The sequence below is a fragment of the Artemia franciscana genome, unplaced genomic scaffold (genome assembly GCF_032884065.1).
Source record: "Artemia franciscana unplaced genomic scaffold, ASM3288406v1 PGA_scaffold_52, whole genome shotgun sequence".
Lineage (NCBI taxonomy): Eukaryota > Metazoa > Arthropoda > Branchiopoda > Anostraca > Artemiidae > Artemia > Artemia franciscana.
The window spans coordinates 1140462-1212550 of record NW_027062693.1 but is presented as its reverse complement, the minus strand read 5'-3'; the positions used below and the strand labels follow the sequence as shown (position 1 = coordinate 1212550).

The window sequence follows — 72089 nt, the reverse complement described above, 5'->3', positions numbered from 1 at the left end:
GAAGTAGGCAAGTAAACCATGCATTATAGTCATTATGGTCACGTTATATTCGATACGAAGGGATAACTGGTCAAAATACTAGCACCAATTTACCACACGTTATATTTTAGTGAAATTATCTTGCCTCTTTGTGCTACAAAATGGCAGATATTATCACTTTTTATACCTGAGTATCTTTTCTTGTTTGGAAGTGGCGCCAGGACTTTCAATTTCCTTTTAAAAGAGCCTTTGTCTGATATTTTACGACCATTGATCTGATACGACTATTCCAGGGGATGGAGCAGAAGCAAAACCCAAAAACAAATCAACACGTAATTAAGAACATCGTCCTAGAGAAGCTGTGGAGCTTTGTATTTATTTAAGATAGGCGGTTAGAACTTGTGCTTCAGTGCTGTTACGTTTGTTGGATGTAATAACATAATTTTCACTAAGATCGTCCATCTTTTTGGGGCTATTTTCTTTTTTCTAAAATCGTGCAAATTCTTGTTTTGTTTTTTCCCCACTTTAAGGTACTTGATGCACATTACGGAGTGCCACCTATCTGCCACAATTAGCACACTTCGCACCATATGTAGGCACACTTCCACCGCATGTCTGTTGTTTAATCTATACTCGGCTCACTTCCACTATGTGCGGCAAGCACTAAATGATTTGTCCAGATTTTTTAAAATGTTTGTTTGTATGCTTTTCAGTGAGTGTTAAGATACTTTCAACTTGGCTTACAAGGATCCTTAGCTTGCTTCAAAATTATCATAGCTTAAATAGTATATCAATGCAGCCATTTCACTAAAAACAAAATGAAAAAAAAACTATTGTCATAGTCAAGGACACGCGGTTTTTTTATATTGTTATGCTACAATAAAAGTTGGTTTTAAAAATAGCAAGGCCGTTTCGACAAAGCAATTCATAATAATAGGCTACTATTATTGTCCCGTGAACGTATTAAAAGGAGAAAGTTTTCAAGCATCAACGACTCAATTAAACCATATGGCTTACAGGGATCTGTTTTCACTCATGTAAAACCAACTGTCTCATTATACAGGTGAAACTTAGTATTCTTAGCAGTCATCGGGGATGACTAGGGTTAAAGTCTCCCCCTCCCCTTGCGTAAAATTGAACTAGAATGACTCATTATAATTAGCAATAGTAGATTGATATTTGGTATTTTATTTGACATTTCTATACGGCGTTTGATATTTTTAACGGTAGCCTATGTTCTGTAAGTGCGGGAAAAAAATAAACCAAAAATAAATACGGTTGCTACATTAAAATTTAACCTGCATATTTTGCGGTCTTCAGTTAGTTTAATTCAAATATTTTTCTTTTTCTACGTACGTAAATTTAACAGAATAGGGCCTGGTCCAGATCCCCTTAAATCGAATGGTTTGGGTTTTATCCCTCCCCAGACCCCTAATGGTGCCCAAAGAAACAGCCAATGAGTCTTACATAAATTGGAAGGACTTTGATCGATAGTAAGTGAATCTCAACATAATTCCCAAATATTGTCTTGATTACAATTTTGCAGATTGCAATTGTAAATAATCGTGGTTTTGTCTAGATTGGTCCCATGCCAAGAAGTGAGTCAAATTATCTATTCTTTGTCTTATTACTTGTACATGGTCGTTTAGAATAAATCAATCATATTCTAAGCGTTGAGTCTTTTTGCCTAGATCTCAAGTCACTGTATATTTTAAATAACTTCTATGGTAGTTATTCCTACTGCCATAGCAGGGGAATTGCTAAATATTGTTAATTGTGTCCGCGTCAGGTCATCTAGTAACTTTTCCTTGGTTGAGGAACCCACTAAGATAGGTGGGTATTCACTTTTGAATTTTTTTTTTTTTTTTGTTCAATAAATATATTAAGTTTATAATTTTTACTGAATTGAATCTAAAATTTAAAGAATTATTTAATTTGAATATTGAGAATATTATTTCCTAAATATATGTATGTTTAAATGATAAATACCACTAGGAATTCCATATATTTTGCAGATCCAATATGAATTGATTAATTCACACATAAGAAAAAAGACAGTTTTTCAAAAATTAACTAACATGACCCATCATTTAGCAGTTGTAATATCTTGCAAACAACTGAAACACGACCTTAAGTTTGTTGTCAGGTACAAACTTCACGTAGTAAAATATCCGTCCCATTTCTGTAAAAATTAAATAGAAAAAAATAAGTTTTTTTAAATGGAAGTAAGGAACAACATTAAAACTTAAAACGAACAGAAATTACTCCGTATATGAAAGGGGCTTTTTCTCCTCAACACCCCGCTCTTTACGCTAAAGTTTGACTCTTTCTCTTAGCTCTAGTTTTTAAACCAGTAAGAAACTTTAGAGTAAAGAGCGGGGCCTTGAGGAGGAAAAGGCCCTTTCATATACGGAGTAATTTCTGTTCGTTTTAAGTTTTAATGTTGCTCCTTATTTCCATTTTAAAAAAAACTTGTTTTTTCTATTTAATTTTTACAGAAATGTGACGGATATTTTACTACGTGAAGTTTGTACCTGACAACAAACTTAAGGTCGTGTTTCAGTTGTTTGCAAGATATTACAACTGCTTGATGATGGGTCATGTTCGTTCATTTTTGAAAAACTGCCTTTTTTCTTATGTGTGAATTAATCAATTCATATTGGATCACCATCAACAAAGCACCGGGACACAAATGACGACCGGGACACAGGGAATATAAATGCAGACCAGGACACTCAAAGATAAATTACAGACCGGGACACCGGAACACAAATAACGACCGGGACAAAAATCACGAACGGCAATATAAATGACGACCGTGACACTCAAAGAGAAATTACAGACTGGGACACCGGGACACAAATGACGACCTGGACACAGGGAAACAACAACAACGGGGACGCCGGGGGCACAGGGGGATATATAAATGACGACGGGGACACAGGGAATGTTCGATTAGCAATCACCATCAACAAAGCTCAAGGGCAATCGTTAGAATAATGAGGTATAGATCTGAATACACATTGTTTTTCCCATGGACAATTATATGTTGCATGTTCAAGAGTTGGTAAACCTGACAATCTATTTATATGCACAGACAATGGGACACCCAAGAATGTTGTATATTCACAAGTTTTACGTAGTTAAATATATATATATATATATGTATATATATATATATATATATATATATATATATATATATATATATATATATATATATATATATATATATATATATATATATATATATATATATATATATATATATATATATATATATATTCACAGGTGGGACACAGGGACACAACTACAATGGCGCGTAACTAATATGGCGCGTAACGACTTACGCGCGCGGGGGGGCTTGGGGGGTTCGCGAAGCGCCCCCACCAACTAAGTGTTGGGGTGGCGCGAAGCGCCATCCCAGCACCTAGTATATATATATATATATATATATATATATATATATATATATATATATATATATATATATATATATATATATATATATATATATATATTTGTCAAATTTGGAGCAGAGATAAAATATTCAACAATGTCTTTCAGATCCATCTCCGAGAGCATCTGATCATTCACCTTATAAAAGACCTTCTGCCACAAGGCCTGGATATGTTTCTTCAGCCAGTAATCAAGATACAACACCAGAAAGGCAATCTAGACCTATTCCAGGCTCATTGCAGGGTCTTAATCAAAGGCCTGGGCTCCCAAGAAGACCTCAATCTCAACCTTCACCTTTAAGGCCATCATTCCAAGGCCAGGATCTCAACAGGTGATGAATGTTATTAGTAAATTGATCAGCATAACAATCAAAATATGTTTGGCTAGCCAACACCCCCACCCCCAATTTTCACTTTTTAAGTCTCACTTAGTATGATATGCAGGCTGAATTCAACAGCTGTACATGTTTTTTCACTTGAAATTTAATTTTTACGAACCACAAATTGTGTTTCAAATTAATGTTTATAAATGTAAATATATCCTGAAACAGCAACTAAACAAACCGTATTATTGTAAATAATTTAGTTGATTTCCATAATGCTAATAGCATATTCAATCTGGGCACAAGACTAAGCTATTTTACATAATGTTGTTTATATTGAAAATATTTAATATGTCAGGAACCGCAATTTATTCACAAGAAAAAACATTGTTTGGTTAGTGTCAATATGTCATATTTATATACAGCACACGTAGCTCTTTGGTTGTATCGAATTCTGAAAGACCGTATAACAAATATGTAATGGTTACTCCTTTTTATCCTTGCTTTTTTCAACTACAGTGGTTTAGTACAGTATATGAAGAAAACTAACTATTACAGATATGATGTTTGTCCAAATCTTTGTATTTCCTAACTTTTTAAATTATCATACAAAGATGGCTGTTGTCTTTTTCCCTTTAGATTAGAAAACTTGTGTGTCTATCATATCAAACAGACACGAATGCGGATGAGCTTTAGCCCCCCCCCCCAAATCTGAAAATTTAGTGATTTGTTCACAGTTTTCTGATTTTCCCATACGATTTACCTATTTTATTAGATTCTTTAGTTTTATCGTCTTTAAATTCTGAGGTCATTTAAAATAAAATATTAACAATGTACTTAATGTTAAACTTCAGCTCAGGTCATGTCGACTACCCAAAACTCAGGTTTAGCTTAAAATATCGAAAATTCTATTCGAGGCTTTGAGCAACGGCCTGCACTACCATAGGGGCAACGAAAATGAACTTACCGAGGGGGGGGGTACCACAATTAATTTTAAGTAGTAGAGGGGTTTATAAGAAAATGTTGACTATAAAATCAGTCCTTAGACAAATGCCAGGGCATACATGATAAAAGCCAAAATTAAATGGCATATTCCGAAGTGAAAATTAAAAATAATTATGAATCACCGATTTTATTGTTGTAATGGAGAGATTTCATCTTCCAGTTCCCTAAACCTAAGGGCGGCATAGATGTTAATATTTCTATTATTCGGGCCTCTTCAAGTGAGAAGTTTATCTCAAGATATTAGTTTCAGAACTTTCAGTTACAGCTAGTTTTCTTCATATACTAAGCATCTGTAGTTAAAAAAAGCAAGGATAAGAAGGAGTAAGCATTACGTATTTGTTGTGCTGTCTTTCAGAATGCAAGAGAGAGAGGGAGAGGCAGACAGAGATAGAGAGTGAGAGAGAGAGAAAGAGAAAGAAAGCTGACACATTTTAACCGACAGCGAAAAAAAGATAAAAATAAAGTAATTAGCGATATGTTAACGTAAATAATTAGTCACATTTTGGACACAAGAAACTGACTGGGGTGAGTCAAAGAGCTTTTTCAAAGCTTTGATCAAATGGCTCCAAAATAAAACATAATTAAAATCCTGAAAACGCTTCATGGTGAATGAGCCTCCTGCACTGAGAGCTGCACTGTATTAACAATTTTTCGAGTTTTAATTTATGTGTTGGTACAAATGAAACAAAATGTATCCATCATTAAAAATAGCATCTACAAAGAAAAATATCTTGAGGCTTCGACAAAAAAAAATATTGTTAATTATTTGAGCAAAGTAGTATTATTTGCACTGGGAATACACTTAATCTCATTTTATTATTTAATCTCAATCGTCTTAAAAAAAATTATTTGTTTTCTTTTTCTCTAGAGGTACATTCTATCCTCAATCTCAAAGACCCAAATCGATAGCTGAGCGGATTCCCCAACGTGCTCCGGCCGTAGATTTTAAGCCATTTGATAATCCTTCTGAAAACATTGAACAGGAAGGCCCAGGACCTTTGCCTCAAAGACCTGTAAGAAACCCATCACAATACGGACCAGAAGCAGTCGAAGAAGACTTTTCTAAGGGATTTCCACCTGGATTTATCGACAATCTTCCAAACTTCAACTTTCAAGGAAATTTGCCAGGTAATTTTAAGTTATTTTTGGCTTATTTTCGACATGAAATTGAGAATAAATGTCCAGAGATTACTTTAGCAATTGCTGCAGACATTGCCATCCTATATGTTCCTAAGCCCATAATGGCAACTAAAATTCAAATTCTTCTGATGTCATCGTTTCATTCCCTACTAACGGTACACTTCACAATTTTGGGAGTTGGGATCAACATAATCTGCATAGGTGCATTCCCGTTCTGGTAAAGATGTTCCAACGATTCAGGTATCTTTCTCGAGGGAAATATATCAAGTAAGTTCAAATTATTTCTGGCCTAGGTTTGATAAAGATTTTTCAGTAATTAGTTTAGATCAGTAACTAGTAACTAGGTTTGATCAGTAATTAGCTATTCAGTAATAGTTTTCTATGTTTAGTTTCAAGATTCTTGATAGATGTACTAAAACGTCCTAACGCTTTTGAGAAATACCAAATTTTGTTTTATGTTGTTTTTTTGCTTGAAGCGATTAATATACTGATCTTTAACAGTATATCGGATCATGATTAACAGTATAAGGGTTGTAAATTTTTGAAAATCAGGGATGGTACTGCTGCGCTATAACAGCAACAGCACCGTCTGTTGTTGTTGTTGTTGTCGTGAGCCAATTGGAAGTGGATTTCCAATTACAACTAATCTAGAAGATATCCTATAAAATTTTGCAATAGCTATTTTGTTCAAAATAGTCAAACGGTCCAACAAGTATGCCCTCAGGATTTACTTGATCCACAAAGTCCCCGGGGCGAGGGTCGTCAACTGTGCAAATAACTAATTGCTTACAGATTGGTTTTATAGATTGTATAAATACCATCTTGTGTGTCCAGTGATTCAAATTTTTCGGAACCGTTCTCTCTAAACATAATATGAATTTTAAAACCCTATGCATAACAAAGAATAATTCTCCAACAGAGACTCGTAGCTCCAAAAAATTAAAACTGATTAGAAGCGAAAATCACCAAGCCCTTTCTGTCTGCTCCCTCCCTCATTTCAAGATTCGAGGTTCATTTGCACTCCCCCTTTCACTCCCTGAAAATTTAACTTGGCCCCTGATCTCCTGGTGGCTAATGTCTTTTGATTTACCTTGCTACATAACCATGAATTGATTATAAGTGCTATAACACCTTGTAGTAGAAAAATGTTTAAGTGGATCGGAAAAATTGTGTCTCATTTCAGCTCCTTCCCTTCATCCCCCTCTCCCAAGTTAAACATTCCTCGACCCCGTTACACTTCCTGAAAGTTCTAACTTGATGCTTCATCTGAAGGCGATTCTGTTATCTTCATGTCTTTTGTGATTGTTCATTCTAAGTTCTGTTTTTATGGGGGGGGGATGCCATTTTTAAGAATAATAACAAGCATAAGGTTAATATAAGATCGCTAATTAAATAAAATAGAACATCTTCTACTTTTCTGATTCGTCCTAGCGCTTGAATCCATAATATGATCCAGGTTTCAAACTACTTCTATTTTGGAGGGGGAGCAGCATCTCAAGTAATCTTTAGCGGTCCCCTTCTAATGTTTTATATCTACTAATAAGGGGACAAATAAAGGGAAAACCGCGTGGTTTCTTCTAACTGTCTTACGAGGCAAAATCTACTCTCAGCAATTTGTGTATACACTTAAACTCTTAAAAGTTATTGGCTTTGGACGCAATATCAGCTTATTCAGAGGGAAAAAAGGAACCTTCCTAGGAAAGTAAAGAGAAGTCACTTAACCATTGTTAAAAATGTGCTATTGTAAACACATAGAAATTGAAAATGAGCGCCAATATTCAGCCAATCAGCCGATATTCATTTTTTTTTTGTCTAGCGATCTTTAGTCATACAGTTCATGGTAACAGACTGTTAGTAAGGAGCGATGCGGCTCAACAGTAACCGATACTCTAAAAAACAAAATCATGTTTAATACAGTCCAACCATATAAGGTACATTAAGTTTAGTGTTACCCATCAAAGGCTACGAGCTAGAGAAAATTTGCCTAATTTCAAAAAATTGGAGAAAGACCCCCTAAAAGTCAAAGAATCTTAATGAAAATCACGCCATTAGACTAAACTTATCAGAGAACTCTACTCTAGAGGTTTCAAGTTTCTATGGGCAAAAATGTGGTATTTTGAATTTTTGCCAAAAGAAAGATCACGGATACGTGTTTATTCGCTTTTTTTCACAGGGATGATCGTGTTGAATCAGTGGTCCTGGAATATCAGCCTCTTTCGAAAGAAAATTTATAAGTTCTAGCGCCCTCTTTACGTGACTAAACAGATTGGAGGGCAACTAGGCCCCCCACCATTCCCCTTTTTCCTCATAATCGTCCAATAAAAATTTTAAATAGCTATTTTGTTCAGCATATTGAAAGGCTCAATAAATATACATTTGGATAAACATGACCCCTATGGCCCAAGGGAAAGGGTCTTTAAGCTATAAAAATGTGTCCATTGTTTACGTATAGCATTTGTTATTAAGGGATTATGCTTACATTTTTTGGGTGGGGGAGGGGAATTTTCTACTGGGGTGCTTATAAACGAGGAGGATTTTCCATTGGGAGGAAGGTTTCCAAGGGGTGAACTTCTCAGAGGAAATTTTACACTGGGAGACTTTGCCAGAATTCCTATACGAAATTCTTTTTATATGTCTTGCTTTTTCTTCCCCAACTCAATTTTACACGTGGAGATGTTAAGGGAAATCACCCGGCGTAAATTTTCACTGGAGAGGGACTGTCTTGAGGACATTTCCATGAGGAGGGGGAATTTTTCCGTGTAGGTGGAGCCAAATTTCTTAGCAATATTTAAAAAAACGATCAGAACTTAAGTTATTAAAACATTAAAACTTAAAACGAAGACGAATTTTTACGTATATAAGAGGGTTGCCCCCTCCTAAACTCTTCCTCTTTATGCCAAAGTTTGAATTTTATCCCCATTGTGTAAGAACGTCTTTTGAAACACACGCGTCTTTTAATCAGAACAATAAGAAGCTTTTTAATAAACAAAAGACTTTAGCGTGAAGAGCGAGGTATTGAGGAGGGGGTAACCCTTTCATATTCTTAATAATTTCTGTTAGTTTTAAGCTTTAACATTACTCCTTACTTTCACTTGAAAAAAGAAAACTTGTTTTCATTTAATATCTTTAGGGATCGATACAATTTTATTCTTAAAACTAGACGGATATGAATCACCGAAATCTTTCCATGTCGCTGAAGCTGCTTCAAAACTAATGCCGTTCTTCTATTCTGTGACGTTACCAAACAGCCCAACTCCTAACCACTGAATTAGTAGCAGATCTTTATGTTCATTAATATATGATCTAACTTGTAATTAAGGCGTTGATTTATTTGTTTTTTTTTTCTAGACGCTCCTGCTGGTGAATCCCGTGGATTTTTAGACGGCTTCAGCAATTTCCCGAATTTCCGAACTGTAGGAGGATTTGACCCATTGGGTCCTCCTCCCGAAGGTGAGGATTGGTATTTTACTATTAATTTCTTGAGTTGACTAAATTAAAATTCAATACAGATTCTAGTGATTTGCCATGAATAACTAACTATTCATTCACTGATCGTAACGAATCAGTGACAATCATAATGATTCGATGATAAAGACCTGTATGATCATTTGATTTGTGTTAATATTAATTTAATGATCAAGGTCCACTGAATAAAGAAATTCTTAGTTTTTGATTACAATGAGCTGTCAGAGAATCACTAGATCGGAATACGTGCGGAAGTAGGTAAAGTGTAGTCGATTGATAAATGTTAGGGTACAACTTCGCCGGACGATTCACGCTATTGGAGCTAGCACATGTCGTCCTTTGAGTTAGCTAAATGGCAACAATCCCTATTTTCGTTTTACTGAGATGAATATCGTTGAGCCAAAATTCACCTGCCCGGAAAGTGGTGCATTACTTTGACTTGACTTGAATTACTTGACATAGATCTCCTGCCGGGCATTGCTCGGCGTAGAGAGTGACGTCTGCCTCCTCCATCCGCTTCAATCCAGTGCCAGTGTTTGTGCTTCGCTCGTTCTGATGTTTCCCATCGCCAGGGACTTGGACAGGCCGTCGGACCATCACTTTTTTGGTCGGCCTCAGGTGAGTGCAGGGGCATTCGAAGTAGGTGTTCAAACCATCGTAAGGTATACTCAGCTGCTTAGATAAAAAACCGTGACTGCTTAGTGAGCTTACTTACCATGCATTGTATTTTATGGTAAAGTAACGCACGTCAGAACTCCGTAGCTAATTGAAAAAACCTACTAAGTTCTGACGTGCGGTACCCTACCATAAAAATACAATGTATGGTAAGTTAAGCCACAAGGCTTCTTGGCTAGGAAGCAATGGTTCCCGATCCAAAATGCCAAAAAGAAAAATAAAACATGTATCTTTTCAGATGCCGTTTCTGGATCTTCAGACTCAGGAGACTACAGACCATCAAACTTGAAAAAAAGAAACCCAGAGGATAACTTACAGAGACCTGAACGGTATCCAAGTCCAGAGACAAGAGATGCTCGGGCATTAGGTTATAGTGTAAGTGCTTTTTGATCCATTCTAATTTTTTTCTTTTTGATTGAAGATTAGGTTGTGGTCGAGAACGTAGGTTTTTTTGAATTCGAAAACCAGACCCGTTCGCGAAGGACTGGGCCGCGGCTCCTCGTGTAAAATACCAAGGGTCGAAGATCTTCCCCTGAATGTTTTCTATTTTTCATATAGCTAATTCCCATATTCTTAGATTTTTTTTTCAAAATCCCCTCTTCAATATCCTCTACATGTGTTTGTAATACATCAGCCTATTTGAATTCCTTTATTATTTTCAAGGAAAATTTAATAGAGGAGCATTAAAACTAAACCGATTTGAAATTTTTGAGCTTTTAAAGGGTGATTGATGTTAAAAAAATACAATAAAAAATATAGTTTGCCTCATGACTTTAACGACAGATTCGGAGAGTGTCTTATTGAAGGTTTCAAATATTTCAGGGTAAACGAGGACTATCAGAAGTTTTTTTCTGATGGGAGGGGTGAAAGAGTGAAAAGCAGATTTTTCACTAGAAGAACGACCTATTTTTCCAAATCCTAAAACATTTTGCCCTTTTTGGATTCCAGAGAGTAAGGCTCTGACATTTCCCCTCTTCAATCCCTTCATGACATAATTTATAGGCCACAGAGAAAGGAAAATACGAAATGATTGGGTTTCAAGGGGTCAATTTAAATGGGAGCTGATTCGCCTGTCAGCAAAAAAGAATAACGTGGTAACGAATTTGCACCTTAGTTCAATTACATAAGAAAAACTAGTTTTTTTAAATGAAAGTAAGGAGCGACATTAAAACTTAAAACGAACAGAAACTACTCCGTATATGAAATGGGTTGTCCCCTCCGCAATCCCTCGCTCTTTACGCTAAAGCTTTTAATTGTTTTAAAAAAGAGAATTGTGGCAAAGAGTCAAACTTTAGAGTAAAGAGCGAGGGATTGCGGAGGGGACAATCCATTTCATATACGGAGTAATTTCTGTTCGTTTTAAGTTTTAATGTCGCTCCTTACTTTCAGTTAAAAAAACTAGTTTTTTTTATGTAATTTCTGAACGTTTTGAATTAATGCATGTTTGATTTTGGCTCTACACACATAAATTATTAAAATGAAATTTGCACTAAATCGTAAGTTTTGTCCCAATTCTTTAAGAATGACCCCTGAATCAGAAAGGCCGTAGAATAAATAGTTGAAATTACTAAAAAAAAACTATAGCATAAAGAGCGAGGTATTTATCTCCTCCTAAATACCTCGCTCTTTATTCTAAAGTATTTTTAGAACCCCTCATATGCGTAATAATCTCTGTTTGTTTTAAGTTTCAATGCTACTCTTTACTTTCAATTGAGAAAAACTTTTCCATGTTTATTTTTTCATTGTTTTTTTATAGTAATTTTAGAAAATCCTGCGCTCTTTTCATTGAATTTCTGTTCCCCCATGACATATTTCTCCAAGGAAAGATCCTCCCACATAGCCCCCTCCCCTCAACCCCACCCCCAAAACCAAAACAAAATCCCTTGAAAGCGACTGTACACTTCCCAATAACCATTATTATATGTAAACACTGGTCGAAGTTTGTAACTTGCAGCCCCTCCCCCAGGGACTGTGGGGGAGTAAGTCATTCCCAAAGACATAGTTATTAAGGTTTTTGACTATGTGGAACAAAATGGCTATCTCAAAATTTTGAACTAAACTTGATGAAACTTATTATTTAAAATCAGCATGAAAATCTGATTCTTCTGATGTATATTTTAGCATCAAAATTCCGTTTTTTAGAGTTTTGTTTACTATTGAGCCGGGTCGCTCCTTACTACAGTTCGTTACCACGAACTGTTTGAAAAATATACGTAACTTAAGAATTAACTTACGTAACAAACTTTTATATTCTTATATTTTTGATTATATATATGAGGGGGTTGGTCCCCTCGTTAATACCTCGCTCTTCACACTAAATCTTGTTTTGTCCCAATTCTTTAAGAATGACCCCTGAATCAGAAAGGCCGTAGAACAAATAGTTGAAATTACTTTAAAAATTTTTAGCATAAAGAGCGAAGTATTTATCTTCTCCTAAATACCTCGCTCTTTATGCTAAAGTATTTTTAGAACCCCTCATATGCGTAATAGTCTCTGTTCGTTTTAAGTTTTAATGCTTCTCCTTACTTTCAATTGAAAAAACTTTTTTATGTTTATATTTTCATTGTTTTTTTTTTAATAGTAATGCTAGAAAATCCTGTGCCATTTTCATTGAATTTCTATTCCCCCATGAAATATTCCTCCAAGGAAAGATCCTCCCATATAGCCCCCTCCCCTGAACCCCACACCCAAACCAAAAAAATCACCCTGATAACATCGGTACACTTCCCAGTAACCATTACTGTATGTAAACATTGGTCAAAGTTTGTAACTTGCAGCCCCACCCCCAAGGACTGTGGGTGGTAAGTCATCCCCAAAGACATAGTTCTTATGGTTTTCGACTATGCGAAACAAAATGGAAATCTCAAAATTTTGATCCGTTGACTTTGGGAAAAAATGAGCGTGGGAGGGGGCCTAGGTGCCCTCCAATTTTTTTGGTCACTTAAAAAGGGCACTACAACTTTTCATTTCCGTTAGAATGAGCCCTCTTGCAACACTCTAGGACCACTTGGTCCATACGATGACCCCTGGGGGAAAAAAAAACAAATAAACCACGCACCCGTGATTTGTCTTCTGGCAAAAAATACGAAATTCCACATTTTTGTAGATTGGACCTTGAAATTTTTTCTATAGGGTTCTCTGATACGCAGAATGCGATGGTGTGATTTTCATTAAGATCCTTTTAGGGGGTATTACCCCCTATTTTCCAAAATAAGGCAAATTTTCTCAGGCTCGTGTACTTTTGATGACAAAGACTAAATTTGATGAAACTTATATATTTAAAATATATAAATTCCGTTTTTTAGAGTTTCGTTTACTGTTGAGCCGGATCGCTCCTTACTACAGTTCGTTACCACGAACTGTTTGATTGACAAAGATCATCTTTTTTTAGAATCAAATCAATAAAAAATCTCTATTTAATTTCTATTTTATTTCTTTTTAGATATTTCTAAGAAGGGCTATTGTTCTGAGCTTAAAAAAAAAGAAAAAAACGTGCTTCAGATGCTTGTCCTGTTTTGCACAATTAAAACTTTATTTTTTACAATTAAAAATTGTAGGGGACTGTTTTTTTTTAGTCCTTCATGATAGCTCTTTATCATATAATCCTTTTGCTACTATCCTGGGGGGAGGGGGCTTTACTTATATGCCCTCATTTTGACATATATTAAGTTACGCTTAATAGAAATAGGTCGAGACCTACTCTACTAGAATATACACATTTCCTAAAACATTTAAAGCAAAGACAGTTATTCTATATTTTGGGAGGGGAAACTTCACCAAACCAAATATAACACTGATACCTACATAGCTAATGTCTGAGCCGCTACTTTTGAGACTCGATCTAGTTTAGGACAAGATTACACTCGCAGAAAAATTGCTAGCTCTTGCCAGTCAATTAGTTCACAAAGTGGAAGTGAACGGGCGTCTACAATTTCAAAAACTGAATTTTAAAGCTACAATTTTTTCTAGAAGAGGAATCTTCGGGAAAACATTGAGTGAATGCTATCCATGAGCTAAGTCACCTTTATCTAAATTATTCATTAACTTAATGTATGGGTTGCAAAATTAAAGTTTTTACTGAGCGTCTTGAAGATGAAAAAAGGATTCTTTTTTCCGGCAATTGACCAGAGCAAAGCGCACATTGTTCCTTTGAAGAGCTTTATTTTAAATTCTAAAAGTTTAGATAGGATAAGGATCAGAATCTTCAGATTCTTATATATATTAAATAAAACAAAACAAGTTTTTTCACCCCTTCGTCAATACGTCACTCTTTACGCCAGAGTTTGAATTTTGTTCCAACAATTTAAGAATTGCCCCTGAATCACAAAGGCCATTTAATTTGAATGAATAGCTATTTTGAAAACACCCAAAAAACTTTAGCGTAAAGAACAAGGTATTGACGAGGGGCATTCATGTGATCAACAACTAATGTAATGAATAATATAATATTATCTAATTTGTTCAGTAGCATATCAGAAGCAATTTTGGTCAGCAGTGGCTGGATTAGGCGGTTAGACAATGTTTTTGTTAGTGTGTTATTTTAAATTATCTTTTTGGCGCACTTTTAAAAGAACAAAATGTAGATGTAGTTTAAATTTTACACATAAGTTTGAATACGTAGCATATGTAGATAGATGATGTATATATACATGTAGTTACGTGGATAGATGTAGCTTACATATAGAAATTCATGTCACTAGTGGATGGACTAGGCAGAGTAGATAATGTTTTGTAAGATTCTTATTTAAAATTCCTTTTTCAGAGCACTTTTTAAAGAAGAAAAGATAGATGTAGCTTATATTTTGGTAAGTTTAATTTACTCTATTTTAAAAATCTGCCTTGTCCTTCGCTTTGACGACTAGGTGTTGGTCATGGTGTTCACTTAAACGATTTACATGCATGAACCTTTTCACGGCTGTTTTTATTGTTACTTACAGTTCTCCCTAGAAGAATACAAGGTTATAATTAAGACAAATGAAGAGGAGGGTCAAATACACTTATCAAAACAAAATATATATGTAACTTTTTATCTATAGCCCATTGACTTCCAGCTGCAATTATTTAAAATCTAAACTCGGTTTTGAGTTTTTACATCAGTACTCTCATATAGTACTGGGCATCAGTACTGTGCTTAATTGTATATAAATTCTTCAGCTTCTTGAAATTGTACTTAAAACTTCTTTAACTTCTTACTTAAAATGATAGTCTTGTCCTTTGTCTCTATTTCTAAAATTATATCTTTAACCACGCCGTTTTGTTTGCACGGATTCGATAGGTGTTGAGTGAATCTTCATTTTTAACAAAAGATTTAAATTTTACCAGAAGCCACGAATACCCTTCAAAATCATGCTGGGGCCAGGGGAAAGGATCAATCTCTCCTGACATACAAAGGACTGACCGTGGCACAAGAAAGCATCACTTAAGGACCATTCTGAGGCGAGAGAAAGAAGTTCTCTTACTAGAACGGATCTTCTGTATCATGCAATTCTTGCTGCTGATGGCTGATAGTGGTGGGCAACTGCCCTCTCTCTTTTGAGAGTTGAGTGTTGCCTGCCGAAGTCGGTTTTAGGCTGGCGACTTGGGTTCTCTGAATGGGAAAAGCAATGCTGGAAGGCTTGACACTATCATGAAAGGCCCTTCTACAAATTGAGATCGCCAATCCCAGTCTTAAAATCCTATATCCGAAGGAAATGAAGAAAGCCCAATGGATACTGGTAAATTTTATCCTGAGTTGGGAGCGTGAAGGCAATTGATCTTTGTGGCCTGAGTCTTGACTCAGCTTTTTAATCTTCCCATACTAAAAATATACAAGGCTATCGGTCGGTTGAATCAATGTTCTCTTATCTTGTTCTGTTCCTAAAATGTTTAATGTTTCTTTGTTTTCCAAAGTTGGCTATATCGTATTTTCCCACTCATACAAGTATTTGCAAAGAGCAGCTTTCGATATCAAAATAGCGTATTCCACATATTTGAATCCATATCAAATCTGATTTTTCCAGTCTCCTATCAAATTCAGGTGATTTAACATATCGTCTTTTGAATTTTAAATCCAGTCCATTATTTTACGTTTGAGGCTGCCGTTACACATTTGAGTCATTCCACAACAGATTAGGTTTGGGGAAGATAACTAATTAAAGATATAGTATGTTTATTATAGGTTTTAATTATCATGTGTTCCATAATATTTCAGTGGACCAAAATATCTTTTTTAGTATCATATCTTTTATAATACTTAGCTGGCATGTGGTTATTAGAATTGATGAAAAGTGAAAATTTGAATTGTTTAGGGTTTAATTAGAACAATGCAAAGCTCTTTCTTGTTAAATATCTTGTTTCTTTTCTTCGTTAAAACAGAATTATAAGCTTTCCTATTTCTTAATTTCTGGGTTTATACGACTACTTTTCAATATGTCTCTTAGGCTGAGTTTCGTTTGATATGAATAAATTTAAACCAAGTAATAAAAAAGTTATTAAAACAATTTGAATTGTCACTTTAAGGCTCTTTGGGACGTACTTTTATCGTCCCAACAGTTTTTTTTGTTGGCAAAGATTTTTGTACATGCGGGGAAACGTAAAGTCTCACTAAAAAATTTATTATCGACACTTCACTTTGTGGGAACACAGGATTAGGTAAAAGATCTAAAAATAGAATACTCTAACGAATAACGACGGTTTAAAATAACGTTTGAAATTTCTAAACTAGCATAAAACTAAAATACCGAAGTCGCCCACAATCATTTTTGAGAATGTTGTAGATTAAGAATGTATAGATTCTAGTACATTTTTATATATTATAGATTTTGCAGATATATAGAAACTTAAATTTTGGCAGGAAAAATTCTTTTACTAATTTGTGAGAACACGTGGTTTACCAGATTGTCAACAGTTGCACCATAAATGAATACATATATGTTTTAGCTAGTTTTTACTGTTTTATATGTTAATATATATGTTTATATGTTTTAGCTAGATTTAGCTTACTGTTTTTATAATATATACGTTTTAGCTAGCATTTATAATTTCAAAAATGGTATAAAAGTAAAATACATAGCTTGAAAACACAATAGTCGTTGACTGCCCTTTCTTAAATAAAGTAGTTAATAAACTTACGAGCTTGCTTTCGTGTTTTATTTAGTATCATTTTAAAAATTCATCCAAAATTGTTTCTATCACTTGAAACACACATTAACGAAGGCAAAGGCACAACAAATTGTTTAGCAAAATCTGCTGGAGAGGAGAAAATCGAATTGCTGTCTGATATCGAGCACAAAATGTTTTTTTTGGGGTAAATAAACTGCCCTGAACCAAAAACTCTTTCTCAGTGTTGTAGCTAAATAATAAGAACTGTATGGAGAAAGTATTCAGCAAAATACAAAAACGTTGTTTTAACTACGGTGTTATAGTTATTAAAACGTTTTTAACCTTGTTATAATTGTTAGTTATTTCGTTCTCAGAAGGCAAACAGTTTGCCACTACAACTATTTGAGATAATTTTTAATGAGTAAAAGTACATCATGGACTTCAAATAATAATTCAAGTTATTATTAAGTCTTGAATGTTACAACACATCACCTTTAACTTTCTATATTTCGAAGTCATGCACATTTTTCTGCCTTAATGCTCTCATATCTCACAATCCATTTGAAAGAAGGGTTTGTCACTAAATAGTACTAAATGCAAATACTAGTCATTTAAATACAAGTTTGGCAGAGATGATCGAAACAACCGTTTTTTTTAGATTACAAATAAGTGAGGAGTCTTAGATAAAAAAAAAGAAAAGAAGAAAGAAACAGGATCGATTTTTATTTATTTTCAGGAGTACGAAAAGAAAACTATAACCGGTTTGATTTCATCAATTACATCAAGTTACACCTTAAAGTTCTTAAAATTGGATCTCAAACGGTAACAAAAATATTTGTCATTTAAATACATCAAAATTACCGTTTTTCTGTTCCTCCTTTTCCTCTGGTATCAGGTAGCTTCAAATCTCTATGCTTCTCAGACATCCTAGTATTAACTTTACGGCGGAGACCTCTGTCTGGTATTGGATGCAGTTTGAAATACGATTACCACTGTCATAAATCACTGTCATAAACTGTGGTTGGTATAAAAGGCGTGGTCTTGTGAAACTTTATTCGATGGCCATTATGTTGTCATATCCTTTAGTGTGTTTGAGCATCCCTCATCTGCTTAATATTAGTTTTCTCGGTTGCAATCCGTAAAAGATAACAACAAATACTTATCCGACAACTTGTCAGCAGAACGCTATTTGCAAAATTAGACAATATTTAATTTCTTTGTTTTTCACTAATTCATTATACTTTTTTCAGAGTAAAATTATGTTGCGTCGTACACGAAGAGATGCCAGCGCCTTCCCAACAACCAAAACATCGTCTATTTATTCTGATTATTTATTACAAAATTCTAGCGTAAATTATAAAAAATCCAAAAAGCGTCAATTTTCTTCAAAATCTAAAAATAGATACAATAAAGTAAAAAGTATTCCCCAAACTGAAAGTCGAAACGTTACAAGCGTTGAAAATTCAAAAGATAAGCAGAAATTTATTTCTTCTAAGGATAAGCAAAAGACAATTAGCCGTGATCATTCAGATATGGCTTACATGGACGAGGATAAAGGAGATGAAGTTCTTTTAGGAGATGCATTTTTCAAAAAAGAAACTGACGCCGAACCTGACAACACTGACACAGAACCTGACAACACTGCTTCAGAGCAGAGATTCTTTCCTAGACGTAAAAATCGACGACAAAATGACTTTCCAAGTTTTGAACTCTTTCGCCCATTCTTTGACGACTTTCATGCAAAACCAGAAAGACCTTCACCCCCACCAAGACGTTTTAGACCACGCCCACCTTCTTCACATGAATTCCACTATGATGGTAGTGATAATAGTATTCTAGGGTCTGGAAACTTTATTGTCCTTCCTGGGGGAACTTTTAAAGATTATGCAGACTATCATGATGATTATTACTATAATAATGAATACCGACCTTATAGACCTGAATATAATGGGGATTTCTTTGCAAACTTTAAGGACTTTGCAGACATTAATGCTCATCGACGACGCTTAATAAATGTTAGGAATGACAAATTTTAAAAACACAACATCGAAAGCGATTATGGGCTTTGGTTCGTAGTCAGGAATCTAATTCAGAGGAAGCCAAACATTTCAAGTGAGGGAGGAGAATCCAAAAAGTGGTTAATGTTTCTTTTTTTTCAGTAGGCATGTACTCATGACCCCCCATCTCCCTTTTCGTCTTTGCCTGCCCATGAGCAGATTGTTCTGCTGATATTGAGTGTAAAGCTGTTGAACCTTTATATTTACTTTTATAGTTTGATATTTAACGATGTCCTTATTTTCGAAGTACAAATGCGTAAAATTAGAAACAATAGATGAAATGTTTTCTATTGGAGAGTATTAGCTTTATTTTTTCTTGGAAGTGGTATGTGTTTATGTAGCTTTGAAAAGAATTGACCAAAATTGGGAAAAAAGTAGTTTACGCTAGCACTGTATTATATATATGTTATGCGTGGTCTTTTTTGCTTTGTCGAAAAATAAATTATTTTTTCATAGCTTTGTTTATTGGAAGCATGTTCAGTAATTTGTCAGTCACAGAGATCCTTCACAGATTTTGCTGTATGCATAGGTTTCCTATGTTGGAAACAAGACAAAATTGAGCGGTGTCAACATCAGTTGGCCAAATACAACATTTGAACCAAACAATTTTGGGCAATAATATTCTGAAAAATTTGATTGACTGAAATTGGCACTAGCTTAATCTCAATATAAGAAAAACCTCATTGCTAGCGGGTCTTTAATTCCCAACTTAAGCAATTTTAACTGCTATTTCAAGCTATAAATTGATTGAAGATCCAGCTCTCATCGGTTAATTAGACAATTTCTTCTGCACGAATCTTCTTCAGCTCTTTTCAGTTTCTTCTGCACGGATCTTCTAACCCCGAATCTTCTTCAGCTCTTTTCAGTTTCTTCTGTATGGATTTTCTACCCCCCGGATCTTCTTCGCCTCTTTTGAGTTTCTTCTGCACAGATTTTCTACCCCCGAATCTTCTTCACCTCTTTTCAGTTTCTTCTGCACGGATCTTCTACTCCCGAATCTTCTTCAGCTCTTTTCAGTTTCTTTTGCAGAGATTTTCTACCCCCCGAATCTCCGTCAGCTCTTTTCAGTTTCTTCTGCACGGATCTTTTACCCCCAAATCTTCTTCAGCTCTTTTTAGTTTCTTCTGTATGGATTTTCTAACCCCCCCCCCCCCCGATCTTCTTCGCCTCTTTTGAGTTTCTTCTGCACAGATTTTCTACCCCCGAATCTTCTTCACCTCTTTTCAGTTTCTTCTGCACGGATCTTCTACCCCTGAATATTCTTCAGTTTTTTTCAGTTTCTTCTGCACGGATCTTTTACCCCCGAGTCTTCTTCAGCTCTTTTCAGTTTTTTCTGCACGGATCTTCTACTCCCGAATCTTCTTCAGCTCTTTTCAGTTTCTTTTGCACAGATTTTCTACCCCCGAATCTCCGTCAGCTCTTTTCAGTTTCTTCTGCACGGATCTTCTACTCCCGAATCTTTTCAGCGCTTTTCAGTTTCTTCTGCACGGATCTTCTACCCCCAAATCTTCCTCAGCTCTTTTCAGTTTCTTCTGCATGGATCTTGTGCCCCTGATTCTTCTTCAGCTCTTTTCACTTTCTTCTGCACGGATCTTCTACCCCCGAATCTTCTTCAGCTCTTTTCAGTTTCTTCTGTAAGGATCTTCTACTCCCGAATCTTCGTCAGCTCAAAAAAAGGGAAAAGATTTCGGAACTTCCGTTCAAATAGTAATTTCCCTGAGATTTTACAACTCCTGGTTCGATATATAGCGAAATACACGAAACGAAACGTCGCGCTTGAAGGGGAGGGGGGGGTCAAAATTCCGTCAGGGAGTTGTTGGACATTTTGTGTTTGATTATGGAATTTTCAGCAAAACGAAACCACTTTTGGCGGATATTCATTATTTTTTTTTAAACTATGCGGATTTAATTACATTAATAACTTTAATGGATGTGTTTCAACTTAACAGGTTTTTTTTAGGAAATAAAGTAAAATATAGACATTTTTATATATTTTTTTCCCCAGACTTTCGTTTGTCAGACAATTGGCAATTAATACCACGAGTCACTCTTCATTTTCGTTAACAAAACTGTTTGAAAATATAAATGATATCCCTTCATTGGTCCATATCCAACATTTATCTCTACGCGTTACAATGTCATTTCTGAAGGTTTAACAACGCTTTTTAACAAGTTAAAAAACACTATTTTAGGTCGACTTGGGAGTTGTAAAGAGAAACTCAGTTTTGTGTTTTATGAGGGTAATAGTTAGCTGCTATAGTGGTTTTGTTGAATTTTAATTCAACAATTTTTCCATTTTGATCCCATTCACGCAAAGAAAACCTAAGTTTACGTGGGCCTCCGAGGGGCATTTCATATCACATTTGGCAAAGCTTTGTTGTTCCACTATGAAACTCGCCAACTAACTTTAATTTGTTGCCACAGTCCCATTACACTTTGAAATTCCCATTCAGATTTGACTAATAGGAGATTATTATTATTATTAGGGCAACTAGAGAGTTTCTTCGGCACAACAGCATCAGACATTAAATTGTTGCTTAGATTTTTTTGTTTTTTTAAGCAGCAGCGATGGACGAAAAAATCCTACGTGAGCGTAATAAAATTCAAATTGATCATCAATATAACTCACGAACATTGCCTATTGCAGTGTAATGCTTTTTGGTCACTCGGATCGCTGCAACTGAAGACTGTACTAGCTCAACGGTCAACTGTCTGAAGTGGATCTTTCTTGGGGGTCCTTAACGCTTGTTAAGGCGAGCCCACCGATTTCAAAACACCCAGTAATAGCAGCCATAAGCGTTATATCAACAACACCATAGTCAAGCCCGAATGCCTAGGCAAATATGCGCAAGTATGCCTGACCGAGTTCAAACTAAGGAAATCCAAGGTTCTCTTTCAACTACTGTGTTAACTGAAAATGTAGGGCAAGCACGAGACAACCAACAACACTTATGAGAACGCCTAACAAAACCTAAAACACCTAAACCGCACTTACTTAAAACTTATGCTATATCCTTTTTTCGCAGTATAGATACAAATAGTTAGAAGACAAAAGACTTAAGACCAAAGAGAGCCAAGGCTAGAAAACTTTACTTTTTATACTTTTCCAAACAACCACAGTTTTCCAGCCAGCTACTTTTCTGTGGTTAACTGACGTGCGCCTAACCAGCTAAAACTTGATAAACATTCTGGAATGGGATTTAATTGGACTTTAATTTTTTAACAGTTAATCAACACTTATTGCGGCAGCACTTCTTCTTTGATCTAGCCATAATGGGGCTCGAAGGCCGTTTAATTTTCTTAATAAGGCCGTTTGGGGTTTTCCTTTCGTAAACTATCCACAAAGGAATGGTTTGTGACACATGGTTCACCTGTTTCAGCTATTCCATTTGCGTGCGACAGTGATGAAGAAAAAACATGTTGCTTCCCTGATGTAGTAAATAAACAAAAAAAAAGTTTTTTTTTCAACCGAAGGTAAGAAGCAACACCAAAACTAAAATCGAACAGAAATTATTTCATATATAAGAAGAGCTACCTACCTCCTGGACCTTTACACAAAAAAAAATAAATAAACATACATCTGAGATCTTTCTTCTGAGAGAAAATAAAAAAATTCTAAATTTTTGTCTTTGGGAGCTTGAAACCTTTGGAACACAGTTTTCTGATGGGCTGAATGTATTTGTGATTTTCATCAGAATTAAATGGCTTCTTTTAGGTGTTTTTCCCCTTTTTTGAGAATCAGGCTAATTTTCTCAGGCTCGTAGCTTTTAATATGCAACTTTAAAGTTCGTGAACAATATATTCAGAAAAAAAGCCTGTTCTTTTGATGGATTGGTTGTTATAAAAAAAATCCCTTTTTTAGAGTTTCAGTTACTATTAGCCCCCGTGACGCCTTCATTACCACGCTCCTTCAGTTCATTACCACGAAATGTTTGATTTTGAATCATTCAATTGCCCAAATTCTTATTTAGTGCTGCCATGGGGATTTATTTCTAGCAAATCCAACTTTTTATTTTAATATATAACTTTATAGTTGATGAATTTTATAAATTATGAGTCACCATAAAAAGCCAATTCTTTTGATGGATTAATGTTGTAATAAAAAACTCCCTTTTTCAGAGTTTCGGTTATTATTAGCCGTTGTAACTCCTTACTTGCAATTTGTTACCATGAACTATTTGATTTAAAATCATTATATTGACCGAATTTCAGTTTAGTGTTGCCATGGGGATTTATTTCGAGTAAGTCCAACTTTCCCTCACTAACACCAATGGTTTACAATTTTAAGTATTAACCTATGTGACCAATACTACAATGTGACCTGTGTGACGAAATAATGCTTCTATGTGATCAAAATACTACACATAGAGCATAAATAAGCGATTTTTCTGTAGAGAAAAATAATTATTCTCAATATTTTTCGTGAAGTGTAAAATTTTATTTCAAGTGTTTCGCAACTTCTGATGATAATTGTAATGAAAAGGGGAGGCTTAGTTCAAACCAACCGTCTAGTAGCAAAGAATGTGTAAGGGTATATTTGTATTATGATGGCAATTTCTATTTTGCAGATATGTGGAACATTAATTTTACAAACAAAAATTCACTTATTCATCCATTAATAGTTTTTGTTTCTGACGCAAGATAGAATACATCTCAGTTCTCACTAGGTATTTAAAGTTTTAGTGTAAGGTCTTAGCTCAAACTTTAATCACTCCAAAACATAACATAAAAAGAATAAAAAGGACTAAACTGGAAGGCATGAAAAAATAATCGAATTAAGAAACAAACCGTGAAGGATTAAAAACAGTAAAAAATTCTCCTAGACAGCTTAAAATCTGGTTTTAATTTCCACTCTGTAAGGCACAGGCGATAGTGTAAATCCATCTCTTGCTTCAAGTGTGGGTATACTATCTTCTTTTAAGAAATTGAACTCAAACTTATGCATCAAGGAAGAAAAGAACATAAACAAGGATGCACGTGCTAAAGTCTCTCCTAAGCAAACACGTTTTCCTAAAAAAAAAGTAAATATCAGTGAACATAAATACAATTTCTATATTAATTTAGGAGAGGTGAAGAACATAAGCAAACACTTGAGAAAAAAGGTGTTTTTAGTAAATGAGGTGGAAGGGTGATGTCTGAACTCCTGATAATTCAATTTTAAATCCTGAATCTTTTGAATATCCACGGGAACACTTTCGACCAACAAAAAAGACTGAGGGTGCCTATCCTTTTTTTATAATATACGAAATATTTTTCCGTTTAAACATTTTATAGCTCTACAGATTTTTTCATCCTTTCCTAGATTTTGTACACCCCCCCCCCCCAGCTTCTGAAAGTTTGCTTTTTAATGTGAATTTGTTTCGGTAAAAATTTGAAAAACTACAAAATTGCCCCTTCCCAATAATTTGAAAAAATATTTATTTTACATAATTTTTAAATGAAAAATTCATTAAAAGTATCGTCATGATGATGTTGACGATTAATTCAGGCTCAACTTAATTTCCACGTAAAATTCTTTTGAGCACACAAACCCTAACTTAGCTCAGGATCGTAATGGCCGCAACACATTACAGTTACACTAGTTATTACAGTTTCCCACGACTGTAGTGACGATTTATGAATCTTATTTATTATGTCGCTTCTCTGATAAACTAAATTGAAAAAAACAGGTTTTTTCAACTGAAAGTAAGGAGAAACACTACAACTTGATCTTTGTTCTGAGCCAAAATCAAAATTCTCCATTTGTGTCGATAAAAACTTGAAACCTATGCAACAGAGCTCTCTGACATGCTGAATATAATGGTGTGATTTTCGTCAGAATCACATGCCTATTTGGGCGTGTCTCCTCCTTTTTTGAGAATCAGGCAAGTGTTCTCAGGCTATTAGTTTTTAATATACAGCTTTATAGTTAATGAATTTCATATATTTTGCTTCAATATAAAAAGCCAATTCTTTCCATGGATTAATTGTTATAAAATTCTCCTTTTTTAGAGTTTTGGTTATTATTAGCCCTTATCACTCCTTACTTGCAATTCGTTATCATGAACTATTTGATTTCGAACCATTCAATTGACCGAATTCTAGTATAGTGTTACCATGGGGATTTATTTCGAGTAAGTTCAACTTTCCCTCACTAATATGAATGGTTGTACAATTTTAAGTATTAATCTATGCGATCAATGACAATTGTAACAAATAGAGCACAAATAAGATGTTTTTTTTTTATAGAGGAAAGTTAGTTATTCTCATTGTTCATCTCTAAGTGTAAAATTTGATTTTAAATATTTTGCAACTTCTGATGACCATGGAGATTAAAGGTAGGCGAGTTCATACCAATCGGCAAGTAGCTCAGCTGTATAATAGATTTTTCATATAAAAAGAACATCCTCAGCCGCCCACATACCATCAAGTTCTGTGGACATGATTGGTCATAAGTCTTTGAATCATTTTTGGTCTCCAATGGCCTTCAAATAGTTCAAGATACTGAGATACTATTTGACTTGCCCAACCTGTATGCCTATCTACCTTAGTTCTGCCCAAGGATGAATGATAGACTATCATCAAAAAGGAGAAAAATCATTTTTTACGACTCTAAGAAAATTATGCCAGCTTTACCTCTCACAGATACTATCAGTCTTGGCTTTATTGTAATCAACCATGGCTCTAAAGTCTTTCATCACTTCCGCCCAGTTGATAACTCAAAAATCAACGGAGCAATTCCCCTATCTGTCTTGGCTTTACTCTAATTAGCCATGATTCAAATATAATAATTCAAAAATCAACGGATTGATTCCCCTATCTGTCTTGGCTTTACTCTAATTAGCCAGAAAAAAAAATCTGCTAAAGAGTCACCGTCTTACACGAAAAGTGAAAAAGTTACATCTTGAAAACAAAACATATATCTGCTTACCATCTTATTGTATTTCACTGACTTGACAATTGTTTGCCCATTTTTGTGAAAGAAAGTTTTTAACAGGTTTTTATCATCATATCTAGTCAAAATGGTCTGAGAACTGATTTAAACATCCATTCATCCAGTGGGGAAGTTTTGTCCAATGGGGAAGCGGGTTTTGTCTAATGGGGGAGTTTTATGCAATTTGGGAGCTGGTTTTATCCAATGGAGAAGTTTGTAGAGCCAAACATTTACCTGACTTAAGGTAAGGGAATTCGATCATGACTGGAGCAAAATCATTCGCTGCTTCAACCTGCTAGACTTTTTAAACGTATCTTTACGAGCGGCATACCTCAACAAAGTTGTAATCTCAACAAACTCAACAAAATCTTCACCAACTTGTCACTTTTTAGTTTTTTCATATATCCTCTGTATAAAATGTATTAGCATATTTCGTTCTTGCTTGAATCCTAAAAGAAAACATTCCACAAAAATCTGCCAAATCTGTAAAATGAAGTTTGCCTAAGTCTCTTATTGTCAAATTAATTTGGAAAGGATTTTCCCGCAAAAGAAACTTTTCATGCAAAAGTAAATAGCTGTATTAAACCAAAGATGAGCAGAAATAGTCAAATAATAATTCAAGCTTAAAAAGAACAGAAATCATTATCAATGAATAAAATGAGACCCAAAAGAGCAGAAGTTACCTGAATAACCAATTCAAACTTACAATAAACAGGAATTACCAAGAACTGGAGTAGGGCTAAGGGCTCTAAGCATTTTAAAGACAAGAGTGTCATTTGGATTTACGGAAAACAAAGTGCACTTTACATATTTTCTATTTTATAACGTAAATAAATAAAAATTGCTGAGACTTTCAGAATGAATATCATTATATTTTAGACTATGAATGTACATTCGTTAGTTATTTTCAATAATCATAGTTTTCCTGATGATTTTCTTTCTTTTATTGTTGATGTTATGACAAACAAAAATACACAGCATGACAAAGAAATTGTTTTCAGAAAAGCTCAACTGACGCTCAGATCTTTAGAAGGCTTAGAGTGTTAGCCCTACTACTGGTTGTGCTAATTTCTGTATGTTTTAAATTTAACTTGATTCCTCATTGTAATACCTTGGATCTCGTTTTGGGTCTCATTTAAACAGTATTCTTCATTATTTCTTCATTATTTGACTTAATTTTCGCTTGTCTTTCCTTAAATGCAAGTTTGTTCTTTTCTGTGGGAAGCTTCTTTTATTTTTTAAATTAATTTAAAAAAAATTTTAAATTAATTTCTGCTCGTTTTGAATTAAAACTATTTTTGTGTTGGTTAATGAAAGGAATATTCATAAAACTTTCTTCGATTTTTCATTTTCGCCTGTTATTCATATTTTGGACAAATTTTTATTTTTGCAACAAGTTCTATTAATAGCTGCACTATAAAAATTTGGATGGATGGGTATGGAGGATGTTATTAAATGAATGGATTAAAATCTGCATAATTTCGTCCTTCTATAGACTTGAAACCATTCTAACCCCCCATCATGTTGAAACCTCGAGTATAAACGAATCTGGTTTGATGTTTGCGGTTTAAGAAACGATTTCTGGTTTATTATTTAAAAAACAGAAACAAAATAGGACGGCCAAATACAACATTTGAGCCAATCAGAGTTTTTTAGACAATCATAACATTCTACTAACAAAATTTGATTGGCTGAAATTGCTGCTAGCTTAATTTCAATATAAGAAAAATCTCATTGTTAGCGGTTCTTTCATTGCCCACCTAAGCAGTTTTAACTGCTATTTCAAGCAATAGATTAATTGAAGCAATATATCTATAAATCTAAATAAAGCAATAAATCTACCCCCCCCCCATCATGTTGAAACCTCGTGTTTAAAATGAATCTGGTTTGATTTTAGTGGCTTAAGAAACAATTTCGGTTTATTATTTAAAAAACAGAAACAAAAATAGGACATCAAAAATGAATCCTATAAGATTATCTCCAGTTGAGGTTCCATTGGTTCTAAAACTTTAGTTGAAGTGTCTTAATATTTTAAGCAGATCAAGATAAAAAAGAATATATCATGCGAATAATCTATGCAACTACATTTTTTTTCAAAACATTGTTTATCCTTCATAGAGCTTTTAACTTGAACCCTTAGCCACACCTGAAAAAACTACAAATTCGGCCTTTCAATAACCTGGACACACAGTGTTTTTCGGTTACTCAACATCCCCTCAAAATGCCTAATAAGCTTTAACTTAACACCCTTAGTCGTTCTTGAGATACTCCATAGACACCCTTTTAACAAAATGAACACATTTTTTTTTTTTTTTAGTTAGATCAACATCTGTCTGAACAATCTCTGAAAACTTCAACTTAGTAGCATAGCTTTGGTGAGATATTGAAGATGAACCCCTTTGACGACATGGAAGAAGATGGTGTCAATTGATTTATTTTACGCAACATACCGCTAAAGTTTCAACTTTATTCCTTTAGCTACTACTGAGGTACTGCAGACGCGTCCTTTTTTATAACCTGCATGCACTTAGGTGTTATCATTTAGTTCAGCATCCCCCTGAATATTCCCAGAAATTTTCACCTGAATACTCTCAGACTTATTGGAGATCCAGCATCAAGTTCCCCCTCCCCCGTTTCTAAATAATAAAACTCATATATTTGTAGTGGGCAGCTTGCAAGATTTACAGCTTTTGAAGGAACTAAAATGGATGGAAGTGGGTGGCGGATGGCTGTCCTCTATTCCCTTTTGAATTTTTGAGAGGGCACTAGAATTCTCAATTTCCAATCAAATAAGCCCCTTCAAAGTTTCTGTGAAAACTCTTTCCATACAAAGTCGCCTGGTGAGAAAAAAAGATTATACATAGGCGCAATCTATACTGCACTTTATCTGGGCACCATTATTTTGCTGAGTGTAGAAGAGAGAGAGAGAAAGAGAGAGAGAGAGAGAGAGAGAGAGAGAGAGAGAGAGAGAGAGAGAGAAAGAGAGAGAGAGAAAGAGATATATATATATATATACTAGCTGTTGGGGTGGTGCTTCGCGCCACCCCAACACCTAGTTGGTGGGGCGCTTCGCGCCCCCCCAAGCCCCCCCGCGCGCGTAAGTCGTTACGCGCCATATTAGTTACGCGCCATTGTAGTTATGTCCCTGTGTCCCACCTGTGAATATAGATAGATTTATATATGTGTTTCAAACTACGTAAAAATTGCGAATATACAACATTTTTGGCTTTCCCACTACTGGGAGCTTTCCGTTTCCAATTGCCAGCAATTGATCTGAAAATGTTTGACCAGAGTCATCGTTTTGCAATCGGACACACATATTTGTAGTTAATTTTAATATTTTTACGTGTGCCCGTAAATTAGAATTTTTCAGGCAAGCATTCATTTCGTCTGCAGGAGTCAAACTACGTAAAAATTGCGAATATACAACATTCTTGGCTTTCCCATTGTCTGTGCATATACAAAGCCGTATGTACTAATAATGACGTCATATGCAAACGCTCTTTTTACAAACAAACAAACATGCATACACACAACTCGTTTTTATATAGATAGATAGATAGATAGATACAATACAAATTAACTGCGTAAAACTTGCGAATATACAACATTTTTCGCTGTCCAATTGTCGCTGCATATAAATAGATTGTCAGGTTTACCGACCCTCGAACATGCAACGCACAATTGTCCATGGGAAAAACAATCAGTATTAAGATCTATACCACATTTTTCTAATGATTGACCTTGAGCTTTGTTAATGGTGATTGCAAATGCTAATCGAATTGGGAATTGCAATCTTTTAAATTGAAAAGGCAGATCCGTTGGAATCATGGGAATGCGAGGAATAAGAACAGCCTCACCCTCAAAAGGCCCTGTCAAGATTGTGGCCTCTATTAGGTTTTCCATTGTTTTTTTTACGGCAAGTCGCGTGCCATTGCAAAGCTTTGGTGGGTTGATATTTCTTAAAAGTATTATTGGTACGCCTATTTTTAGTTGTAGCACGTGTGGTGGAAACCCTGAAAGATCTATGGAATTTAAAAATTCAGATGGATAATTAACCGCTTCATTTGGTTCCAAAACTGTGTCGACTGACTTGTAAAGGACTGCCTGGTCTCGAATCTTGGTCAAAACAATATTGTTGATTTCGTGGACGTCTATATTTTTGGGTGCGAGAATCACTCTTTCACTTAGCCATTTATTATTTTTAAAATTTTTTAGAATATTCGGAAATACTTTTTCAATCAATTCATTTTTGGACGTCACTAAATTACAGAAATCAGCAGGTAGTTTTATACGTCCTGAAATTGAGTCTATCGTATCATAAATGTCTTTTTGTCCCGACGTTAACTTGGAAATGTTATTTTGTACATACGACAATAGATCATTCGTACTGTAACTTTTTTCACGATCCAATTCTACACATGTCGAAACAGCAGTGAATCGGTTAGGTGAAGGCATTCCCAAATCCTGAAGAGGTTTGTTTGCCATACGTACGCACAAATCTTCTATAATAACTAAAGTGTATTTATAAATTTCTGATGTAAAATCAAAAGTCATATCTGACGTCTCTAACTGTTTTCGATGGAGTATATCTTCGGACATTTTTGACTTATATTTTTCCCATAACTCTGTAGGAGCTGATGGAGAGCAAGTTGTTAAAATGATGCCAAACAATGCACGAATTTGACTTGGGGTTGACGTTTCGCACTAATGGGGAATATGGAACAACCCACTGGTTATCTACTTCGATGGTGGTACCGTTGCCATTGTAGGTTCTTCAGTCATTTTACAATTAGAAATTTCTCTTTCAACGGTCTTCTTACAATTAAAAATTTGTCTTTGAACGATATTCTTAAATACCTGTGTCCTGGTCGTCATTTATATTCCCTGTGTCCCGGTCGTCATTTGTGTCCCGGTATCCCAGTCTGTAATTTCTCTTTGAGTGTCCCGGTCGTTATTTATATTCCCTCTGTCCCGGTCGTCATTTGTGTCCCGGTCTATAATTTCTCTTTGAGTGTTTTTTCTGTTTAGTGTTTTTTTGTGTTTAGTATTTTTTAGTTTTTTACATTTTTTCTTTTTTCAGTTTTCTTTTTCTTCTTTATTTTTCAGCTTCACTATGAAATACATATCGCCGAACCTTTGTTTTTTTAACTAAAATCTGGTAGGCATTGATGACCTTATCCAAGTCAAAATCCCAAACCCAATCATCATCGCTATCATTTTCAGTTTTGATATGTTTTGACTATCGCTGTCCAGGTCAATCTTCATCTAACTGCGCGGTTTTGCGTTCTTTAGCCTCAAGCCTGTTTCCTTGCTGTTCTTTTGATTCCTCGGCACGCTTTCTTTTCTGACTTTCTCTATCAGCAGCAAGTTTTTTGGCATAGACTCTTTGAGCATCTTCATCGGCTTTTGCCATTGCAAGTTCATCAGTCATTTTAAACTTAAACATTAATAGATTTCTACGTGAACATATATGTCTTAAATATCTTTAATGACGTCACCGTCATAGCAAAAATGACGACAACTAACTTCATGACGTCAGCCGACACAGAAACATGACGTCACCTGATCCACAGACAGACACACAGACAGACAACTTATTTATATATATATATATATATATATATATATATATATATATATTTAAACAACAATTAATTTGATGTTGACATACTAAATATGTTATTATGCACTATTATATAATGACGTAAAAAGGGGACGAAAGAGTTCTGGTACCAGTTTGTCCGAGCACGCACAGGCATAAGTTTTAGCTTCTGTCTCGTACAGCTGACTGTCGGGGCTTCTGGGGGTAAAATGTCACGGTGAGCAGGGTTAGACAGCTGCATTTTGACAAACCCCAGGATAAGGTCACCCAAACAGAGTTGGGTGGCCTTATCGGAACTTTGGAGTTAAAGGGTTGCCAGGGCTTAGTGGTAGGAAATGTCTCTATTACTCAGGATGATCTCTAGGCGGTTTTTAATACTGACGAGCCCCAGACGGGACAGGCGTCTTCAAGTATGGGGCGTGCGTAGCACAGGTATGCCCAAAGAAAACTGTGGGCGTTACACTCGAAGGGACGCATTTTTGAAAGGGTTTGCAGAGATACGTTAGCATTAAGGGTCACACTATTAACATGGGTAGTAAAGGTACAATTATGTGAAAAAAAGACACCTAATATTTTCTCCTCACTCACAAAAGGGAAAGGAACTTCAGGGGGGAACGAAATCTCTTTTTGGCGGGTTCAGTATAAGTATTTTTTGACTTAACAGAGTTAATAATCAATTTCGTATCAGAGCACTGTGAGCTTAGTAGATCGAAAGTGATTTCGGGGAATTGCTTGGTGGGGATATTGCCATGAAGAAAATAAGTGAGTAAGAGCGACAAATCGTCGGTACATTTGTATCTGTCGTTATGTTCTACCAGCAAGTAGTTGATGATGGCGAGAAACATTATTCCTACCAGTTTCGTCCCTTGCGCGGCATCGCAGGTTATTTTACTCCAATCTGAATCACAGTCCTCTTCGTGTAAACCAAATACTTTTTCTGTCTTTCAGACAGGAAAACAAGAACAATGGCTAGCAATTGGCATTTAGCGCCCATTCGTTTCAGGTTTTGGCAGACAATCAGGTGTGATACAAGATCAAAAGATTTGCAAAAGTTGATGGCTGTTAGGTCGACAAAACAGTCTTGCTTTTCAAGCCACTTCAGGATCTGATCATGCATTCTGACTAGATATGTAGACGTCCCGCATTTTGGGAGTCTGCCATATTGGTATTTGTCGATAGTCTCACTTTCTTGCTCTAGTAGCCACCGCAAGATGAACAACTTTTGCTAGGAATGGCATTGGGGAGACTGTTCCGATATAATCACATGACTTGGGCGGGTTTCACTTTTGGCATTGAACGGATGTGGACCTTTTTCTACGATCTAGGGAAGGTCCCGGATGTAAAGCACTGGTTTATAAGAACCGAGAGTGGTAAGGCTAGGAACAACGCAAACTCACGGATGAGCTTTGCAGGAATTGCGCCTGGGAAAAGAGAGACATTTGTCTTTACTTTCCTGATTTCACTATTTACCTCCAATTCACTGAGTACTATTGTACCTTCGTTGGGGGTAACGGCTGGAAAGTGATACCAATGGAGGTGAGAAATGCATTAACGGCACTGGACCCTAGCATTCGCCCATTATCGTCAGATATCTTGAAACTGGTTTTCGAAACATTTCCACTCATCGCGTTGACTGAGCGGTGGCACTTTGCAGGTTCAGTTTTGAGTAGGGGGTGGGTTTTATCACGACCATACTTGTATTTTGCATTTCCGATCATGCTAACTATTAGGTTTCTTTACGATCGCTCCTTGATTGCAGCTCGATTAAAGAGGTTCGCGTTCACGGATCAGGGTCTTAATAGTGGATGTAATGCATGGCTTGTCGTATTCACTTTTAAACAGTCTTTGTTGGAAATATTTGGGGTTACTTGGAGTACGATTTTTTACTGAAAACGCACACCTTTTTCTCAAGAGAAACGTCCGTCAAAACCTCTGGAAAGTTATATTCAGCAATCCAGCGGCCATATTCACGGATTACAGAGTCAGTTATTAGTCTAGTAGTGATCCAAGAAAGCTTGACTTTTCTCAAAGAAACCTTGGCTTTGAGAAACAGGCCGTAGTGATCAGATAAGCCTACCAGTCCAAGCGATGTTGAAGGGTGGTATAGATCCTCAGTGTTTGTAATGATAAGATTGAGGTTACTGCCAGACAAGTGAGTGGGAATGTTCACAATCTGATTAAGAGAAAGATAGGAGGCCAGCCAAGCTTTCTTTGTCTCGTTAAAATCACCAGCAATTATAAAAGCAGGACAGCTATACCGGTTTCTAAGTGTGTCAACCGTTGTTTGGAGGTAGAAAGCTAGGCCACGCTTATTTTGTGCGCTTTCAGGGTAATATACAGATGCCGTCATCATGCATGAAAAATGACGAGACAATCCCGCGATTTCGCACATTATCCATATAACCTTATGATCTAGATTTGTGAGTTCAGGTAGAACTTTACACGAAATGTCTTTCCACACATAAATTCCTACACCACCACCGAGCCTGTTGTAGCCTTGGCTATTTCGAGTTCTTGGAAATGAGTTGCATCCAATAATTCGTCCTGTAGCCTCATCGAGGTTCCAAATTTCCGTCACAGTAGCAACAGCTATGTTGCTTCTATGGAGCAGGATTTCAAAATCTTCCATCTTATTAAAAAGGGATCGACAGTTAGCAAAGGGGAAATCAGGCATGGTGGGCCTATGTGATACGATCGACTTACGAACGGGCGGGCTGTCCCAGACGAGGCACACGGGGGTTTCGGGGAATCTCTTCAGACTCGGTATTCTAGGTGTTCTGGATATCTTGATTTTCACCAGGTTTAGCTCAAGCACTTGTTTTAACGAGGGACAATTGTTATGGTTTGTAACAAGTACCGAAATAGCAAATCCCCGTACGCCTCTTCCTTTAATTTTTCTCTGCCCAGCATCCAAGTCTCCTTTGTGTCGGTTTGTTTCTACTGGTGGACGATGCGCCATCTGCATCTTCTCACAGTTAGTGAAATGTACTTAGCGTGAGCCAGATAGATAACACCAAAATGGTGGAATGGAAACGTAACTTTTTAAGCCAGTTTTTGGCATAGCGACGGCTTCAACAGGAGTGATTCTGGCACTCAAAAATAGCTGCATGAGTCAATATCATTTTCACAATGAAGAACCAACTTTAGCACATAAATATGAAGCCAAACAGTGGTAAGAAGTTTTGCTAGCCGGACAGCGCAAGTGACATCTACCATATGATGTTTCATAGATTTTCATGGAAGAATGATTTTTATAGTCTTTTAGTGACTGTAAATATAAATTTCTGATCAATCACAGATTTTCTGGGCTTGTCAATACAAAGACAATTACAAAGGATAGAACGACATATTCAAACAATAACACCTGTTGACTTAAGAACACGTCTGGAAAGTCGTTGATCAGAGAAAGCAAGATAAATACCCTGTGATCTGTTCATTTTGGTTGATGCTTCTTCTTAGTTGACCCACTCTAGTCGACACAACATCCTATAGCATTGCCACTCTTAGCGAGCAAAAATTTCAAACTATTTCACTCGTTGACTGAGACACACGTCCTGCAGGTCGATGAGCAGACAACCGATGCGAATACCTTTTGAACTGCTCATTTGTGTTGATGCTTCTTATTACTTGACGCACTCCAGTTAGCTCAATCCCCTACAGCACTGCCGCTTGGAGCAAGTAGAAAATTAAAGCAAACTGACTTGTTGGCTGGAAAACAAGTGCAGCAAGTGGTCTAGCATAAGAATTGAGCCGAATCCCCTCGAACTGTCCTTGTTGATTGATATTTCCTCTTATTTAACCGAATAGTCGGTGAAACTTTTTACAGCTTTTGTCCATTAAATGGCAAAAACATGAATCCTCGCTTCAGGTGCTAAATTGATATTAACTTATGCTAAACAGATTACGACTTCTTTTTACTAAGTGCTATTATTTAATTCAGGTGAACTTTTTCAAAAACCAAGATATTATGACAATAGGAGTGATTTAATATGTTCTCGATTCTAAAGTGAGAATTAGTTCATACCCCCAACTGGGAAGGTTTATAAGCTAATTCTTATGTAAACAAAAGACCTTTACTTACCGTAGCCGAATGGAATTAGTCTTGGTTCTTTTTTGACAGCTCCATCTGAGTTTACGAACCTTTCAGGTCTAAAGAATTCTGGATCACCCCAATAGGCCTTGTCCATGTGAATACTATACATTGAAAAAAGCACTGATGAGCCCTGAAAATTTGAAAGTAATAATTAGAGGCACTCCAAGTAGATTTTACTTGCAATCTTGTGATTAGTTCTCCTACAAGGACCATCAAAAATGTTCCAAATGTGAGTATAGCGTCACACATACTGACTAAATTTCAATAGACTTAACAAGCATGATTCCCCTTAGACAAATTTTCACAGAGTGGTGGGCGGCTACATGGGTAAAATCCCAAGACAAAAACGGTCAAAGTATTGAAAAGTTCTTCTTGATGAACAATTTCGAAATTTTACCTTTATTGTGGTACCTCTGGTGCAACCCACGGGCGACTATGGTGGCGAAACATCTTAGAACAGAACAAATATTATTGTTTTCTTGTTCTTTGACTATAGTAAAAAATACTAAGAAAAAGAAATAAAAAGTAGATTGTATAAGTAATTAGAACAAACAAAAAACAAAACTCCAGCGAGAGTATTTTAGAAATTTGGCAAGAAAGTTGCCCACCAATTCGACGCCAAAATTCAGTTTCAATAACAGCTAGTACAACACGGTTGTCAAATATACAGTTCCAGATTTTTTTTATCAATGAAAGAAACATGGAAACCATCAGACAGGCAGAGGCAATAATATCCCCGAGAAAAACAAAAGATAACATCCTGGGAAAAAATAACTTCACTTTAAACTTAGTCCGCTGTGTATTGGCCTTCCGTATCCAAGGATCTATATAAAATTTAGCAATTTTCACTTTAAAGAAAATACTAAAACTATTAGCTTATTTAAACTGCTTTAATTTTTTATCCTCACACCAAGTCATTTCAACACGAATAAAGTTGATAGTAGCCATATTTTGTCATTTCCTAATAAACCATTTATCTCCATTGTCTTTTTAAATGCTTGTCAAAATAATGTAACATTTTAACATTTCATTATGCCCAACTGAACGCTTGCAAAACACAATTTCTTATATTAAACTTAATCCCGACGAAATATTCAGTTCAAAGCCACAGCAAAAGTCAAGTTGACGACAAATGAAAGAATTGTTCTCCAGAGATAATTCATTTTAAACAAAGTTAAGCTAAGTACAAGCTAAAGATTTTTTTTTCTTAATTTCCATTAATTTTACTTTAAGAGATTTTTGGGTTGAAACAGAAAAGAAAAAGAGAAAATCAAACAAACTGACATATTAAACCCACCAAAACTGAGCTTAAGTAAATCTTGCATTATTTACAAACTCAATTATACCTGAGGCACTAGCAGAGGGTAATAGCAGGGGCTACTCCGTACTTCTGAACTTCTCTTGAACTTTGGGCCCATGGAGTGAATTGAAGCAGTTATTGAGCAAAACTAAAGAAGCATGAACGGCTATTTTGATTATCTTAAGTAGTAAAAACTTTTGAATTAGGGGCATGTAAAATATATTGATATGGTGATGGGTGAATGTTTTTGTTTTAACCATGGCACTTCGTATAGAAGTTGTCGTAGAAACTTCGAAAGGGGCTCAATGAATTGGAAATTGAAAAGGCTAGTACCCTTTTCAATAGTCAAAAGTGATCAGAGGGCAACAAGCACCCCCACGCCCATCATTTCCCCACACATATTTTTGAGACAGCAATTTTGTTCAACATAGTTGAAAGGTCTGGAAATTATGTCTTTGAGGATGACACCCCCCAGACACATAGTCCTCAGGGCAAGGATTGCAAGTAATGCCCTGTGGACATATAAGGATTTGACAGAAAGGGTGGTCATATAAACTTCGGAGGGGGCCTAATGGATTGGTAATCAAAATATCTAGTGTCATTTTTAAGAGTCAATGTGATCAGAGGGCAGGTACCCCTCCCCCAAGATATCATATTTCCGAGATGCATCCAATAGAAATTTTGAGATAGCCGTTTGTTCACAAAATAGTCTAAAAATCTTATAACAAGGTTTTTGGGGGTGAAACAAGCCTCAAAGTCTGGAGGCAATGGTTGTAAGTTATGCCCTGGGGGCATTGAAGTCTTTTATGGAAGGAATTACTATAATAACTTTCGAGGTGGTTCATTTGGTTGAAAATTGGAAGTTCTACTTCCACTTTAAGAGTCAAAAGTGATGGAGGGCAACTCCCCCCCCTTCCGACTACTCCTATTTTCACCAAACACATCTGTTTGAAATTGTGAGATAGACATTTTGTTCAAAACAGTCCAAAGAACATTAAACAACAGTTCCAGGTTTAACACAACCCCCAGAGCCCAAGGGAAGAGGTTGTAAGTTATGTCCTGGAGGCATATAAGGTTTTTGCAGAATGGATGGTCTTATAAACTTTAGGTAGGGCTTATTTGATTTGAAATTGAAACTTATGGAGTTCTTTTTAAGAGTCAAAAGTGATTTGAGGGTGACTGGGCCCCCCACGCCTATCGTTTCCCAAAAACACTCCAAACAGAATTTTGAGACATCGATTTTTTTTTCTCACCATTGTTGAAAGGCTCAGAAACTATGCGTTTGGAGATGTAAACCCCTCCCCCCATGGCCCCCAGGGCAAGGAATGTAAGTTAGGCAATTCGTTCATTGTTTACGTACAGTATATGTTTTTGAGAAAGGTACGGATGTTTGACTACTACTTTCTCAAAATACAAAGGGCATTTAGGTGAGTCTTTCAGGGAATGTTAACAGGAGTTTAAACTAAATTAAACATGTTATGCGTATATGGCTTGTAACATGGCGTAGCTCAGGAATGACTGAGTATATTAATTTGAAACTTTCAGAAAATGATAAGGGAGATGATCTATTGACCATTAAGGCAATGCTTTCACGGTACTACTACTACAACTATTTACAACTTACTACTGCTTATTACCTACTACAACTATTACAACTACTACTACAACCATAAATCTAATTTGACTAATTACAACAGCTAATTTAAACTTTACGATAAAAAATACAAATGAATTTTCAGTCTAATATGCATATGCTGATACTGATTAAAGTCTTAATAATATTTGATTTATTATAGCTAAAAAGGTGAAAACATTTAAAATGTGTTTTTTCAGTAAAGTACAAATTATATACTGGCCTCGAGAAGGCATAGGGGTTGTAACTGAAGTTAATTTCGGCTTGCTTTGAGTTTGACTCTTTTCTTTATTAAATAAAAAAAATAGTTTTTTTAAATGAAAGTAAGGAGCGACATTGAAACTTAAAACGAACAGAAATTACTCCGTATATGAAATGGGTTGTCCCCTCCGCAATCCCTTGCTCTTTACGCTATAGTTTTTAATTGTTTTTAAAAAGTAGAATTGTGGCAAAGAGTCAAACTTTAGCGCAAAGAGCGAGGGATTGCTTATGGAAAAGTTTTTTAAATTAATTAACTGAAAAGAGAATCAAGAAAATACTAGTTGAAGCACAGTTCTGTTATAACAATGAATCACAGTAAATATCGAAGATTTCACATTTCCCAGTGCTAAATCCGAGACCAAATCTTAGGTGTTTATCTTGTACACTCCTGAAAATTTCAGAAAACTGTTCAATACTTCGAAGATGCTAAGGATATCAAGCATATGAACCGAGAGAGGCATTACTACTATTTTATATGCAAGAACACAGGCAATATTCTTGGTGCTCCACATCATAGCTATTAAACAGAAAAGAGGAAGGTACTGCGTCTTGGAAGGTTCCTTTTTTACAGGGATTCTTATATCTTGGGGTACCAGCCTTAGATCTCGGAATAAGAATCTTCCGACAAATTTGAACACGAGAGAGTGCGTTTTACAGAAAGCCTTAATGATACAACAATTTACGCCCCTTTAAGAAATACAAGAAATGTTACCACTTGAATTGGTCCGATTGAAATCGAGTCCTCCAAGGGGGAATCAAGAAGTATCGGCTTCAATTACCATATTAGAGCAGAAGACAATGGCTTCGGTCGTCTAAATCCACAATGGAAATCTAATTGATGAGGTGGATCGCGACACTTTCTCTCAAACGCATCAATACCAGTTAGTTCAAACACCTTGAACAGAGTAGTTGAAGAAGTATCGGCCGAAGTAGCCGATAACAAGAAGTATCGGCTTCAATTACCATATTAGAGCAGAAGACAACGGCTTCAGTCGCCTTTCTCTCAAACGCATCAATACCAAGTAGTTCAAACAGCTTGGACAGAGTAATTGAAATGGTAATGAGCTGAAACACAATCTTCAGATCGGCAGTTTTTCCTCCTCTAAATTGGCGTGACATCTTCGTTATAAAGTGGGTAGAGTATTCCCATTCAAAATCTGCTAGCGTGATTAAAAATAAGGTAATGATCAGCTTTTATTGATGCGAAATAAGAAAGCATATAATTATGGTTGGATTTCGATCACAAACAGCTTGGTTTGAATAGAATATTTTCAAGACCCAAACTACAGAAATAGCTTAGATCTACTAGAATTAGCTATCTTTGCAAAAATACTTACAGATCTTTAGGTGAGGGAGAGGTTGAAGGCTGTACATTCAATTTTGAGAAGATAACAGGTTGAAAACAATGTTTTTTGCACAAAAGTTTTCAGGCGGTATTTTATTTTCTATAAAATTTGAAAAGTTGTTTCTATGCATTAAAAACGTTCTAAACAATTGGTATATTGTTTTGGTCTTTTATGTAAAATGGGCAAATACTAACTATATTCTCTGTCCTTGCAGATACCTATGTAAATTTGAGGAAATCTTTTTCTTACTATACCTTTTTGATCGTGTACCCATTCAGCTCAACGTCTTCACTTGCCTGATGTGGCGGTGTAAAAGGTGCCACATTTGACATCCTTTGACCCTCCATGATCACAGCTTCCACGAATGACAGACTAAAAATAGAAACATATCATGACTTGTTTTGAAATAAAATATATACAGAACTTGACTCCAAACTGCAAATATAGACGACGTTTAATTCAACGGTCACCAAAGATTTTAGAATGTAGACCAGTGTAGAGTCCAACCAGCGATTCCTTAACAAACTCAACAAGAAAAAACGGACGAAGAAAGACGTTTTTATTTGCAGGTTTTTTATTGCTACGTTCACGGAAGTCATGACTCAAGAGTAGCTTCTAGACTAGGGAGATATTTAGGGTTAAATGGGGCTTTGAGGTAAATGGTCTTAGCACGGGGAGCACATGTTATCTAGAAACTGTTTGTAAAAAGATTGCATGAATAAGATTTGAAGATTTGAGTTGGTCGGGGTCCCAAACCATTCATTTTCTGATTGTTGTCTGTGAGTGCTTCTAGGCAAGGAAGGCGGGTTCTGGGGTTAAATAGGTTATAAGATATATGGGGTGATCATAGGAGCAAATACTATCTACAGACTACCCGTAGAGGAAACTACATTTTTGCAAAACGAGAAAAAGTATTACAACGAATGAAAACGAGATAATTCTTCTTTGAAACCTAAGGAGTTGTATAGGGATAAATGGGGCTCTCAGGTACATGTGGAGCACGTAGGATCCATTGAATTTCTATCAAAGAAGTTAAATTTTTGGATAAATGGGGTCTGAAAGTTTCAGTTGACTGGAATCAGAAGCCATAATACTGCTGTTCCGAGTTTTGAATAATAAACCAAAATTACGCTTGTCAGATTTTACCACTAAAATCTTATTTCAAAATCCTGGATACCGCAAGAAATAGTGAATTTTATGTCCTAATTTCTCCACCATTTGCGTCGGTTGAAAAAAGGGGACATGTTACCGATGTGAGGGATAGGAGATGAGATATAAAGAATACGGGGGGAAAAAATTAAAAGAGAGAGGAACACATCAAAAGAAAGAGGGAGAGGGGATAGGTAATTTTAACAGATTAAAGCTAATGTCATTGTCAAATAGCAGAAAAATAAATCCAGCAACAAAGAAAAGATAGTTTTTACTCTTTAAACCGCGTTTAAATATTTGGTACTGATAGGGTAAATACTGTTAAACATATTCAAAAGAATACTGTTAGAGGATCAGAAGACCTGAGGGATAGCTTGGACGCCTTTTATCTCTGTGTTTCGTGTAAAAATCTCAATTCTTGTTAAGCTGAGGCGTTTCTAATTTAGAAACTGTTTAAAAAGCTGGGAAAGGCTCTTAAGGGTGTCTGGGATATTTCACTTGATTGACATAAACCTAATATTGTGTTCAACCCTGATGTGCTTTTGCAAGAACTGCTAACTATTGCAACTATGAATGTAAGGAAATGTAGGTTGACCTTTATATTTTAATGAATTCCTCTTGGCACAAACTAGCTACATACAAAAAACTCGTGTGTCACGCATAGTGGTAAGGTTACACGACACACATTGAATATTTCAATATTACTTTGAATATTAAAATAAAGTTTTAATTTTTATTCCAATGGAAATAACCAAGAGCTGAAGGTCTTCTCCATGTGACAGGAAGCTATCCTCTCAATTTCAGGTTCAAAATAGGCCATCAAGGTCGCAAGTCTAACTTACTGTTATCTGCTAAACAATTACGTCCAGTGGACTGGTCCACAGTCCACCCTTTTCTGGCAAATTTAACGGTTCTACAACAAGCACTTATACTTTTGTGTTACCAATGCTAGAAACATTGATGGCTGATGACTGCTTCATCCTAAAGACGTTACATCATGCTATGTTAACAATGCTAGAAACATGAAGATGATATGAGATTTTAAAAATCATTTTGGGAGTCTAGGCTTCGACTAACCCTGTCAAAGACAAAGGATTTATGTCCCACAGGAATAACTAACATTGACAACTGTCCTGTGAAATATGAGTCAAAAGGTAGTTGAATATACTTCCCTTTTCCCGGTAAGTTGTCAACCAAAGCTTTTGGCACCACCAAGTTGCCAAATTACTCAAATGATAATTCCTTTCAACTGATTTTTAATGTTTTCCGAGCAGTTTTTGCGCTTAGGGACTGACCTTTCTTGAACTTTAAAGAGAAAATCTTGCTCCGTTTAATCGTAAAAACAAAATTTAAACTGTCTGGTCATCTAAGTTTCATTGAAACTAAACATCTCTATTTCAATCATAGAACGGGGGAAGTTAAATAGTTTTACTAAGATTTCTGAGAAAGTATACGACGAATTTTAGTTTTCTGTCGTTTTTACTTGTTTTTTCGACTTTTAATTGTGGGCCACTTAATCCTAAAACGGTTTCTTGGTGAGACATTGTTTTATTGCATATGGGAGGGACTAGATGCCAGATCAGGTCACTCGGTAAAAAAAAATGCAGAAAATGACAAAGAAGGTACAGCTCTAGTTAAATATCTGGTTTGCAAAAGTGGTAGAAAAAATAATGGTATACGTAGGATTCTCTTCCTTTTTTGTATTTTCTTAACGAAGAATTACAATTTTAATACAGACAAGTCAATTTTGATTCGAGAATTGATCATTAAGTGATCATATTATTATTATTATGGCAGAAGGACTTACCGAATTAGTTTAGGGTCAGGCAACAAAGCTCCATTGCCTACAAACAACCCCCCCCCCTCCCCATCCAAAAAATTATATAAAAGAAAATGGTCATTGGACTACTGGTGCTTGGGCGTGGTGTTTCGATATAGGGCTTACCTATTTATTCTTTATTCCTTTACAGGGGAGCTTTCCTTGGTAATGCCAAGCGATCCGCCATTGCTTTCCTTTTTCCCAGAGCCCCACCCTAGAGCTTCAGACTGGTTTTGGCAGGCAACACTCGTCCCTCAGAAGAGAGAGAAGACTTATCTATCACTCGCCAGTCATCAGCGGCAAGTGACACCTGGTCCTCAGAACTAGTACTAACAAGAGAATTCTTTCCTCCTAACTCAGATTCCCCCTTAAAGGATATTTTATTGCGCCATGGCTGATGCATCATATTTCAGGGGGATTAGCCCTTTGGTCATTATTTTTTCACGGTCATTATTGTCTTCAGGAGGCTCAATTTTGGCAGCATATTTCGCACAGTTCCCTGCCTCGTGGTCAGACTGGGCAGGACGACCAGTGGCAGGACAGTAACTGAAATTAGTAATAATAGGGCTTTCTTTGTGCCTACTATTCTGAGGGGCGCCACGAGAGAGTTTTCACAACTACAACCCTCATTAAGTGATCAAGTCTTTATCTGGAATTTTGGGCTATCAAACGTCCATTAAGCGCTCGTACGCTGAAAAATAAGATTTAGACGTGGAGCTAACCCATTTGGTTTCTATACTACTGAAACATTTTGAATGAAAAAAAAATGTGGCATGTATTTTTCATGTCACCCATTTTTCTTACAAAATAGACAAACAAATTCCGACACTGCTGTATACACACCTGGTATGACTTTTTTTTCTTTTTCTTTTTTTTCAAATAACCTCGAAAGTGCAGTTGCATTTTATATTTTTAAGTTTTAACGAATAAACTCTGTCTTCAGTCCTTCTACGTCCAAATCAAACAGTTCGTGGTAACGAACTGTAGTAAGGAGCGACCCGGCTCAATAGTAACCAAAACTCTAAAAAATAGAATTTTGATGCCAATAGTTACATCAAAAGAATCGCATTTTAATGCTGATTTTAAAAATAGAAATTTCATCAAGATTAGTTTTACCTGTCAAAAGTTATGAGCCTGAGAAAATATGCCTCATTTTAGAAAATAGGGGCAAATACCCCCTAAAAGTCATACGATCTTAACGAAAATCACACCATCAGATTCAGCGTATCAGAGAACCTTATTGTAGAAGTTTCAAGCCCTTATCGAAAAAAATGTGGAATTTCCCATTTTTTGCCAGAAGACAAATCACGGATGCGTGTTTATTTGTTTTTTTGTTTGTTTTTTTTTCCCAGGGGTGATCGTATCGACTCAGTGGTCCTAGAATGTCTCGAAAGGGCTAATTCTAACGGAAATTAAAAGTTTTAGTGCCGTTTTTCAGTAACCAAAAAAATGGAGGGCACCTAGGCCCCCTCCCACGCTCATTTTTTCCCCAAAGTCACCGGACCAAAATTCTGAGATAGCCCTTTTATTCGCCATAGTCGAAAAACTCCCCCGCAGTCCCCGTGGGAGGGACTTTAAGTTACAAACTTTGACCTGTGTTTACATATAGTAATGGTTACTGGGAAGTGTACAGACGTTTTCAGGGGGATTTTTTGGTTTGGGTGGAGAGTATGTGGGAGGATCTTTCCATGGAGGAACTTCTCATGGGGGAAGAGACTTTCAATGGAGGGGGTGCAGGATTTTCTAGCATTATTTAAAAAACAATGAAAAAATAAATATGAAAAGTTTTTTCTACTGAAAGTGAGGAGCAGTATTAATACTTAAAACGAACTGAAATTATTACGCATATGATGGGTTTACCTCCTCGTAATACCTCGCTCTTTAAGATAAATTATTTTTAGTAATTTCAACTATTTATTCTACGCCCTTTGTGATTCAGGGGTCATTCTTAAGGAATTGGGACAAAATTTAAGCTTTAGTGTAAAGAGCGAGGTATTAATGAGGGGTGAGCCCCCTAATATACGCAATAAAACATACGAATATAAAAGTTCGCTACGTAAGTTAATTCGTAAGTTACGTATATTTTTTACTTATGAAAACGTTAGTAAAAAATTAAAAGTTATAGTTGCCTTTTTATGTAATCAAAAACTTGGAGGGCAACTAGGCCTCCTCTCTCGCTCCTTTTTTCTCAAAATCTTCCAATTATAACTATGAAAAACCCATTTAGCCCAAAAAAATTAATATGCAAATCTCGTTTTAATTATTTATGCGCGGAGAGCCAAGATCGAAAAATGCATTAATTTAAAAACGTCCAAAAATTAAACAAAAAAAAAACAAGTTTTTTTAAATGAAAGTAAGGAGCGACATTAAAACTTAAAACGAACAGAAATTACTCCGTATATGAAAGGGGCTTTTCGTCCTCAACGCCTCGCTCTTTACGCTAAAGTTTTTTTAATTTTTAAGAAGCCGAGTTAAGAGAAAGAGTCAAACTTTAGCGTAAAGAGCGAGGCGTTGAGGACGAAAAGCCCCTTTCATATACGGAGTAATTTCTGTTCGTTTTAAGTTTTAATGTCGCTCCTTACTTTCATTTAAAAAAACTTGTTTTTTGTTTTGTTTAATAATATACAAACGGCTCAAACTAAAAGGATTAAAGTTAGTTTTTGTTAGTATCTATACTTTATGTCAATTTTGTGGGTATAGAAAAAAACAATGGTTTCTGAATTGATCCAATTCTTTGCGGGTACAGAAAAAAAAAACTGGTTTCTGAATTTTATGTCAAGTTTAGGGGTATAGAAGAAAACACTCGTTTCAGAATTGGTCAAATTGTTTGTCAATTTAGATACGCTGTTCAACATACTTTAATCTTTTCTTCAGTGCTGGTAGCTAGCTACGACTACCTCACTACAAATGTAACAAAGATTTGAGAAGAAAAGTGAAATTTACTATCCATTCATTTTATTAAGAGCATTTTTTAAGTCTGCTTTGGTGTATACTTCAATTCTGATAACCTGTAATGACCAACTTGCAATTTCTTAAAAAAGTTAAATAAAAAAGAACAATTTTTTTCAACTGAAAGTAAAGAGCAACATTAAAACTTAAAACGAACAGAAGCTATTATGTATAAAAGAGGATTCACCCCCTCGTCTATACCTTACTCTTTCCGCTAAAGTTCGAATTTAGTTCCAATTCTTTAAGTATGACCATAAGGCCGTAAATTAGAATAAATAGCTCTTTTGAAAGAACTAAAAATCTTTAATGTAAAGAGCGATGTGTCGACGACGGGGTGAACCCCCTCATCTACGTAATAATTTCTGTTCGTTTTAAGTTTTAATGTTGCTCCTTACTTTTAGTTGAAAAAAACTTGTCTTTTTTTTCGTCTTATCTGTGATCATTTTTTAAATAATACCAGGAAATCCGGCGCCCTTCTCATGAAAAATTCCCTTTCCCGATGAAAAATGAATCCATGAAAAGATCCTCCCACGCAGCCCCCTCTCCGACCCAAACACAAGAAAAAATCCCCTTAAAACGTTTGTATGCTTCCCATTAATCAATACTATATGTAAAAAATGTGCAAAGCTCATAACTTTCAGCGCTTCCCTGGGGACTGTTGATGATTAAGTCATCCTCGAAGATGTATTTATTAGATATTTTGACTAGCGACTTCGGGAAAAAATGAGGGTGGGAGGGGGCCTAGTTGCCCTCCAATTTTTTGGTCGCATAAAAAGGGCACTGGAACTTTTAATCTCCGTTTGAATGAGCCCTCTTGCGATATTCCAGGACCACTGGGTCGATACGATAACCCCTGGGGAAAACAAACAAAATAAATATTAAAAATAAAACAAACACGCATCCGGGATCTTCCTTCTGGCGAAAAATACGAAATTCCACATTTTTGCAGATAGAAAGGAAACCACTACAGTAGGGCTCTCTGATACGCTAAATTTGATGGTATGATTTTCATTAAGATTCTATGACTTTTAGGGGGATGTTTCCTCCTTTTTCAAAAATAATGCAAATTTTCTCATGTAACTTCTGATGGGTAAGATTAAACTTAATAAAACTTATATATTTCAACTATGCACAAAAATCCAATTCTTTTGATGTATCTATTGGTATCAAAATTCTGTCTTTTACAGTTCTGGTTACTATTGAGCCAGGTCACTCCCTAGGCCTACTTACAGTTCGTTACCATGAACAGTTTGAGAAGGTTTGGCAAGAATAACGAAATTCACTATTCTGGCATATATCTAAGCAGTCTTTGTTCAACATACTTTGACCTATCTCTTAGCTCTGGTAGCCTGCTGCGGCCAACATGCTTATCAAGTTCTTCATGTATTTTCTTCTGGATCATAGGGTACGATGTGACATAGAGGATCAAAAAGCCAAGTGTATTGCTAGTTGTTTCCGATCCAGCGACGAATAAGTCCATGCTCGAAGTGATCAGTTGTTCCTCTATAAGAAATGTTTCCTTAAATTTAACACATAATCTTATGAGATCGATGACCTTGGTGTACAAAAACTTTAAGAAATACTTTATTTCAAGGCTCTTATCTATTATAGTGAACGAATTATTTTGATAAGAAGGATGGATACCAACGTGGAGCTAAAACTGTGGGTGATTCAGTCTGAGGCTTATCAAAACATTAAAAGATAGTTTTAGATATTAATGCAAACTATTTCAAACTTAAAATAGGTTTCCAAGTTAAGGGGTAAAAACTGAATATTTCAAATATTATGTATGTATATATCTAATATTATATTGATAGACTGATATTATAAAATATAACTGCGTTAATTTCGAGATCTTTCATTAGTCTATTTATTTCTCAATGTAATAACGGTAAAAGAGAAATTGCTTTGAATACATATTTCTTTCAGTAAAGCATTAAGGACACTCGTGCTATAATTGAGGTATAAGGGGGACAACTGTAGTAATATAGCATCAATAGACACAGGGGATACACCCTTTTTGGACACTAAAGATTGCCTTTACTAAACTAGAGCATTGACCTACTGAAATTACCTAGTTCATTGGATCAATAGCATAATCCAGCCGGCATTTCATTTTCAAATACCTGTCTGGACATGATTAACAAGATAAAGTAAACCGTTTCATTTTTTTTTATATTGGACAAACATAATATATGATATAATATTGAACTTTATATGACAGCATCTATAAAATAGATATAGTGTAACAGCTTGTAAGATAATATTCATGGTAATGAGTGCTTATATAAACACTTATTTTAGAGGGTATTTATGGTCATCCGTGTCACAACCTCAACGGGGCCCAATGCCCCTCCCCCGATTTTTTGCCACCCTTTTTTGTACTTTTTTTCTTATTATTTTATCTTTTTTTACTTCGGTATTTTCAATTTTTTTTTAAATGACATAAAATATACTTAAAAAAATCACCTGTGATATTTTTGAAACAAGAAATGAAGGTGATATAGATAGGTTTGTCGAGGTTTTTCATATTAGAAGAATAATGTTTGTGTGACATTTTTTTCCTTTTCTGACTTCTTGGGACTGGTGAACATTTCTTTTTTTTTTCTTTTTTTTTTTTTTTTTTTTTTATGCGGCTGCCTCCATGGTACCTTATGACTGGTCATCAACACTACCTAGTTTATTGTATTTTTTAATCAGTATTTTTTTTTACATGGGAATGATAAAAACATGCATCAAATTAAAAAAAGGTACACATGAAATATTCCAAGAGAATATATGCACATGATAAAGTTATCGTTGAGTTGAATGCTAACAAATACAAATATTTGAACTATGAAATAAGAACTAGTGATAACACTATTGGAAAAGTATGCTGGCTTTGTTATGACAGTGAGAGATTAGATTTCTCTGGACCACCCGAAACTTCAACTTTTATGATAGTGGATATACGAGAGTAGCATTTCCAGGGAGGTTTGTGCTCAAAGATAAAGCAAGCCTGACACTAATAATTGACGATTAGGGTCAACTTCTTACAAATGGTTCTGGCAACACGTTACCTGTTGATAGATCCTATCGTCATCTTTCTGGTACTAGTATTCAAATGAAAGCAAAGGGAAAAAGAAATGCCTACTGCTGCACGAATGTCATAATGGATATCTTGCCAATGTGCCAGAACTGCAAACTATGTAAAAACAATGTGGTAATACAAACTGAAATCGAAAGCAGAATACAAAGGGCATTGGCATACAATGTAACGAAGGGTATAAAGATGAATTGAGGAAGAACACACGCATGTGAACATCCTTAGTCTTTAGAAGACTCAGGATAAAAAATGTCCCCTTTTCCAAATAACCAACTTTATATATAAGCAATGGGCAACTTACATAGCTTACAAAACTCGCCCGAGGGGCTGTGAGGATAACGTTATTCCTAAGGCAGAGTTATTTGATTTTTCCACTACTACTGAACCAGATGGTCATTTCAAAACTTTTGACCTGATATCTTTGGGAGGAGAGACTAAAAATGGAATAGGAGGGGGATGGTTGCCCTATGAACACTTTAATGAATCCCTCTCAATAAGCCCTGAAAGTTCAAGCTTAATACCCTCAGCCATCTGTGAAATATTGCAGATACGCATTATAACAAACTGGATGCACACAGTTTCTTTTGATTTAGTTTAACATGCCCCTCAAAATTCCCAGAAGTTTCACCTCCTTTTCGAACAAACCCACGATAAGACATTCCCCTTTTCCTAATTATAAATCTTGCATGTAAAGAATGGGCGAATTGTATAATTCACAATCTTTGCCCAAGGGCTGTGGGAGCATGGAATCCCGAGGCATAGCTACTAGACCTTTTGACTAGTTTGAACAAAATAATAGTTTCAAAATTTCTACTAGTATTGAGCAGAGAGGGCACCTAAAAAGAGCAAGGGGATGGGCTGGTTCCCCTCAAATCCTTATTCAACATTCCCTCTTAATACCTAGCAAGGATCAACTTAATAACCTTAGCCGTTTGTTAGACATAGCAAATATTTCCTTTTGACAACTAGCAAGCAAATAGTGTGTTTTAATCGCATTACAAATCCCTCTGAACATTTCTATAAGGTTTCATTTTAATACCCTAAGCTAAATTTGGAGACCCGGGATCAAACATGCCCTATTTTTCCTATAAAAACCCCTTAGGGGCAACTTCCACAACTTACAGCCTCCCTCCAGGGTTTATGGGGTGGATTGTCAATCCTGGAGGCATAGTTATTTGACCTTTTGAACATAATGATTATCTGAAAATTTTCATTGGTTGCATTTGGCAAGAAAAGACGGTGGGAGAGGGGCTGGTTGCCCTCCGATCACTCTTGACTCTTGAAACAAACTTAGAACTTTCATTTTCCTTTCGAATGAGTCCCCTACTAAGTTTACACCCTCTTCCATATGAAGTTCTTCTGACATAAAATATAAGGTGACCTTGCCTCTCATAGTACTGATTTTACATTCGATGATGAGACGGTTAAAGCAGCTTCAACTTTAGTTTACCTTCATCACCCTTTTGGTTTTGATATACAATCAGCATGTTTTCTTCCATACTGAACAATGCAGCTATTTATTAGAATTACTTGCTCATGGGCTGTATTTTCTTATGCTGGAGTTTACTTTTTTTCTTGTAAAAGGAAACAAGAGGTGTAAAATTTGAAGATATGGTTGATTTCCACTTAACATAGATTATTTCCACCTACTTCATTCTTTTAACTGTTTCAGGCCTCAGCTTCCTGAGCCTAATGGTATGTTCCTAATTTCTTTGACTCCTCCCTCTATAGTAACTTAAGATTTTCTGCCAATTTTTTTACACGTTTTTTTATTAATTGATTGTTTCCTGAGTGAAGTTCCTAAGGCATAAGGGATGCTTATACATCTTCGAAGATTTCTGGCAATTACCCCTTCCAGTTGTATTCTTCACTTATTATGCCTAACATTCCTCTCTTTTTCTTTCTTGCTACTGCTGTCATATAAAATAAATTACACACTCCGATCTTGCCTTTTACCGTTCTTATGGCACTTGGTGTTTACCAAGTGACATAAAGCGATAGCAATTTCTATCCGTCAGTCTATCTGTCTTTCCGTCGGTCCCAGTTTTACTAGTTCGGGCACTCCCAGATAAGCTAGGGCGGTGAAAGTTGGCAGGCGTATCAATGACCAGACCAGATTAGAAATATTCTCTTCCCCCGATTCGACCATCTGGGGGTAGCGAGCGAACAAGATAGTTGAGAAGAATTTTATCGGCCGATAAAAAATTACTATTCTACTTTAGATTGGCTTGCTGGTCTAGGGGTATGATTCTCGCCTAGGGAGGGAGAGGTCTCAGGTTCAAATGCCGGACAACCCCAATCTTTACATGAAGGAGAGCCGAAACTAGATACGTGATCAATATAATGATCGCTGAAAGTCGGCAGGCGTATCAGGGACCAGACCAGATTAAATTAGAAATAATTGCTTCCCCGATTCGACCATTGGGGGGGGGGGGGGGGGTGGAAGGAAGGTTAATTTGGAAGAATCAGAAAAAATGAGGTATTTTCAACTTACGAACGAGTTATCGATTAGAAGGACCTCGTATCTCAGAGCTCTTATTTTAAATCCTTACCGGATCCGGTGACATTGGGGGGAGTTGGAGGGGGACACCTGAAATCTTGGAAAACGCTAGAGAGCAGGTACGTGATTGACATAACCGAACCTGATCTGCTATCTTTGGTGGAGGGGGGGAGAGTCCAGTGTTTTTTAGGTCGGAACCTAATTTTAGGTTACAACCTCGTCACAAGTGCCATATGAACTCTCGGCTCTTCCGACCTCGTCACAAGTGCCATATGAGCTCTTGGTTCTTGTTTTTTTTCAGTTTTTGTTTTGTTTGCCTCCTTGGAGAAATATTTCTACAGTTAGTGAAAAGTGTTTTATTCCTAATCCGCACCGATAAAATAATCCGCATAGATAAAATAATTCAGAAGTAAAGAAAATGCGGTTCTGACCATGCCAGAGTCTTCCAAATAGTGGAGACCCAAGCGTTTTCTAGCCATAAAAATGGCTTTCTTATCATGTGGGCATAATTTCATAGACTATCTGAGCTTTTGAGCTCAGCAAAAATATGTTAATTATATATTTTAATCAATTAATATAACTTATTGAATATATAACTTCAGTAACTTAGTTATATAACTTAGTAATAGTAACTACATAGTAACTTAGCTATAGTAACTTAGTATATAACTTATAACTTAGTTAATGTATATAACTTAGATAGAATATCTTAATTGGGTGTATTTCTTCTACTACTTGGAAAATTTTGGTTAAAGCTACCATATGCAGCAGAAATACGGACAAAGAAGAGCAAAACCTCAACGAAGGAGGTTTTCTAAGTATGATCGTTCAGTCGCTCAGCAAATAGGATCGGTGGATAAAACCTCTAGAGAGCTCTGGGGAGCACAACAGACCCCTTTTTTTTTAGCGTAGATCCACCCTATGAATTTCAGTACAACAATGACAACATCTACAAATTAAAGGTATTTCTTCTATTTCTTGGTAAGACTTAATTAAAATCAGCTCTCGCAACAGAAATACGGAAAATATATTTAAAAAAAAGATTCAACAAAAAACCGAAATACGACAAAATACCATCATTCAACAAAATACCGTTAATATGAATAATAATATTTTATAGACTAGTACATAGTATATTTACTAGTAAAATATACTAGTATATGGTATATTTTAGTATTATATGCTAGTATATGGTATATTTTAGCATTATATACTAGTATTTTATATACTAGAATAATAGTATTACAAAGAATAAAATTTAGTACCGACAATCCTCAAAATCTAACGAGTAAAGAAAAAAAAATTAAAACCATAATCACCTGTAAAAGTAGTACTTGGATCCGTTTGGTTTTCCATTTCCAAAAGAAAAATATCAATAAAATCCCTTGGATTGCTCCGATCCAGAGATGTCTTGTGCTCCTTGATTGTTTCCTTTAAGAAGTCCTAGGTAAATATAAAATATATTCAGATTTTGTATTCCTAGACGACAAATAATGCTAATTTAAATGATCTTTATGCGTCTTTATGGACGACACGCAGAACCCTATCTCCCATTTCCACACAAAAGGGGAACCAGGGCTGCCACTTCTAGGAACTGCCCCAAAATCTTAGGATTTCATGCCTGAGCTTGGAATCTTAGGAAAATCCTATAAATTAAACACTGCCCGCAAAAATTACGTAAAGTGTTTATACTAATACCGTTTATTATCAAGGGGTACTACCATTTATTAGCATAAATTTTTTTTATTGCATTTATTTTCTTCCATAGCTTGGGATTTCTTGCAAGGGCAAGAACTCCTAAAGCGCAAGAACTTCTGGGGCCAAGAAATACTTCATTTTTTACATTTGTTGTCTCCTTTAGCTTAGTACTTCTTGTCTGCGGTAAACTTAACTCGTCTCAGCTTTCCTAGCATAATTTCACTGGTATTTGGAGTCTAGTAGTAAAAATAGTTAATAAATTCTAATAAAAGCTTACAGAATAGCCAAAATGAAGGACCCAAACTAGGTAACTTATCCAGGTAACAAAAGCATTGGCAAATTCTCAGTGGCAGCCTGAGAGGAACAAAATTGCTACTACGTACAAGCGTCATTTGTGGTTTCCTAATAGATTAAATGTGGACATTATTATTTTAGCTATTTTTATAAATTTTTTACCAGTGTGATTTTAGATCAATTTCCGACTTTTAAAAGATATTTTTCATAGTGACCACCTTTCAAAATTGACTTTAAAAGTGCTGAATTAAAGTATTGTGCCTTAGCTGTATACTCAGGATGAGGCATCGTATAGCCACTCTGTCACTTAAACGAAGATTCACATGTTCTCGTCTTTATAAAAGAGAGAGAAAGAGAGAGAGAGAGAGAGAGAGAGAGAGAGAGAGAGAGGAGAGAGAGAGAGAGAGAGAGAGAGAGAGAGAGAGAGAGAGAGAGAGAGAGAGAGAGAGAGAGAGAGAGAGAGAGAGAGAGAGAGAGAGAGAGAGTAAGAGAGAGAGTAAGAGAGAGAGTGAGAGAGAAAGAGAGAGAGAAACAGAGAGAGAGAGAGAGGAGAGAGAGAGAGAGAGAGAGAGAGAGAGAGAGAGAGAGAGAGAGAGGAGAGAGAGAGAGAGAGAGAGAGAGAGAGAGAGAGAGAGAGCGCTTTACGTCAGGTGTTAACAGTCAGATAAAACTTGTCAAATAAAAAAAAGAGAGAAAAACACAGACACAGACACATAGTATCAGACAGACACTTGTCAGATTGAAAAAACACGATTATCAAATAAAAAACTGAGCCAATACAAAACACTCACTGATTAATAATGCTTACAAATGCAGGAATGAAACTCTTCCTGTATCTCTCGTGGATTGGTGGGACAGTTTAAAGGGTGGGAACTTTCTGGGAGTTGGGTCTTTGAGGTCGGGATCTTAAAGGTTGAAAAGGCGGGGAAATAAATCTTCGAAACGGGGGTTTGTCATGGCTTTATTGCCAAACCGAGTACACACGAGGCTTCTTCTCTGTGATAGGGCAGTGACCTGGAGATGCTTAAGAAGAAAGTGATATGGGAGTTTACCTTGACCATAGATAATTCTTAATGCTCGCTTCTGGACTTACTCTATTGAATAAGATTGGGAAGTAGTTAAGCCAAAATGCCAAAGCGGACAAGATTATTCAAGGAAAGGGCAGATGAAACTTGTATAAATTCTTAAAAGGTGGATTTCAGGGCAAGAAAACTTGAAGAGATTTAAGCAGAGAAAGTGCCAAATTAGCACTTCAGATCGCTCGAGATAGTGATACCGAGGAGTTTGCACTGCTAGACGGACATTCAAAACAGATAACAGATTTCTGTAAAGACTTACTGATTGGTTATTGTCGCAACTGGATTAGTTTCTTTTTTGTGGCATTGTGTGGCGTTGTGTGGCATTGTTTCATTTTTTGGGTTGACCTAAAATTTATTAGAAGATTCATGAAAGATAAATAATGTTAAATTAATATTGATTATTGAATCGTTAAAGCTATGTTGGTCGGCAGAGCATAGGCTAGTTAAAAAGTACTGTACAGAAATATACTTATTGCATTGGAATAAATTCACAAAATCCCACAATCATTTCATCGTACTAATTCCTTATAGTGTTAGTAATTCAAACCCTTCCAAAATTCCCTCAAAGTTCTCAAAGTAATTAGTGTTACAGAATTTCTTCACAGTATAGAGTTAGTAATTCACACCCTTCAAAATCTCTCTCAAAGTTTTCAAAGTAAAAAAAAGTCCAGGGCCTCAGGATTTTATGTCGAACAGCATTATACGAAAGCTAGAATCGTATTTATATTACAAAAAAATTATTTGAGGGCTGGAAGTTGCAATTTTTGAGAAAGGAAACTATTCAGTAGCTTATTACAACATTAGTTGATTATATTTTTTCACTATTAATTTTTATAATATTTTATTCAAAATGAATAACGTTTGGGTGCTTCGAAATACAGAGAAGAAATTGTTGGATGTTTTTAAGAAGAATGGTTTACGGATTCTTCTGGGTACCCGCCTTACTGACCGTATTTCAAACCAGTAAGTTATACAAAAAATTATTTTCTATACCACTTCCTAGGGCTATGATGAGGGGTAGGGCTGCATTGGCTAGGACACGTTCAGCGGATGAAGGATGACAGATTTCTAAGGATAGTCCTTTTCAGCCAACCATCTAGGACCAAACTAAAAGCAAGCCGTCCCCGAACAGGGTGGGAAGACGTCTTGAGAAAGAATTATAAAAGAAACCAGGACTTCTTGGGAGGGTGTAAAGATGGAAGCGTTGAAGAGATTGGGATGGAGGAAGAGTGTGCGCAGCTGTGCTGACCTCAGTTGGCTTGGTACTGCCCTGTGTTAATATTATCATTAGTAGTAGTATTTTATACCAAAACCTGAAATCAGAAATTTTTTTAATTTGTATAGTTAAGATAAAATTGGCCTTACTTTAATTTAAACGTAAGAAAACATTTATGAATCTGACCTGTAACGATTCCACACTTTCTTTCATGTCCAAATAGCCACTCAGTCTAGGTATAATAAATCTAAGCCATGGAAACATATTTAGGTATCCACCGGTGGCACCACCAGAACGAAAAGATGCATCCACCTAAAATGAACATTAGTTATTACTTAAAAGAGAAACATTGATGCCTTTTTGGACTAATTTTTATGGGTGCTGTAAAATTTCAACTTTAATACTGAATTTTCCAAAGATCAAACTTCTCAAAAACTTAGAAGTACAAAAAAATTAGCCAAGTGTATTTTGAAAAATTGACGGATGTTATCCAAATCTCTTATAAAGGGTCATACCACTACTGAGAAGCAAAAACCTCGCAACTGCAGTTCGACCGTGCAAAACCTTGCATCTGTAGTTTCCCTGTGAGTCTGGAGAACTTACGATTAAAGAAATTTCCAAGAAACTTCTGGATTTTAGATGTCAGACGAGGCGGAAAAATGTCTGCTAAAGATTTAAGAGATAAAGAGATCTGCAGTTTTATGGTGAAAATCCTTTTAGTACGTTTCTATATTAACACATTTACACTCAGCCAAACTCTATTACATATTTCTTATCTCTTTATTTTTCAGTGTTATTTTATTTAACATTGCGTTATCGTGACATTTATTCAAGTGACTTAACGTTCTAACTAAAACCTGGTTTTTAGTACCCGAGTTTAGATCCTTTGGATCCAAACTCAGTATAGCAGCTTGCTAATCCCGGAACCCTTTGTGATAAAATTTCTTTATATATAAAATGGAGTAGCCATGTATACTCTCTAGCAAGAACAGTATTTCATGTTTATGATCTAATATTTTTACTTCTTGGGGGATCAACTGGGTGCAATACATCAGCAGAGATTTGTCCTCTGTTTTCTTCCATATTGACTTTCACTTTCCTACCCTAACATTTTGACCAATGCTTCCATTGGCACCCTGCGCGCATAGAAGTACAATCATACCATATTAAACTATTAAATTTTTTGAGGAACAAAATTGGCAATCAGCAGTAGGGAACAGAAATTGGCATGCTACTACCCTGACTCCAAAGAGGCCCGACAAAGATACAGAATAACCATTTTCAGTTTTATCGATGACTTAATACCTTTTCGATGCAATTACTGTTATTATTACCATTATTAAAATTAAATTATTATTATCATTGTTATTGTTATTATAACAGATGAGTTTCATATGCTATTTCATAAAGATTGAAGTTGAATTGCGATTGGAAAATATTACCGATGGATGTGGAAAACCACATTTTGACGGTTTTTGAGGGGCAAAAATTATTTTAATTCGTTTCTGCATAAAGTTTAAGTTATATTAACTGGTCCAAAAAATGTTGTGGTAGGAAGTCAGAGGTCTGAACTGAACAATCAAAAAGCCCGATATACTTTTCCTATTTTCTGTAAAAAAAAATTTCTTTATGTCAGGCAAAGGCGGATCTTCATATTTAAATGTCATTATTAGATCAATTAATAGCCGTATTTAAATACAATATTTTTTTACCTGAAACCTCAATTACAAGTGTTGGTACCACCATGGTAACTGTTACTACTGTGTCTAGTAACTGGTAACTGTGTCTAGGATTGGAGATAAACCTCAATTACAAGTGTCGGTACCTCCATGGTAACTTTTACTATAGATTTATTAGCTGAATAGATATCAGATGACATAGAGGAAGCATTAAGATATTTTCAGAAACAGTGTCAAGGCATGCAGCCAACAGGTATTTCAGAAGAATGGTGAAGATCCATTATGGTAACAGAGAAGCAGACCTAAATAACTGGTTTTGGCTCCTTCAAACAACAAAGAAACTAATACTCGTCACTTGTAAGAATAAGCGCGAATAGCCTGGCAAAAACAAAAGCTGTTCGTAATCTATAATACATTAAGAAGTACGTTGCATTCAGTTAATCATTTCTGAAGCTGGAGGAGGTGGTCGCCAACCCATAGATTAGTGGTTGCAGTTCGTCTGCAACCCTGAGCTGTTCTATCTTTAGGGGTTCTATCTTCAAGACAGGGGATCAAGTCCCAGGGTCGACGATTACTTGGTTTAAGGGATCAGTGGTGTGACTTTATATGCTTATCCAGTCAACCCAGCCCCAAATCGGTAGGCTACTTGGAAAAATCTAGGGAAAATAAGCAGAGAGGGTGTGCAAAAGCATAGAATGGCTGCACCGCCCCTCTAGAGACATATTCTTTACCTTTTCCTTTTTTTACATTGCTGCCAGTTACACCTCTAGAACTACCAGTGAAATCAGCAGACAATTTTATGTCGTTAGCTAACAAAAAAAAGGAAAACACAAACCTTGGATAATAGATCGCGAAGCTTTGGATCATCAAGATGGTATCGTATGCCTGCCTGCATTGTCCAAAGAGTATTTAATACAGGTAACGTGAGATCGCTAGGCAGTTCTAAGACTTGAGGCAGATCTGAAATAATATGTCTTGGAATGAAAAATTTAGAGGAAATATATTCAATTACTTTACTAATTTATTCATTATTCGGGTAAATTAAAAAGTAAATTATTAAAAATAAAATTTTATCTTTGAGCTATAAATATCAGTCTTTATTAAATCCATCAGAGACTAGTCTAAAATTGTAACATCATTGACAGTTTTTATCTATCATCAACTATCATGCGTAGTTGTCTTTCAAAAGAAGTTATCCCTACAAAGAAATTGCTAAAACCCCTTGAAACAAGAGAAAAAATGCCTTTCCTAACCATTCTCGACCATTTTGTACCGTCGTAATAAACAGAAATTATGAAGTTTTGTGAATAGAAACATGTTTTCTTAAGAACGGAATTTCGACAAAAACCCTACTTATTACACTGACTCAAAAAATCTTAAACTTCAATAAAGTAGCCTTCAAAAGCAACTCGCACAAGAAAATTTGTAAAATATTTGAAAAACCGGGAGCACAACCCCCAAATGGGGTTTGATCTACGTAAAAATTACATGATTACATTCAACATGGTTCTGAATTTACAAGCAGAGGTTTCAAATCCCTATCTAAAAAAAAATTGTGTTCCCCCAAAAAGACTGGTCTTGCATGCTTTTTTTCAAATGCATACAAATTATTTGTTTGTTCGTTAATTCTTCTTCTTTTTTCAACTTTTTTCAATTTTTTTAACTTTTTTCAATTTTTTCTTTTTTCAACTTTTTTCAACTTTTTTTTCTCTTTTCAATGGATGACCATATCGAAGCACTGGCCATCGAACATTGGAAGAGGACTCAGTTGATTGAGTATTCAAAGCTCCAGTACCTTTGAAACAGTAAAAGCAATTAAAGCACAGCAAAGTGCCAATTTCTGCCTTTTTTGTTGGAAAGCAACAATTTTGTGAAGACAAATTGCTGCCAACGGAAAATTAAAAGCATACCAAGGGGCTTAGAAGCATTAATTGATCTGTTTATATAGCCAACAAGTTTCATATGCAATACCGTTTTGCGGTGCCCTAGGCAAACATGGTTGCCAAAAAAAAATTAACCAGTTATTACAGACCATTTACGGTCATTACTAAATCTGGCCTTCAGTATCCAGGTCGGTGCTCCTTTGTACAAAATTTTAATGAAATTCCTCTAATAATAACTTCATATACAAAAATTGAACCATCGAATTCCTGTTCTTCTGATTCTTTGCAAACTCGAGAATTCTCATGAATGGAATTTATCTGACCAGTTGGAACCTTGAGCCATGAGTTCACCCTTCCTCTTTTAGATGAATATTCTTTTGGATCACAAAATAAATTACTATAATATTTACCAGCTTTCCAGATAACGAAATTAGTAGCATATTAGGACCAAAGAATGTATCGTGGACACACAGTTCAATAACACTTTCGGTAATTGCCAAAAAGCGAATTTGCTGTAAAGTACTGCCAACTTTACTGCCAAAATCCTCTGATGTGTAGATGGTAGGCTGCTAATCCCACTGACAGCTACACAAGGAGACAATTTTGCCATTAACATCATTTTTTTTTTAGCAGCGGCATTAGCAATCAGTATCCCCATTTTTGGATAAACAAGCATCAAATTGAAACAGTATCAATTGGAATATTCAAACAGTATCAATTGAATTGATACTGTATTTGATGCTTTACAGAATTGAGAATTGATGCTTTCTATACGGTTGATTTTTTATTTTGAATTATTACTGCGTAGACTTAGTTATTTGGGCATCAGGGATAATTTTATTCAGTGGTTTAGATCCTAGTTGCGTGGAAGATCAATGCGGGTTGCGATTAACCCTATAAGTGCTGCATCACAAGTAAATTGTGGAGTTCCACAAGAACCTGTTTTGGGACCACTTTTATTTCTAGTATATGTTGATACGTTAAGATTTTATCAACCTGGTGCAATTCTTACAGCATTTGCAGACGACACGGCAATAACAATTGCAGAGACGAATCTTCTAGATCTCATAGTTCACATAAATGATGTCCTGCAATTTTTTATATGTTTCTACATTTACTACGTTTTTCTATATTTACTAGCCACAGTTTTTGAAGTGTTAATGTTAGTAAAACTAATTATATGATTTTTAGCCGTACCAGTGTTGTGATAAATTCTTTGGATAGTATTTGCTTTGGTTGTACTATTATTAGTCAAGTTTTTGAAACGAGGTATTTAGGGATTTTTTGTTGATTGTAATTCGAATGGAAGAAAAACAGTGAAATTATATCTTCCAAGGCAGCAAGAGACCTAGGTTTACCTCGCAATTTTCGTAATTTTTTCCCCGGTTTCAGTTTTAAAGTTCATTTATGCTTCGATTATCCAACCTTACATTGTATATGGGTGTCCTCCTTGAGCAAACAATTTTTAGGCTAATTATAGAAGAATCCAGACGATTTCGAATAAAGAAGTTCGTCTTTTGGGGGAATGTGCTAAATTTAGTGATACATTTATTTGATATTCCCATTTTAAAATTTTTAATGTTGGTCAATTACGGGGTCACTTTTTATTAACACTGGTATACCAATGTTTAAATGGTGTTTCGCAACTTGTTTTCTGGATATTTCTTAAATTAATTATCATTCTCATTCTTATCATAGTAGGAAAGCGGACAAGCTAGTATACGACAAGAGAAATACAGTGAGATCAGCTCATGTGTCTCGTCACGTAAGTGTAACCCTCTGGAATAGCCTCCCGGACAGCATTACGGACTCTGAATCAGTCTTTCACTTAAATAACAGGTAACAAAGTTTCTACTTGGTCGAGATACAGGATGAGAGCAGGTCCCTAGTGAGGGTTTAGTCTTTTTTCTCTCTTTCTTCTTTTTTCTTATTCTTCTTATTATTTTCTTTTTGATTATGTAAAGTAATTAATTAATTGAGTCACTACACACAGGTTATTTGACCTTCTAGTAGTGGCTATGTTTATTTATTTTGATTTGCTTTTTTATGAATAGATAAATAAAGGAGTCTCATCTCTCTCTATTAGAAACTCGCTTACAGATACACACAACACTGAAATTTCTCGCAATGCTAAAACCAACAGCACAAGATAAACAAAGCTTGACACATAAATAACTGGATTATCAAACTTTGTCATGTTGTGACCTATTTAGTTAAACAGCCTCTTACCTTTTTCCAAAATGATGCAAACCAAACGCAACAAAATGTCTGGACAGGCATATAAAAATAACTTAAATAACTCTTGATTGTCTTTCAACAAAGCAGTTACTAGGTTCATATTTCTTGTTAAACTGCGTTTCCATTTGGCGTTTTACGAGAACACTAGAAAGTGAATTATCCAATGAAACTGGAAGATTTTGCTTTCACGCAGTTCCATTGGTCGATTTACTCTCCAGGTTTCCCGTAAAATACCAAATAAAAACACAACCAAATGAAACTTTGACTTCATAGTAGATTAACATGAACTCCATTTAGGGCTACTATCTCAGCAAATTTCAACTCCGTCCCCCTTGTAGTTCCCGAGATTACAGATATTCTATTTCAGTGTGTTGGATACACAAAGTGTTTTTCAATTTACGTTTGCCGTCTCTCCTAAATTAAAGTTTGGAGCCTGCTTAGTCTCCTAACCCACCCTGAAAGTTTCGAATCGATTCCCAGCCCATTCCCAAGGTATCACAAATACGAGTACTACTCGTAATATATTTTAGAAACTCGTACGCAGATAGTGTCTTTTTTCTTACTCAGGTACGTCTGCTGTTTTCGGATTATGCCCTTGGAAAACTTTTGTAAATCGTAGCCTAATGAACGATCCCAATCAGTTCCTAGCTGATCGGACAAAGAAAACTAAACTTGGCCAACTGTTCAACTAAAACTTTTTGGTTCTGATTACCTATCCGAAATCCTATATTTTGTTGAATTTCTGGTCAATTCTAATTCAAATTATCTAATATTTTTTATTACTGTCCCCTCTTATTTTTTATTATCGTTGTCCTCCCAGAAAAAAAAACGTTCCTACGCATATGCCAACTGTGAAGCATGGATATTTTACATAATTTAGGGTCATGGATCCTGAAGCCGCGGGGGTGATGTCGACTCCGGAGGCTAACTTATTTGATTCTTCGACATTTTTCAGCAAAACAGTTATCTCAGAATATTGATCCGATACCAGGGAGGAGAGGGAACGGGGGAAGGTAGTAAAAAGGTCACGAGAAAAGGCTGGCTGCCTTCTAATCACTTTCAAACCTTAAAATGGAGCTTGTTCTTTCAGTATTCAATCGATTCACACCCCACCCTCAGTTGCTTTGACCACCTCTTCCATACATGAGGTGATCATAGCGGTCAGAGGAAAAAATAAATAAATAACAAACTTTGTGTTACAATAATTGTTACAATGTATACAATAACTCAATTTAATACACTGAAGACGCTCTTTACAAGGACAACACTAGTTTTGCATCCGATTCAAAAGTTAAGTTTTTCCGTTATCTTCTTAAAATAGTTATCCAATTATAGCAAAACCTGACTTAAACACAGGGGTTGTTAGTCAAGGCTGGTGATTTCTCTTCTGCTTTAATTCATGTTCAGCGTTGTCCTTGGTAGAAATAGAACAATGGCCCCCGTATCCATGCTATTTACACTTTCAGTTCATTTATTTTTTGCCACCATGCTTCGATTTTTGAAAATTACCGTTACCCCTTAAAATCTACCCTTTCTACAATATAGTCTTCAATCAGGAGTCTCAGGAGTCTTCAACCTTCAGCATCCATACTGAACATAATTCGCCTATAATTCTTCAAATAAAGTTAAATTAGGAAGAGATTTTCGTCCCTTACCAAAGGACTTCAAAGGGGAAGTCCGCAATTTTTGGCATAAAAATACATCTTTTGAAAGTGCAATTCCCTCCCCTCTTCATGAAGTTGTTAAACTCTCCCCCATTGTAATAGTTAGATGTGCAACTATACAATAATAACCACTTATTTTGTATAGCCTCACATTTATTTAGGGACGAAGGTGTAGGGAAAAGGCAATATTGTTTCTGAAACTTTCCAGTGGTTCTAAAACGATTAGCTGTCTCATATTATTTATTTGATACTATTAGGGTCTTATTTGAGGCAAAGGAAACTAAGGCACAAAATGACGGAAACTAGCAATTGCTCCGGTATGATCTTTTGTTATGATCAAAAAGAACACAAGAGCCTGCTTCAAAATGTGAAAAAAGATAATTCGTTGTCTTTAATGCATACAGACTTAAACTACATATTTAACTTTAACGAATCTGCTTACTTACCACTAGATGAATATTTGGCAATAAAGTATTCAATCTCTTCTTTTAGCATTTCTTCCATTCCTTGTTTGCCAAAACCGAAGTCTCTTAGATGACGCAAGGTAAAGCGTCTTTGCTCCTTCCAAAGATGTCCGGAACTGAATAATACCCCTGAAATCAGTAAATGTCTCAACGCGCCTTGTATTTCATTTGTTTATTTTCCAACCCACTGCCCATTTCTAACCCTGTGGGTCTCAAGGGGCGTAACGAAGATAAGGCCAAGACGGCTTGGCCACGTTTCACAGATGAACGATTCAAAATGTTGTTTTTTTGGCCATACGTCTGGTACCAACCCAAAAACCGGTCGTTCCCAAAAGGGAGAGAGAGGATGAAATGACTGGTGGATGAAAAGGAGGAGCGTGTACAAATATGTTGCCTTCAGGTAACTTGGTGCCGCAGTGGGTTATTAGTAGCAGTAGTAAGAGTATCCTATGGATATATCCTGGAAAATAAACCAGGTTTATTTTTCTGCCGTTATTTTATTTTTATAATTAACCTCGTAGCTGACTTGTCTCGCGGCTTGGATATCGAACTGAAAATTCCAAAAAAGTTTTTTTTTTCAGAGGGAGGACAGGGTGACCTAGAATGTTGTGTTTGGGGCAGAAGACGAAAAACTTTTCTATGGACCTTAGGAAAGAGCATACTTAGCCTTTCCTTTCTTTATGTATACCTGTCATTCGGAAGGCTATTTAACTAGTTTAGTGCAGTCTGTCCTACTTTCATAATTTTCTAGCATTTGGCTTCAAGTTGTTCACTGGCGGATCCAGGGGGAAACTGCCCTCAAAGATTTTTTCTGGCGCCCTCTTTCCCTGTTTTTTAGTCTTTTGTGAATTTGGTCAAAGGTTGGCACCGTTGTCATATTGTTGTCTTTTCATTGAGTTTTACCTCTCTTTGTTCTTTTTTACCCCCTCCCCCCAGATTTTGCTCATTGGCACCCTTATCACATTGGGCCTCCTCCAAGATGTTGCTCTAGATCTACCCCTAGAGTTATTTACAATGGTTTCCACCCACTAAAAATAGTACACATCAGCTCACCATTCTCACTGAGCAAGGTAAATGTTTGTATTTACTGTTTTATCAAACAGTTCGCAGTAACGAACTGTAGTAAGGAGCGACCCGGCCCAATATTAACCAAATCTCTAAAAAATGGAATTTGATACCAATTCACTGTCACTTACCGTGGTAACCAAAATTCCCATGGTGACAGGTTTAAACCGATCCCCTCTGTGAATCAGATTCAGGCAACAAAGCCTGATAACTTATTCATAACCCTGTAAACTTGTTTCCCAGTTTCGGACTGGAATGAATTAAATTGGTTTGTGCATTAGTTATGCTATGGATTTTGTAAAACGATGTGATAACGAAGGAGTACATTTCTTACAGAGTGAGTTTACACCGAAGAGAATATGGGATGAAGACCAAAATGAATAAAACTAAAAGAAAAATCAACGGTAGGAAAGAAGTAGAGGTAGAATTTTAGTTTAGGGGCTGTTTTCTATCTTGGAAAGTAGTTGAGCTAGGAGAAAGAAACTCTCAGGAATAAATCTGGAGCATGAATATAGTCTAGCCGAGTGTTTGGCACGCTAGACTTGAGATTTTTTCACCGTGAGGACAGGGGTTCGAGTCCTGGTGTCGCTAGTCAGTTGAGGTATCGAATAGGAGTCAGTGGCGTGACTCTGTAAGCTCAGCCAGAGTCGAGCCAGCTCTAAATGGGTACCTGGAAAAACCCGGGGAAGACATACAAGAAATATGTGCGAAAGTACTGGATGGCGAGCCCTCAAACCTATAAAGTATTTCCTAGCTGAAAGGTCATGAAACGGAGATCAGAACAACCGATAGAGACTACAAAGTCCAATACCGCCTTTACCTATTTTTTGGGCTTTAATGATCTCCTGAGAAGATATTTTGAAGACCCTTCGTCAACTCCTCCTCCCTCCAGAGGACATTAACCTTTGGCGACCTTTAACAATCTATGTATTATAAAAGTGAAATCTTGCAAAATAGATCTTGTGCTCAAATGAGGCAAAAGAAGGTGTAAGACCGTTTAGAGTCTCACATCTTTGCTCAATCCAATTTATAACGTTTTAAGGTTCTGTAAATCTATTTCTTAAATCAGAGGCAACGCTATAGTTTGCCTATAATAAAAGCCATACGTCTTCAATGTTTTATTATTTATTTATTTATTTATTTTTCCCAGAGGCACTTCATATGGAAGGGGTCATGATATAATCTTCAAAGGGGGTTCATTCGATTAGAAATCGAGAGTTCTAGTGCCTTTTTTCAGAGTAAAAACTGATCGGAGCGCAACGAGCCTCCCATGTCCTTTTCCTCCCAAATACATCCGATAAAATTTTGAGGAAGTCATTTTGTTAAAAATCATTCAAAGATTGTATAACAGAAACTAAGGGGTCAAAACAACCCCCCAGGGCCAGGAGAGGGACGTTGTAAGCAATGCTCTGGGGGCAAATATGGTTCTTATGGAAGGGATGCTCATAAACATTTCAGAGAGGGATCATTTGATTGGAAATTAAAAGTTCTAGTTCACTTTTTCAGAGTCATATGTCTTCAATGTTTTATTATTTATTTATTTATTTTTCCCAGAGGCACTTCATATGGAAGGGTCATGATATAATCTTCAAAGGGGACTCATTCGATTGGAAATCGAGAGTTCTAGTACCCTTTTTCAGAGTAAAAATTGATCGGAGCGCAACGAGCCCCCCATGTCCTTTTCCCCCCAAATACATCCGATAAAATTTTGAGGAAGTCATTATGTTAAAAATCGTTCAAAGATTGTATAACAGAAACTAAGGGGTCAAAACAACCGTTTTGACCCCTTGACAAAAGAGATCAGAGGGCAACTAGCCCCCCACCCCTACATTCTTTTTCCAAAATGTACCAGATAAAAATTTTGAGATAGACATTTTGTCAAAAATAGTTTTAAGGTCACATAACAAAAACTCTGGTGTCGACATTACCCTCAGGGCCCAGGGGCAGGCGTTGTAAGCTCTTCCCTGGGGGCATACAAGATTCATATGGAAGGGCTGCTGGTATAAACTTCGGAGGGGGGCTCGATTGATTGGAAACTGCAAGTTTTAGTTCACTTTTTAAGAGTCAAACGTGGTCAGAGGGCAGCTAACCTCACCACGCCTTTTTTCCAAAATGCATCAGACAAATCTAGCCATTTTGTTAAACATAGTTCAAAGGTCCCATGGACCAGCTCAAAAATAGTACCCAGGGCCCAGGGCAGTCGTTTTAAGTTACGCGTTTATATATGGTTCTTATGGAAGAGATTCTCGTGTAAACTTCAGAGAGGGCTAATTTGATTGGAAATTGAAACTTCTAGTTCACTTTTTAGAGTCAAATGAAATCCAAGGGCAACTAGCCTCCTGTCCCACGCCCTTTTTTCAACAAAACCATCAGATAAAATTTTAAGATAGCCATTTTTTATAAATAGTTCAAAGGTCGGATAAAAGAAAACAACTCCGGTGTAAACACAACCCCTCAGAGCCCGGGGGCAGATGTTGTTATGGAAAGGATGCTTTTATAAACTACAGAGAGGGCTCAGTTGATTCGAAACTGAAAGTTCTAGTTCACTTTTTAAGAGTCAAAAGTGGTAGGAGGGCATTCAGCCCCCAAACACCCTTTTTTCCCCAAATGCATCAGATAAAAGTTTTGAGAGACATTTTTATCAAAAATAGTTCAAAGGTCAGATAACAAAAACTCCAGTATCAACACAACCCACCTCCGTCCCGGGACTGGGGGAAGGCGTTTCAAGTTACGCCTTGGGGGCAAATGTTGTTCTTATAGAAGGCATGCTCGTAGAAACTTCAGAAACGGTTCGTTTGATCGGAAATTAAGTTCTAGTTCACTTTTGCAGAGTCAAAACAGATCTGAGGCTAACTAGCCCCCCCTCCACGCTCTTTTTTGCCAAAACCCAACCGATAAAATTTTTGAGATAACCATTTTGTTAGAAATAGGTCAGGCATCATATATTAAAACTCCGGTGTCGACACAACCTCCCAGCGCTCGGGGACAGGCGTTGTAAGTTAACCCCTGGGGACGTATGTGGTTATAACAGAAAGGATGCTCGTATAAACATCAGAGAGGGCATTTAATTAGAAATTGAAATTCTTAGTTTACTTTTTATGAGTAAAAGAGATCAAAGGGCAATTAGCCCCCCGCCCCCACCACAACGCCCTGTTTTCTCCAAACCTATCCGATAGCAATTTCGAGATAGCCAGTTTGTTGAAAATAGTTCAAACATCGAATATTAAAACTCCTGGGTCGACACACTCCCCCCCAGGGCTCGCGGACAGGCGTTGTAAGTTATGCCCTAGGGCATATATGATTCTTATGGAATGATGCATGCATAAACTTCAGAGAGGGCTCAATTGTTTAAAAATCTAAAGTTCTGGTTCCCCTTTCAAGATTCAAAAGTGATCGAGGGCACCTGCCCTCCCCCACGCTCTTCTTCCCCAAACACACCAGATTAATAATTTAAGATTGCATTTTTTTTTAAAACAGTTCAAAGGCCAGATAACAAAAATTACTGTGTTGACACAACCCCCTAGGACCCGGGGACTGGCATTGTAAGTTATACCCGGGGGCATACATGCTTCTTATGGAAGTTTTGCCTTTATAAACTTCAGAAGGGACACATTTGATTATTGATGGTTCTAGCTCACTTTTTACGAGTCAAAAGTGATGGTATGGCATCTAGCCTCCCCTTACGCTCTATGTCCCTAAAATACATCAGATAATACTTTGAGACGACCATTTTCTTCAAAATAGTTAAAAGGTCAGATAACAAAAAGTCTGGTGTCGACACAACTCCTCAGGGTCAGGGGCCAGGCGTTGTAATTTATGCCCTGGGGTCACGTATGGTTCTTATGTAAAGGATGCTCTTATAAACCTCAGAGAGGGCATTTGATTGGAAACTGAAAATTCTAATTCACTTTCTAATAGTTAAAAGAGATCCGAGGGCCAACTAGCCTCCCCCTCCCTCACGCCCTTGTTTCCCCATAGCCTACGCATCCGATAAAATTTTCAGATAGCGATTTTTAACAAGAGTTCAAACATTTGACATTAAAACTCCGGGGTCGACACACACACACACACACACACACACACACACACACACACACACACACACACACACACACACACACACACACACACACACACACACACACACACACACACACACACACACACACACACACACACACACACACACACACACACACACACACACCAGGGCGTGGGGAAAGGCGTTGTTTTAATTAATTAAGAAAAAAACCTAGATGTGACTAAAAAATTCCATGTGTGTAACAGGGTTTAAATTTCCAAAAACAAGGACCAATGAAAATGAGATTGAAAACATAAAGTTAAGATGAAAGATTTTTGTCAGAATTCAATAGATTTGTCATGTACGCAATCTTTGCTATCTTAGAGTTTTTGCCCAATTACAGTTTAATCTCTCCACGAGGCAAAATTCTCGTCCTGTGGTAAAACAAATGGCCCTTTCCAATGGTAGTAATCTCAGTTACTACAAATAAGCGGTACTAGTACTTCAGGTTTAGATTCGACCAGATTCAATCCTGGTTAAATAAGGAGAAGAACAAGTTCTTTTCAAATGAAAGGAAATTTCAGTCTGAAAGTAATGAGTAATATTAAAACCACAAAAATATCAATCATTCTGTATACTGGGGGGGGGGCTTCCTTCAACCCTTGCCAAAATTTTGTAATTCTTTAACGATACTTTTCTTTTCAATCGAACGATCACTGTGTTTCGAGTCCTTAACAGAACGTGACTAAAGTCAAATTTTAGCGTAAAGAGAGAGGGTCGAGGAAGGGGCAGCCACCCTCATATACCAGAATAGTTTCTGTTTGTTTCATGATTTAATGTAGCTCCTTACTTTCTGTTATAAAAACTTGTTTTTCTGCACATTTATCAAATAATACCAGGAAATCCCCTACTCTCTCCCCGTGTAAAATTTTTCCTGGAAATTCTTTCCAGAAACATTTTACCACGGAAAATTCTCGCCGTGTGAAATTCCTACAGCAGACAATTGCTCCCCCCCCCCAAAAAAAAAATATGTATGTTGCCTAATAACAAGTACTATGTATGAACAATCGGAAAATTCCACAGGTTACAGCCGTTTCTCCACGGACTATTTGGGGTCTTTCATTCCTAAAGGGCGTGGGCCTAGTTATTGTACCTTCATCTATGCTTAATCAAACGGAACCCACAAATTTAATTAGATGTATTTGGGGGAAAAGGGGCCTGGGAAGGGGCTAGTTACCCTCCAATCTTTTTGGTCACTTACATGACAAGATTAGCCTTAGAACTTCTGCGGTTAGAGGTTACGGTTACGGTTACGGTTAGAGGTTTAATTTTTTACTCGGTTTGAGATTTATTTATTCATCTATGTCAGTAGCTTATATCTTTTCTTTATATTCGATAAGATCATCTGTTTGTTTTGGGTTTCATTTATTCTGTAATTGTTATTAAATAATAAAAAAAAGTTTTTTTAACTGAAAGTAATGAGCGACATTAAAACTTAAAACGAACAGAAATTACCCCGTATATGAAAGGGGCTGTTCCCTCTTCAACGCCCTCCTCTTTGCGCTAAAGTTAGACTCTTTCTCTCAACTCTACTTTTTAAAACAGTATAAACTTATAAACAGTATAAACTAGCGTAAAGAGCAGAGCCTTGAAGAGGGAACAGCCCCTTTCATATACGGGGTAATTTCTGTTCGATTTAAGTTTTAATGTCGCTCCTTACTTTCAGTTAAAAAAAACTTTTTTTTATTTAATTTCTGAATGTTTTTTTTAGTTAATCCATGTTTTGATTCCGGCTCTCCGCAGATGAATAATTAAAGCGAAATTTAAATATTTATTTATTTGGCTAAATGGCATTCCCATAGTTTTGATCGAATGATTATGAGAAAAACGGAAAGGGGAGGAGGCCCAGTTGCCCTCCAATTTTTTGGGTACTTAAAAAGGCAACTAGAACTTTTAGTTTTTTACGAGCGTTTTCATTAGTAAAAGATACACGTAACTTACGAATTAGCTTACGTAACAAACTTCTATATTCGTATGTTTTTATTACGTATATGAGGGGATTTACCCACTCGGTCAATACCTCGCTCTTTACAGTAAAGCTTACGTTTTGTCCCCTGAATCACAAAGGCCGTAGAATAAATAGTTGAATTACTAAAAATACATTAGCGTAAAAAGTGAGGTATTAGGAGGAGGTGAACCCCTTATATGCGTTATATTTTCTGTTCGTTTTAAGTTTTAATGCTACTCCTTACTTTCAGTTGAAAAAAAACTTTTTCATATTTATTTTTTCATTGGCTTTTTAAATAATGTTAGAAAATGCTGTGCCCCCTTCATGAAAATCTTCTTCCCCCATGAAAAATCCCTCCACGGAAAGTTTCCCCCATATAACCCCTCTTCTCAACCCCTCCTCCTAACCAAAAAATCCCTCTGAAAACGTCTGTTTACTTCCCAATAACCATTACTATATGCAAACACTGATCAAAGTCTGTAGCTTGCAGCCCTTCCCACGGGGACTGTGGGGGAGTAACTCGTCCCCAAAGACATAGTTATAAGGTTTTTTGACTATGCTGAATAAAATGGCTATCTCAGAATTTTGATCCGACGACTTTGGGAAAAAATGAGCGTGGGAGGGGGCCTAGGTGCCCTCCAATTTTTGTGGTCACTTAAAAAGAGCACAAGAACTTTTCATTTCCGTTCAAATGAGCCCTCTCGCAAAATTCAAGGACCATTGGGTCGATACGATCACCCCTAGGAAAAAGGAAAAAAAAACAAAAAAAAAGCAACCAAACAAATAAACACGCATCCGTGATTTGTCTTCTGGTAAAAAATACAAAATTCTACATTTTTGTAGATAGGAGCTTGGAACTTGTACATTAGGGTTCTCTGATACGTGAATCTGATGGTGTGATTTTTGTTAAGATTCTATGTTATTAGGTGGTGTTTCCCCCTGTTT

The 72089-nt window shown here is 36.1% G+C and overlaps 1 protein-coding gene across 1 annotated transcript; it reads right to left on the bottom strand.

Annotated features, from left to right (window-relative positions):
* Window positions 1–23872: 23872 nt before the first annotated feature.
* LOC136041967 (methyl farnesoate epoxidase-like) lies at window positions 23873–64180 on the bottom strand. The gene is made up of 8 exons (XM_065726785.1): window positions 64033–64180; window positions 58637–58761; window positions 56309–56434; window positions 53155–53278; window positions 47573–47753; window positions 40588–40705; window positions 35782–35923; window positions 23873–24192 (listed from the first exon to the last, which is right to left on the bottom strand). Exons 1-8 carry the CDS (start codon window positions 64088–64090, stop codon window positions 24011–24013), a joined length of 1056 nt encoding a protein of 351 aa, XP_065582857.1. The 5' UTR covers window positions 64091–64180; the 3' UTR covers window positions 23873–24010.
* Window positions 64181–72089: the final 7909 nt, after the last annotated feature.

Coding starts and splice junctions, on each gene's coding strand:
- LOC136041967 (XM_065726785.1), bottom strand. CDS start 64,090: ATGGAAGAAATGCTAAAAGAAGAGATTGAATACTTTATTGCCAAATAT. Junction 58,762..64,032: donor TGCCAAATATTCATCTAGTG/GTAAGTAAGCAG, acceptor ATATTATTTCAG/ATCTGCCTCAAGTCTTAGAA. Junction 24,193..35,781: donor ACTAATTCCATTCGGCTACG/GTAAGTAAAGGT, acceptor CTTTTTTTTTAG/GAAAACGTGTTTGCTTAGGA.